At 43.7% G+C, this 60241-nt stretch overlaps 2 protein-coding genes and 1 pseudogene across 9 annotated transcripts; 1 reads left to right on the top strand and 2 right to left on the bottom strand.

Annotated features, from left to right (window-relative positions):
- The first annotated feature begins 18334 nt into the window (after positions 1 to 18334).
- On the top strand, positions 18335 to 19093 carry LOC116590158 (annotated as a pseudogene).
- A 6956-nt stretch (positions 19094 to 26049) lies between these two features.
- C5H15orf48 (chromosome 5 C15orf48 homolog) lies at positions 26050 to 32108 on the bottom strand. Of its 2 annotated transcripts, none has more exons than XM_032343598.1 (5): positions 31564 to 32108; positions 29625 to 29686; positions 29376 to 29461; positions 28141 to 28201; positions 26050 to 26432 (listed from the first exon to the last, which is right to left on the bottom strand). In XM_032343598.1, the coding sequence occupies exons 1-5, from the start codon at positions 31631 to 31633 to the stop codon at positions 26364 to 26366; spliced, it is 348 nt and encodes a 115-aa protein (XP_032199489.1). In that variant the 5' UTR covers positions 31634 to 32108; the 3' UTR covers positions 26050 to 26363. The 2 variants fall into 2 exon arrangements, with proteins under 2 accessions (XP_032199489.1, XP_032199490.1); XM_032343599.1 differs by lacking the exon at positions 31564 to 32108 and adding an exon at positions 29823 to 30234.
- Positions 32109 to 32240: 132 nt separating this feature from the next.
- Positions 32241 to 57640, bottom strand: SPATA5L1 (spermatogenesis associated 5 like 1). Of its 7 annotated transcripts, XM_032343596.1 has the most exons (9): positions 56459 to 57636; positions 54549 to 54734; positions 45945 to 46103; positions 42744 to 42953; positions 41595 to 41819; positions 39153 to 39156; positions 36635 to 36765; positions 35439 to 35564; positions 32241 to 32545 (listed from the first exon to the last, which is right to left on the bottom strand). In XM_032343596.1, the coding sequence occupies exons 1-9, from the start codon at positions 57551 to 57553 to the stop codon at positions 32378 to 32380; spliced, it is 2304 nt and encodes a 767-aa protein (XP_032199487.1). In that variant the 5' UTR covers positions 57554 to 57636; the 3' UTR covers positions 32241 to 32377. The 7 variants fall into 7 exon arrangements, 6 of the variants coding, with proteins under 6 accessions (XP_032199487.1, XP_032199485.1, XP_032199482.1 ...); XM_032343594.1 differs by lacking the exon at positions 39153 to 39156 and having other exon boundaries at positions 41627 to 41819; positions 56459 to 57640; XM_032343591.1 differs by lacking the exons at positions 35439 to 35564; positions 39153 to 39156 and having other exon boundaries at positions 41627 to 41819.
- Between the last annotated feature and the right edge of the window lie 2601 nt (positions 57641 to 60241).

Here is a 60241-nt window from a genome sequence, read left to right as displayed (position 1 = left end):
TCTCTCTCTGACAAATAAATAAAATTTAAAAAAAAAAAAAAAAAAAGAGGGACGCCTGGGTGGCTCAGTTGGTTAAGCAGCTGCCTTTGGCTCAGGTCATGATCCCAGCGTCCTGGGATCGAGTCCCACATCGGGCTCCTTGCTCTGCAGGGAGCCTGCTTCTCCCTCTGACTCTGCCTGCCACTCTGCCTGTGCTCGCTCTTGCTCTCTCTCTCTCTCTCTCTGACAAATAAATAAATAAAATCTTTAAAAAAAAAAAAAGAATTGTGCAACTGGATGGACAGGTTACCTTAACTCTGACCCCATCTCTTCCGGAACTGCCTGAAGCTTACTAGCATTTTTGACAAATAGAGACCCCAAGGGGGCTATGCTCTGCCTCTTCTCTGCTGTGCTTTGTTGGTGAGAAGTTGAGAGGTGGCATAGCGTGATGGCAAGGAGAAGGTTTGGATCCAGCCTGTGGGGATTCAAATTCAGCCCTGTGAACTTAATCACTGTGAACGGTTATGCTGTCCATAAAATGTCTAGCACTGTGCTTGCTGGTCAATAAATTGTCATCTCCTTCCTTGGCTCCCTGCTCCGGGAGAAATCACAAATGTTCCTACTGGACATATCTACTTAGTATAACTCAGGTAGACTCTCACACCAGGGATTCATTGAAGGATGGAAAGCAACTAAATATTATCTGAGATTTTATGTCAGGTCATTTCATACCCATCTGCCTTTTCTCAATGGGGCAGAAGTGACCCCAAGTTTATATTCAGGTTCCATCAGTATGAACTGAGGTTGATTACTTGACCTCTTTGGGATCTGGTTTTTTTTTTTGTTGTTTTAATTAAAGGGAGGTCTTAATGCTAGCTGGTCTCAGGCACATGCTGGGGGCGCACTGAATGGTGGCTGCAGCTGCCGTTATTCCTACATTGGTGTCCTGAGCTTCTCTGGCCTCACTAGTAGCTTTCCTGTCATCCTAAAAACAACTTCAAAGTCATAACTTCATCACACAGTGGAGATGCAGGATCTCCTCCCCAAGTGAGTCAGTCACAACCACCCCAGCACAGATCATGCTGTCAGTTCAAGGAGGACATCTTACTGCGCCCCACTGCCTTCCACCGAAATCCTGGGCTCACGGCTGCTTCTGGGCAAAGCCTCCACAGGCAGAAACTGTGAGTCATGAGCAGAATGACCTAAAAATTCTTAGGAAGATTCTTGGTGCAATACACCCACACCCACTAACTCAGGACCTAAAAATAGTTTTCCTCTAGTGGGAAACATCAGTAGAGATGTGTCTATATCGCGTCAAAGTGACAGTGAAGGCTCAGATTCTAGGGAGTTCCCATGAGCTGATCACTCCCTGTAGGGCCCCCACCCTGTCCCTAGGACAGGCACAATTAGTCCTAGCATAGCGTGTGTCTCCCTCTCCCTCCCCTAAGCAGCGAATGCCCCCCACTACCCAAAACACCAAATTCACCAACTACCTCCGTATTATCCAAAAACATGATGATCCCTGTACTTGCTTCTGATTTTCACAGGCTCCATCCATAGGAGAGGAGAGGCTTCATCCTTCACCTTAATCCCACACCCCTCCTGGGATCATCCCAACAGCCTAAACAGACTTGAACAGCTCTACTTTACAATCACACTGGATTCTTCCTCTTCCTCCTCAGTGGACTTCACACACCCAGAACCCAACGAAACAGAATCCACTAGACTGTAAGCACCTCAATGACAGGGTCCACATCCACCTTGCCACAGCGCATCCTTAGTGTCTACCACAATGAGAGGCACAAAGTGGGTCTCAGTAGATCTTCACTGAGTGAAAGGTGAATGAATAAATTCTGATACTAGAGAAAGAGTGAAAGTCTCTCCCTGGTAAACACCAGAGTAATAAATACTTTCTAGAACTGTGCTGCCGAATGTGGGAGCTACTAGCTACCTTTGGTCATTTAAATTTTAATTATTCTTAATTAAATAACATAGTTAAGTTATACCTACCATATGCTCTAGCCATTCCACTCCTAGATATGGATGTAAGAAAAATGAAAGCATAAGTCCACACACAGACTTGTATAATGATGTACATAGTAAATTGATTTGCATTGCCTCAAAACTGGAGAAAAGAAGCAAATGTTCATCTACAGATGAATGGATGAAAAAAATTGTAGTGTATCCATACAACAGAATACTACTGAGTGACAAAAAGGAATGAACTATTGATATAACACGGATGAATTGCTGAATAATTATGCTGAGCAAGTAGACAAAAAATAAATATTGTATAATTCCACTTATATAAAGTTCAAACTAATCTCTACTGACTGAAAGCAGGTCAGCAGTTGCCTGGGGATGGATAGAACAGCACGGGGGTGCGGTGGGGGGGCAGGGGGTGGTTGAGGGGGCTGGCATGCCTGGGTGGCTCAGTGGGTTAAGTGTCTGCCTTCCGCCCAGGTCATGATCCCAGGGTCCTGGGGTCAAATCCCACATTGGGTTCCCTGCTCAGTGAGGAGCCTGCTTCTCCCTCTCCCTCTGCCACTCCACCTCCTTATGCTCTCTCTCTCTCTGGCAAATAAATAAATGAAATCTTTTCTTAAAAAAGAACTGCAAAGGGCGAGAGGAGAAGATTACAAAGGCACATAAGGAGACCCTAAGCTGAGAGAGATGTTCACTATCCCGACTGTGGTGACTGACTCACAGGTATGGGTGTCATACACATACCAAATATTATTAAACTGTACTTTTTAAATATGTGCAGGATATTGTCAACTATAGCTCAATTAAAATTGGATGTTAAAAAAATTCAATGAGGGATGCCTGGGTGGCTCAGTTGGTTAAGCAGCTGCCTTCCCAGTGTCCTGGGATCGAGTCCCACATCGGGCTCCTTGCTCTGCAGGGAGCCTGCTTCTCCCTCTGACTCTGCCTGCCACTCTGTCTGCCTGTGCTCAATCTCACTCTGACAAATAAATAAATAAAATCTTAAAAAAAAAAATTCAATGAAACTAAAAATTCATTTCCTAAGTCCCTTTAGCCACATTTCGAGCACTCACTAGCTTATTATGTGGCTTGCGCCTACCACACCAAACAGCAAAGATATAGAACATTTCCATCATTGCATAAAGTAGCAGATTCACAATGGCTTCGGAAGCCATCAGCACAACCCGTGACCAGAGCATAAATCTGCTGTAAAATTCCTGGGCAGCCCCTGTGGCCTCCCCTGTCCCCAGGGCTCACCACACCCCAGCGAGATTTAGCCCCTGGGCAGAGCTCCCCAGCTCTGGGTTCCTAGCCTCCTGGCCTTTCACCCTCCCTCCCCTGCGATTCCTTCCCTTTCACCCCTTCACCCTCAGGAGATCTCTCAAATCTCTCACCAGAGTAAACCTCCCTGGATCCTGGCCCTCTAGCTACTGCCTATTTCCCTCCCTCCATCACAAGCAAAGTCAGACCAACAAGCCTGCAGTCTGTCTCTGCTTCTCCTCCTTCTCACCCGACTTTATTGGACTGGGTTTCGCCGCCTCCTCTTGACCAAATATCTCCCCCGAGGTCACCAGTGCTCTTTCAAGTGACACCATCGGAAGTATTTCAGCCTTTGAAGTTACTAGGTTTCAAACTTTCTCTGATTTCAATACATAAACCATCATAAGGTTCCAAAATGAAAGCCATACAGAAGCGACATGGCAAACTTCTCACTCTTCTGGCTCTCACTGTTCTCACTGTCCATCCCCCACTAAGTAACCACCTATCTTAGCTGCTTAGGTGTCTTCTTCCAGAACTTACCCCCCACCTACCTCCACAAACGCCCCATCATCCCTCCTCTCCCCATCCCTCCACACTCAGTGCTCTGTTCAACCAGGAACTGCTCTCTCTTGAGTTTTCCCGCCCATGAGAGTGCTTCCTTAGGCTTTTGTTTAGGTGACTTATCCCTGGATCTGCAACTATTTTTCTCAAGGCTTTATTCCACACCCCCCAGCAGTTTTAGGTTCACAGCAAAACCTAGTGGAAGGTACAGATTTCCCATGGACACCGCCCCCCCAACACACACAACCAGTATTAATATCTCTAGTCACAGTGGTTATAATTTGTTGCAACTGATGAGCCCACATGGACAGACCATCATCATCCGAAGTCCACAGTTTACATGGGGCTTCACTCTTGGTGTTGTATCTTCTGTGCATTTGGACTAATTAATACTGACATGTATCATAGAGAGAGGTGTCATCCCCACAAAAATCCTCCGTGCTCCACCTCTTCTTCCAGCCCTCCTCCCTCATCCTCCTCCAACACGGATCCTTTTACTGTCCCCCTAGTTTAGCCTTTTCCAGAATGTCACACAATTGGAGTCATATAGTATGCAGACTTTTCAGACCAGCATCTTTCATTGAGTAGCATGTACTTAAGGTTCCTCTGTGTCTTTTCATGGCTTAAGACCTCATTCCTTGGGGCGCCTGGGTGGCTCAGTGGGTTAAGCCGCTGCCTTCGGCTCAGGTCATGATCTCGGGGTCCTGGGATCGAGTCCCGCATCGGGCTCTCTGCTCAGCAGGGAGCCTGCTTCCCTCTCTCTCTCTGCCTGCCTCTCTATCTACCTGTGATCTCTCTCTGTCAAATAAATAAATAAAATCTTAAAAAAAAAAAAAAAAAAAAGACCTCATTTCTTTTGGGCACCAAAGACTTTCCATTGCCTTGTGGTACCATTGGTTCTTTATCCATTCACCTACTGAAGGACCCTGTTTTAAAAATCTACTGTTGGAAGGCCTGAGGAAATATGTTCTTAGGGGTCATGCTGAGTTGCTCTAAGTTGTTTTGGAGGACAGTCTGGCAAAGTTCATGAAACAATACATTAAAATAAAATAAAATAAAATAAAATAAAATAAAATAAAAATGTACCCTTTGACCAAATAATTCCACTTGTGGACATTCTTCCTACAGAAAGAATTCAAAAGAAAAAAAAAGGTCAAAACCGAATCTTTGCCTACAGCCAGAATTCTCAGGGAGAAAGGACTGGAAGAGGGAGCAGACATCCCCCAACAGAGGGTAGAACCCGAATTACCTGGGGATTGTTTATCTGCCCTGTGCTGAGTTTTTTCTGGTGTCTCCTTTCTACACTCTTGCCTCCACCGACAACTACTGGTTAAGCAAAACCCCTATACTTCCATTTTAAAATTTTTACTTTCTAACTTTGTGACTGAAGTGTTAAATATATTTTTAAGTGCTCAAATCAAAGATACATTATCATAAAGTCAATACACTCCTATAAGCATGCAGGTAAAGAAACCTAACATTACCAACCCCAGAAGGCCTTCTCAAGCTGGGTTCCAATCCTGGCTTCCAACCTCCACGCCAGAGGTCACCATTATCCTGACATCTACACTATATGCTGTTTCGTGCCTTTATACACTTATTATCATATAGTAAGCATTATTTTATGCCTCACTTCCTTTGAAGCCCAGTTTTTTGTTTTTGTTGTTTTTCTGTTAATTTTTTTTTGATAATGTGGAACAATTTTTCAAAATTGTGTCAATTTGCATTTCCTCCAGCAGTAAGAGTACCTGTTGCCCCACATTTTTTGCCAATTTGGCATTGTAGGCCTTTCAGTTTTAACCATTCTGAAGGTTATACGGTGATAGTTCATTGTGGTTTTAATTTGCAGCTCCCTGACACAAAGTGAGGTAAAAATCCCCCCCGCCCCCCAGGTACAATCTGAATTACTTGGGAGGTGTTTTTTTGTTTGTTTGTTTGTTTTTTTGTTTTTAGTATTCAGTCTTTCACTGTACCTTTCTTCTTCCCCCAAGAGTCTAAGAATAAGAAGCTGACCATCTTTCATAAATTCATTGTCCATTGCATATCTTCTTTCATGAAACATCCCCTTAAAAGTCTCTAGCTCAATTTTCTTTTTAAAATTTATTTATTTACTTGAGAGACAGAGTGAGATGGTGGGGGAGGAGCAGAGGGAGAGGAACAAGCAGACTCCGCGCTGAACACAGAACCCGATGACGCTGATCCCTGGACCCCGGGATCACTATCCAAGACAAACCAAGAGTTGCTTAAACAACTGAGCCACCCAGGTGCCCCTTTTGCTCATTTTTCTACTGTATTCTTTATATTAATTTCTAAGAGTTCTTCATGGAATCTGACACAAATCCTTTGTTAGTTACACCTGTTGTCGCACACAGCTTTTCCGCCTTTTAACTTTCACATCGACTCAAAATTTTCAAATGTATCAACAGGAGGCTCAATGCAAGCTCAATTTGTCATACTCAGAAGTGACCAGTAGATGGCAACATAGTCCCACATCTGAGCCTTCTGATGGCTATGCCTGAACTTCGCCTAAATCTCCCAAGATATTTTATAAGTAAGCAGCATTAAAGGGTGAGAAATTAAACTTTAAACCATTATGCAGCCACACAGAATATAGAAAGGACTGGGTTTCTTAAAGGGAACAACACATTAATCTTTTTTCTCAGAATAAAGGAATAAAACGTTCTTTACCAGAAGGCAGAAAAGCAGGGCTGAGGCTGTCCTCAGGCAGGGCTACACCGAGCAGAATCCATGGAAATACCCTCTGAGAGTAACCTGTAGGCAGATTGAAAAAAAGAGAATAAGTACCATGCATGGCATTGGGATACTGTTTCACTCTTTACAGAAGTCAGGTACCCTACTAGTGCAGGGTCTGAGAGGACAGCAGAACTAGGATTGTTGAAAAAGTAGAGAGAGTTTCCCACCTCCTCTCCCTTATTACTTTTTTCATTAGATGTATCTTAATGCTGCAGAAAACTGCTGTGGTGGGTCTCAGAAATTTAGTGGGAAACCAGCCCACTCACTGTGATGGTAATGGCGTTTGTAGAGTGAACATGTTTGAACTGGGAGGCCTTCAAAGTGATGGGTGGTCTGCCCGCTCTGCCTCCACTCAGAGTGGATGCTTCCCTCTAGCTGCCTCATGCTCGGTCTTCGAGAAAACTTCCATCTTCCTTCTCCTCCAACCCCCTCCCCTCTGAATAAGGAAATGAATGAATGAATGAATGAATGAATGACAAGGTCCTAGTCTTCCAGAGCTTAGAAAGCAGAGCATATAAACCCCACAGTCAAAGGAAGACCCCAGGGACAATGCAGAAGCCCTATAAGTAAGAAAGGCAGCTCCTCTGAGAAGGAGCTAGGAGGGAACCTGGTGTGATAGTTTGCCTTGTGATGGGCTGTGATTAGGGACAAGGGGAAGGCACATTTAGCTGAGTGAAAGACATCAACCAGGGACTGAGACATATTTGGGATGTGGTAAAAGGTGACCTCTTTCTTTCAGTTTCCACAATGGACAGGGACAGAAACAAGGAGCATCAAACCAGAGATCCAACTCATTTCCTGGGGTAGCCAAGACAAAGTTTTCATTGCTGTGTGTCATCACCTCTGACATCACCAAAGACCTAGTGCAAAGAGTGACACATTTAGAATGTGTCCACTGAATTCCTCGGTGCTTTCCATTCTCCCTGTTGCAAAGTGAGCCCAGGTTGAGTTAGCAGCCCTGAAGTTCTCTTGGGTCCCACATCCAGTCAGACCTAGCAAGGACATGCCTCACCCTGCAGCTCTTAATAAACAAACAAAAGGAAGCTCTATTCTCTTTTGTTTTCTTCATTGCCCAGAAAGCAGGCTTGCACCATCATCTCCAATGTGGAAGTTCCAACCCTCACCTTCAAAGACAAAGGGCACTGCGTCTCTCAAGCTTCCTGGCTCTGGGCTGCCAGGGTAGGGGTCCAGAGACTGGGGTCTGGGTAAGCACAGGGCTCAGAGGTCCAGTATCAGGAAAGCCCACGTCTGCAGGAGGGAGGGGTGCCCAGGCTCTGCTCCCCCTGGGTCTAACTATAAACAGGGATGCTGAGGCCTGCTGCCCATCACCTGCCGCCCAGATTGACGGGTCCCACAGACAGATAGGGAGAGGATGCCAGCAGAGATCCACACCGGTGGAAATGTTACCCCTTAAAATTTGGGGTTTGGAGAGTCCCCCTTTTCTCCTGGCCCAGGGACCACTCACTGGTTTCTTGGGGGCCATTCTGTGCTGCTTGCAAGACCTGTTAAATTTACAGGAATTTGGTAAACCAGTTGTTAAACAGCCATTATTTTAAAAAATTAGATTATAAAAACTTCTGAGAAAATAAGTTATGCTTTTAAAAAGCAATAAATAGGGGCGCCTGGGTGGCTCAGTGGGTTAAGCCGCTGCCTTTGGCTCAGGTCGTGATCCCAGGGTCCTGGGACTGAGCCCCGCATCGGGCTCTCTGCTCAGCAGGGAGCCTGCTTCCTCCTCTCTCTCTGTCCGCCTCTCAGCCTACTTGTGATCTCTGTCAAATAAATAAATAAAATCTTTTTTAAAAAATAAAAATAATAAAAGCAATAAATACTCAAAACTCATTTCCTGCTTAATTACAGGTCATAATTACACACGTTCTCGAGGCTGTCTCCACCTCTCGGGTCTGCACGGCGGGGCTATGACAGGAAAGCGTACTACTACAGACTGTACGCTGCCCGCCTCCTCCCGGTTCCGCGTTCAGCGGCATCACGCTGGTAGCCGATTGGTCACGGCAGGAAGTTACCCACAGAAATCGATAAATGGCATCCATCGGGGCTTTTTGCCCCCAGTGCCCGTTAGACGCTTGCTGGCGCCCCGCCGCTCCCCACCTGCAGCTTGTGGAAGCCGGGTGTGTCATGGCGGGCAGCCGGGCCGGGGCACTGCCCCCCTGCTGCCAGCCTGGGATGTCCTCCCAGCCGGACCAGAGCGGGCAGAGGAAAGGGGCAGAAGTGGAAGGGACCCCCGCAAACATCCTTGACTCTCCCCAGGGCACCGCTCCCTGGGGGACGGCCAGGACTACCTCAGGAACTCAGGAGTGTGAAGACCGTCGGGAGGGTGTGCAGCAGAAATGATACGTGACTGAGCTGAGGAGCAAGAGTCGGGCATGCCGGGGTGAATCCTGGGGAGCTGGGGTTTCAGTGAAGGCCCTACAGAGCTGGTGGCTCTCCCTGCAGTAATGGTGGGGTGATAATAATGAGGAGGGTGGGGGAGGAAGTCACAAGACAACCCCCCACCCCAACCCCAGTGCAGAGGTAGGAGCTGCTGGTGCCCTTCCAGCTCCCACTCATCCCTCAGCACCCTCCTCTGGAGTTGTTTTAATTTGACAGAGAGAGAGAGGAAGAAAGCACAAGCAGGGGGAGCAGGAGGCAGAGGGAGAGAGAGAAGCAAGCTCCCGGCTGAGCAGAGAGCCAGATGACCCTGGGATCATGACCTGAGCTGAAGGCAAATGCTCAACCCACTGAGCCACCCAGGTGCTCCCAGCCTCTTCTTTAAAAGTCCTTTTCTCTGGGGCATCTCAGCCCTCCTCTCTACATCTGGTCACACTTTTTCTTTCCAGAACCTGCAGTTGTTGGAGACACCCTAATTTCTATCCTTTTTTTTTTTTTTTTAAGTAGGCTCCACACCCAGCTTGGAGCTCAATGTGGGCTTTGAGGACCCTGAGATCAAGACCTGAGCTGAGATCAAGAGGCGGATGCTTAACTGACTGAGCCACCCAGCACCCTACCCCACCTCCCTGCCAGCCTGCACCAATTTCTGTCACAAACAGAAGTCCCACAGACACCAACCTCATCATCTAGTCTTCCAAACCTGCTCTAGTCTTTCAAACCAAACTGAGTGCCAGCTGCCAAACCTAAAAGGCCTCCTTTGCTCAGCACTTCTCACTGACCAGGGAAGCCCCACTCCATTCTGCTCCCCCAAGTCTCTCTTCCTTCCCCAGTGTGCTCCCAGGCCTCTGACCACTGCTCCCCAAACTTAAATGTCTTTTTCTTGCATGTGCCCCATGTTTTAAAAGATGCCTATCACGTATTTGTTAAATAGTAATACCACCACCCTTAAAGTTGTACATACAATTTTCAATCAGAATTTCATCCATTAAACGCCCACTGAGGAGGACCACATGCTGGGGGCACCGTGCCAAGCATGTGGGATGTGACGGTGAAGACAGCCTGGCCCCCCAGGACTCATGGCCTACTTAGGGGAGGGTCACATAAAGAGATCATAAATCGTAGCAATGCCTCAAGGTAAGGACAGTGATGGTATGGGCACACAGTCCTATGGGATGTTAGTGGTAAACCTGTCTAAACTGGCAACCTGGGCACCCCCTGCTGGCCACCCCCCCCCAATGTCCAGGTGCTCCTGGCCCCCAGAGCACATCTCCCTGAACTCTCAAGTCTGTACAGTCCCCTACCTCCACAGCCATGGCTGGATTTAGGTCACCAGCCTCTGCCGCTTGGGCTCTGTCTCCAGCCCTTCTTCAGGCAAAGCCAGAATGGGATTCCTAGAACACAAAGCTGACAGAGTTGTTCCCCTATTTAAAACCTTCAGTGGCTCCCTATTGCCTCTAAGATAACATCCCAACTCATTGGCACAGCTTCAAAGCCCTTTCTGACTTGATCTCACATTAACACGAGAATTATTTCCCATTTACTTGTTCACTCAATACCAGCTTCGGTGAACACTTGTTCTATATGCTAGGCATTGTGCGGGGTGCAGAAATTCTGCAGAGAATATAACGTACACCATCCCCTCTCCTGGAGCTTATAGTCTAGAGGGGTGGGGGTGGGGGAGAGATGGTAAACAGAGGCAAATATGGATAATTGAATGCAGGAGTTGTGAGGGCAGGAAAAGGAACATCTCTGTGTCAGCTGTCTGCTCCCACCACCATCAGCGTCTCTGGTGCCTGCCTTCTGCCTAGGCTGTTCCTTTTCCTGAACTGCCGCTCTCCCTCCGTTGGCCAAATCTCTAGCTGTCCAGGTCTCAGCTCAGGGTCCTCCCCTCATGAGTCTTTCCTGCACCTTCCAGGTGGTTCCATGGAATCCCGCTCTCACTCCTGTGAGAAGGCAGAGCCCAGAGTGAGCACGGGACCCAGCCCTGTCAACTCTCAGGCAGTGTTTGCTGTGTGAACGCCTGCCAGGTCTTTTCATCCACTCACATCTAAAAAGGTGTTTTGCATTTTAAAAAAGTAATTATAAAATTTATCTTAGTATCTATCATATATTCAGAAAAATGGTAGCATTTTGTGCCAATAAAGGTATAAGGAAATATTTCTCAAAACAAGGATAGGTGAGAACCTAAGGACTCCACAATGACTATGACTAAGCAGGAGGCAGAGCTGGTCCCGGAGAGGCCCAGTGAGGTGTCCCGCAGCCCAGCCTTGCTTTCCTCAGGCTCTCTGGCCCACCGGCCCTGGCTGACATTCCACCTCTTTGCCCCCTTGGAGCCTGGTATCTGCCCTTGGGCTTAACACCCTGAGCTACACTTTGCTGGGGGACCAAGGGACAGCTGGGAAAGGAGGGGAACCCCCCCATGGGGGCTGGAACAGCTGGACCCCAGCTGCATTTTTGAAGTTTACCCTGGGCAGTCTCACCAAGGCGTCTGGACTTCTGTTTGCTGGGCCTGGCCGTGAACTCCACTCCCTCACGTCCAGTCCAGGCCTTGGGGTTGAGCCCAGGCCTTGGGGTTGAGCCCAGGTCTCCCAGCCACTCTCAAAAGCCTCCCGCCCTTCCAGGAGGCCTCGTTCTGTCTGAAAGCCCCCACCTGCAGCTGCTTATCCTTCCAATCCCAAGCAGCTCTCCTGTGCTTCCTCTTTCCCTGGAATCAGAGTTGGGAGATCAATTGGTCCATGGCCTGTGTTTTACAGCTGATGAAACTGAAGGGCATCGAGGGTTCAAGGTCCCACAGCCAGCAAGGGCAGAGTCATGCTTTAAAACAGACGGTAAGGGCAGCGTCCTGACTCCCCAGCCACCCCAGGGCCCCTTCCACAGGGCCGCCCTAGCTTTTTCAGCAGGTCTGAACTCAAAAGTTTGCCTCCCCCAAATAGAAACTCTCAGGAATCATCACTGCCCCCACCCTACACTGTCTTGCACACCCACTCTCCTTCATCTGACCTTCCGACCCAGAAGTCAGGGGAAGCTTGCCTCCACCTGGCAGGCCTCTCCCAGGCTGGGACCAGGAGGAGGGGTAGCAGAGACACCCAGCTTCGGGACTCACCGGAGGAAGGAGTGGCTGCTGAACGGGTTTATGGAAGGAAACAAGCACAGGTGTGCTCTGTTTACCTCCCTGGCTCACAAACATGACTGGGTCCTCTCTTCCTGATGGGGTAAAGCTCCGTGTCCTCTGAGCCCTGCCCTCAAGCCCTTGCCCTTCGGGACACAACCTGCTTGTCCAGCCTCATCTCCCACCACTCCCAACCCCAAGCTCTCTCCTCTCATAGCAAATCATCCTCAGACTGCACTACACCTCTGGGCCTCTGGCTTTGTTGATGCTGTTCCCTCTGTAATGCCCTTCCCTGCATCTCCATGGAGCAAGCTCCTCCTTAGACCCAGCTCAAAGGTCCCCTTCCTCTCCTCTGTGTGCTGGGAGTGCTTCTGTGTCACCTTCATAGCATAATAAAGAAAATACAAGGTCATGAATCTGTGTCCTCACTAGACTTTCAACTGCTCAGTGACAGCACTTGTGTCTTTATCTTCAAATTCTTAGAGGCTGGCACATGGTACACATGCAAAAAAAGGTGGAATAAGTGGCTAAACAAAATCTGTGTATGGACCCTGGATTTATTCCAGAGCTCTATGAGGAAGCAAGTCTCAATACAAAACAAGAATCCCCTTCCAGCTCACTGATTCATATTTCTTGAGGACCATTATGTGAAAAGCACTGAACAAAGTACTAGAAACTCAAAAGCTGGAGTAGACTCAGGAATTTACAGTTTGGGGCTACAGAAAGGCAGAGCAGAGGACTAGTTGGAAGGAAATGACTGACCTGCTGGTGTAAGCTGGTGCGTGCATTTATTCCTATGCCAGCCAACGACGTAGGCACTTTTATTATTATACCCACTTTACAGATGAGGAGATTGAGGCTTTCATGAGCAGGGAGACTTGCAACGGCATAACTGATAAGCCATGAGGGAAGGATCTGAACCCAAACACCACAAGCCAGAAAGGATCTGAACCCAAACACCACAAGCCCAGAAAGCAGAAAGCTCTGGTAGAAGTGTTTTATTTCCTTAATTCATGACCCTCAACACCGTCTGCATCCCACAAGCACCTGGAGAGCTTTAAAGAGCACAGGTGCCCACCCTGGCTCCACCCAGAGATTTCAATGTAATTGCTGTGGGGTGCAACCTGGGCACCGGGGGTTCTGGTATGCAGCCAGGGCTGGGAATCCCTGCTGAGATGAGGGAGTGCAGTGTCCAACGGGTAAGGGAGACCCACCTGCAGCGGAGATGCTCCCGGTCAGGGTCAGGGTCCCGTGCGTCCAGACACGGAGCTTTCTTGTCCCCTTGGGAGGGGCCCCAGACGGTGCAGGCAGAGCTAGCACTTCCTCCCTGGCATTCTCTGACCTTCTTGTAGCATCGGAGTTGCCAAAGACAATTTGCTGGGGAAATTCCATGGTTTCCATGCAAAGGCGGGGGTGGGGGGGTGGCGTGTGGGTTCTCCAGGCCACCGGTCACCTGGCTTTCAGTATGGAGGAGCCAAGATCTGGCTCAAAGCCAGCAAAGACAGCTGATGGAAGCACGCTGGATGAATGGTGTGTGGGCTGCAGGCCAGAGGGATGGAAACACACCCCAACATGTCCCAGGAGAGTGGAGAGAGGGCTCCTGGGCCCACTGTCTAACGACTGTCAGACTCAGCAGCCGCTGGATGCCCTGCATGAGTAGGCTCTGAGGGGCTGTGAGGATCCCAGCGCCAGTGTTGCCAGGCCATGTGGCTGCAAGCAGCAAGCCTGGGTTTTCCCTTCTCAAGCCCAGGCAGTGACTCAGGGAATAAATACAAAAAGCAGACAATGACCTCGGCATCCTTGCCCAATGGGAGCGTGACCTTGCCCCAGAACCCTCTTAGGATCCCAGGGCCCAGTGGGATGGAAATTGGCAGCATGGTGTAGGCATATGGAGTCCACAGGACACTGTCCACATTTTTTGGGTGCCCTGAGTCCCTTGTTCATCACACAGGTGCTGGGAGCACAATTTCATCGATCTGCCCCATAGCAATTGGGGTGCAGCTTTCAATGCAATGAGCTTGGGGCTTCCTGGAACCACACAGTGCCTTGGGCATCAGTGCTGGGCTCCTACCTGGAGGGTCCTGGGAGAATGGACTTAGACCATCTCTCCCCGATGCCGAACTTTCGGCCTCTCTGGTTCTAAGTCATGATTCACGACGGCCTGACCAGGAAAAGCCATCTCTTAGTGTCTGTTCTTCCAATCTTGGGGGCTGGAATGCGCCTCGTGGCTTCACCCCACTGTGATCACATGGGAAATGGCTTTCTGGACAGGAGAACAACAGAGGGAAGGCCAAGAGCCGCCACAGGATTAGGTAGGTCTCCCCACCCAGGCTGCAATTATTCTTAAGGATAGAGATCCTGTTTTCTTCACCCTGTGTAAGCGCCCTCCTCCTATTACCTAGCACAGGACACGGCACGTGGCAGGTACTCCTCAAAGGTTTTCCGAATGACGAAACCCAGTGATGAATCTTTTTGCAAAGACTCATGCCACAGTTGACCTCTGGCATACTTAACCTCAGGCATTTTAAAGTATTCATTTATTCAACAAATGTATTCAATGAGTTGCCTGCTGTGAGCCAGGCACACACCAGCTGCTAGCAAGCTCCTCATGGAGCTTTGTGTTTGTTGGGGAGGAAATTCGTTTCCCAAATCCACAAAAATGACACTGTGATAGTGTCATTTTAAATGACACTATTTAAAGGAAAGTGTCACAGGACTGTGGAAGTACGGGGAAGAGAGCCTGCAGAGGACTCAGAGAAGGTCTGAGGAAGAGGTCTGCACAATGATCCACCAAACATGATGGACCACGTTCCTGAGTTTGCTTAGCGAGATGCCAGGCGTCTGGGGCTACTTGAGTGATTTCCCAGCCACGGTCCTGAAGAACAAGAGGAGAACCTGAGTCTTCTGACCACCTTGTCCTTACTCAACGCCACCTCAAGGTTTGCCGTTTTCTGGTCAAGAGGAAAGAGGATTTTTTGTTTTTTTATGCAAAGCAGCTTAAACTGAAACTGACCTCACCACGGGCGTCTGAGGTAGTTTTCGGTGACCGAGGAGGAAATGAGCCAACTTTCCAGGAACCTCAGGGCACACCCCGATTGCCCAATAGTGCAGGGCCGTGCAGCCCAGACACCTCCCAGGCCTCTTCTCCAGCCACAGGGCCCTAAGGGGACCCCTGCCTCAGTGCCAGCTCCTCTAGAGCCAAAACTTCCCCAGGGGCAGCGCAGGGTGAGGGCAAGGGCATGTCTGGAGAAGTGACCCCTTGGACCAGCTAGCGGAAGCTCAGAGGCCAGACTGTCAATGATCAGGAGATGGCTGATAACTCTATTCCCTCCGATGCTTTGCCTCTGGGGTACTCTCATGCCTATTCAGGGCTCTTACTTAGCTCATGCTTCTGATCCTACTGGCCCTGAAGGTGCTGTCCCGTCAGCAGAGCTTCTTTCTGGCTTTTTGCTCAGCTCGCTTTCTCTCTCCTGACTGGCTTCTCTCCATGTCTACTCCCTCAGTAATGTGGGGTGCCAGTGGCCCTACAATGGCTTCTCAGTCTCGACTTTTCTCCTCAGATGTATGCCTCCTGTCTGTCTCTTCCTTTTAACCTCTGGAGAGGGTCTGACTGACCTCGAAAGCCTTTGCAATTCAGGCCCCCTGGGGTCTTTGAGAAGGGGGCTGGGAATACTTTGAGAACTGGACCCTCGAAGATCTAATCTCACCCCTTCTCATGCTCTCTCCTTTCCACTGACTGAATTGGTTTTCCTTTTGGATGTATAGATAGCTATTACATCTTCACAAATTCTTCCTGACTCCATGGCTTAGAGCACAAGCTCCAGGCTGTTTCTCAAGCTTTGTCCCTCCACAGAAATGCCCTTTTGTCTCCCAGCATGCTGCGTACATTCGCACCCTGGCTTTCAGGCTGCCATATGAGCTATGGATTTTTTAAAAAAATTTTCATCAATTCATTCGTTTATTTATGAAGGGAGAAGGGGCAGAGAGAGAAGAAGAGAGAATCTCAAGCAGACTCCTCACTGAGCACAGATCCCAACACAGGGCTCGATCTATGCCGCAGAGATCACGACCTGAACCAAAACCAAGAGATGGAGGCTTAGTCAGCCTCGCCATCCAGGCACCCCTCAGTTACGGATTTCAAAGCTTCTTCCTTGAAACTTCCTTCTTCTAGACCAGAACTTCTCTAGCTTTAGCCATGTATACTAACCTGAAGAGGTTATGTGTTAAAACACAGAATCATGGGCCTCCCTGACCCCAGAGATTCAGAATGACTAGGCTTGGGGCATGGTCCCAGATGATGCCGTTCCTACCAGTGGAACCAACTGCCTGGGCAGTGAGAGGGGGGTTCGCACCTGCAGCCCCCACCCCCAGGTGAGGAATGCTCCCTACTTACTACTGGAGGAAAGTAGGGCAATTGAGAAAATAATGCAGTCATGTAATATCAAAGCAAATACATTTCTAAATATTAACCCACCCCACAGGCTGCCTCCTGAGATGACTCCCCCTTTGCAAGACAAGGTTCTGAGAAGTTAGGAAACTTGCCCCAGTCACGCAGCTCTTGGCTGGCAGAGCCCGGAATCAGATGCTGACCAGTCTTCTTGCTCCCGGCCCACTGTGTCCGCTGGGAAGCTGCGTTAATGTGTGGCCCGATGGTCCCTCACAGAACCGCTATCATCTGTCCTGATAAGGGTGGTCAGTTGTGTCACCTCTGCAGAGAGAGGAAGACGTTCTCAAGCGCAGGAGCATCTACCCACATGCCTGATAATCCACTACTTCCAGGTTAAGGGGCCCTACCAGGGTGACGGAGCAGGTAGGTGGCCCGACTGGGAGAGGCGTTCCTACCCAGGTCCTCAAGGCCTCGCCCTACCTGCTCTCCTGAGAGCAAGCGTTCCACGGATGGCTTAGCACTGGGTGGAATTCCCCTATAGTTACCGAATGTCACAAGGAGCAAAGAGCTTCAACCCTAGGCTCAGAGTGTGGCGCCCAGACCAGCATCATCAGCCTTGCCTGGGAACAGGTTAGACGCCCAGATACTTGGGTCCCACCCCAGATATACCAAAGCAGAAATGTTGGGTTTGGGGCCCGGCAATCCACATTTTAACATGCTTTCCAGAAGGTTCTGAGGTATAGCTGAGAACTACTGTTCTACTGAATTAAGCAGACTGCTAGTGGAGGACTTGACCTGGTGATATGGCGGGTTCTGGGCTCCCTGGGTGAGTTCTCCCATACACCAGTGGCAGAGCAGCTGGTAAAGCACATGTTAACCCAGCTGTGAAGTCAACTGTAACTTCTCCAGTTTCACTTGGTGACAGCCTTGCCCTGGAGAGGATTTACTGCTGGCAGAGCCTCATTGCTATGGTAACTCTTGAACCCGGCCTGAGCCCTTCCTCTGTGGGGGGTAATATTTGTGTCGATTAGACACTAGGTAAACCCAGTATCCAGACTCTGCTTCCAGGTCTCTGCACACAGGGAAGCCTCTTTGTTGTCCCTGCAGCGACAGACTGAACTAGAAGCCCTGGTCCAAGGGATCTCGTTAGCGGGTTTCTTACAATCTTCAGCAACTTCCAATTTCCCGTTTCCAGAAAAAAAGCAGATCAAGTGTAATATATAAGGTAGGGGATTACTTCATAGGGTAGTTAAAAAAAAAAAGTCAACCTGTCTTATTTCTTGAGGAAAGATCACAGGTAAATGTGGAGCAGATTTTTTTTTTTTTTGAAGGGGGCAATAATTCACACGTCAAATTCACCCCTTTTAAGTGTACAGTTTGGCGGAGGGTTTTAAAATATTTATATTATATATATATAGAGAGAGAGAGAGAGCACGCACGCAAGTGAGTGGAGGGGCAGAGGGAGAGGGAGAGAGAGAATCTCAAGCGAACTCCCTGCTGAACACGGAGTCTGCCCATAACCTTGAGATCATGACCTAAGCCAAAATCAAGAGTCAGATGCCTTACCGACTGAGCCACCCAGATGCCTCAGTTAGGTGGTTTTTAATTTAAAAAGTGCCACAAGGGCTCCTGGGTGGCTCAGTTGTTAAGCATCTGCCTTCGTCTCAGATCATGATCCCAGGGTCCCGGGACCGAGCTCCACATTGGGCTCCCTGCTCGGCTGAGTGCCTGCTTCTCCCTTTCCCCCAGCTTGTGTTCCTTCTCTCAGTGTATCTCTCTCTGTCAAATAAATAAATAAAATCTTTTAAAAAATAAAAATAAAAAAATAAAAAGTGCCACAAAAAAATAAAAATAAAAAAAAAATAGAAGTGCCACAAGAGAGTGGACTGGAAGGGTAAGAAGATGGTGTGGAGATGGTGGAGCTCTGTCAGCTGAAGCTTGTTGAACTAAAGCAGGTATGTCGTGCTCATGGTTTGGAGACCAAGGGGATAAAACAAGATCTCATCAACAGGCTCCAGGCATATCTCGAAGAGGAGGCAAATGAAGATGTACTGGAGAGGAAAACAGAGGAAGAAGAACCTATCAAGGAGGGAGAACCCCTCCGAGGAAACTGAGGATGAGGCAGCAGAGAGGAAAGTGGTAAAAATTACTTCTGAGATACCACAGGCGGAGAGAAGGTAGAAGAGAGCTGAATGAGTCCATGCATCTATGAGTTTGGAGAGTAAGAAAGTTGCTCAGGCAGCGAGATTTGGCGTTTCTTCAGTTCTATCCAAAGGCCTGTCATCTGACACCAAGACTATGGTTAACCTGGATAAACTAAAGAAAAGAGCTCAAAGATTTCGTTTGAATAATCTCCAGAAAGTCTTGAAGATGATGAGAAGCTGATAGAGAGGAAGGAGTGATTTGGGATTGTCACAAGCTCAGCTGCAACGGGAGCCAGAGAGGATACAAGGGCCAAGGGCAGAGCGCTTTGCGATTTCCTGATGAGAAAAAAACTCTTCCTGCTTTCTGATCTCCAGTGGTTTCCATCTCTCAGACTTGTCTTGGTGATACATACACCTAAATGTACAGTCACATGCCTGGGTCCTTGCCTTGCAATGAGAGAGCATGGACCCTGGTACATCCAGAAACTTCAGCATCAATTTGACTCATTGCTGTTCCAACAACTTTAAGGTGGTTCTTGCGTTGTTGTTTTTTTTTTTTTAAAGATTTTATTTATTTATTTGACAAAGAGAGATCACAAGTAGGCAGAGAGGCAGGCAGAGAGAGAGAGAGAGAGGAGGAAGCAGGCTCCCCGCCGAGCAGAGAGCCCGATGCGGGACTCGATCCCAGGACCCTGAGATCATGACCTGAGCCGAAGGCAGCGGCTTAACCCACTGAGCCACCCAGGCGCCCCTTGTGTTCTTTTTTGATTATTATTTTGCTTGTTAATAAAAAACAAATAGAAAAGAAAATAATAAATAATACATACATGCATATATACACACAAATAAACAAATAAAAAGTGCCACAAGAGAACTTTCTGGGGTGATAGAAATGTTCAATAGCTTGTTTTGCATGATGACTTCATGGATATATATATACTTAACAAAACTCTTCTAACCGAACCATTAAGACCTATTCATTTTATTATATCTAAATTATACCTTAGTTTAAAAAATAATTCTAAAAGTATATGGCGCCAGGACACCTAGGTGGCTCAGTGGTTAAGCCTCTGCCATTAGCTCAGGTCCTGATCCCGGGGTCCTAGGATCCAGCCCTGCATTGGGTTCCCTGCTCAGCAGGGAGCCTGCTTCTCCCTCTGCCTGGCGCTCCCCTCTGGCTTGTGCTCTCTGACAAATAAAATCTTAAAAAAAAAAAGTAAATGGTGCCTCTTCCAAAAAAATCTGAAACACTTAAAATCTGAGAAATGTTCAGTGGTTGACTCAATGAACTTGTCTCCAAACAAGAGGCAAACAACAGGTCACATTTGCCTTGTGGTACAGATCCATTTCTCATTTGTTTGTAAGGAAAATTCAGATAAGCTAAGGTATTATAAAATAAGGCTAACTTGCCGGAGGCAATATAGCCTTAACAGACACCAAGGACTAGTATCAACCTCACAATTACAAGCAACTATGTAAAGGAAAAATCACATACATTTACTTAATGTAAATACAAAAAAAATCAAAGTTTAATTTTTTTTTAAAGATTTTATTTATTTATTCGACAGAAATCACAAGTAGACAGAGGCAGGCAGAGAGAGACAGGGAAGCAGGCTCCCCGCTGAGCAGAGAGCCCGATATGGGACTTGATCCCAGGACCCTGAGATCATGACCTGAGCCGAAGGCAGCGGCTTAACCCACTGAGCCACCCAGGCACCCCCAAGTTTAATTTTTTAAACAGCATGCCCACTCCCCAAATAAGCAGCACTTCATTATATATGTATTATAAGTCATGCCAAGGGAATGAGAAAGTAGGTTTTAGCATGTCTGCAAGAGTTTTAAAATCCAGAGTTTTCCTTAATTTTAATCTAATTTTTACTTTAAAGTGTAGTAGTATGCACATGGGCAAATGATGGAATAAAACAAAATGAAACACAAAAGCTTTAGTTTCTAGAGAAAAATGGCATAATCACCTGAGGCAACTTTCTAAGCATGGGGAAAAGACAATACAAGGGCCGATGACCAGAAAATCGAATTTGATTTTCATAGCTCTCCTGGGTACATGCACTCAGCTTCACCTGCCTTGTTATTCAAACCACATATCGTCACTTCTGAGTGGGAAAATATATGTAATGTACTTGTGTGAATATAGTGATTACTAAAATACACACATTTGTCTCTAAGGATGTGTCTTTATATAAATATTTTTGCTCTTATGTGTTTTCTGGATGTGAGGTCATCTATGTGGGCATATATGGGGTTTTTATCTCTAGCTAGGTATTTGTGTAGGAGAGAGCTGGGGTGAGATGTATTTATCTATGGGTGTGTTTGTGCTCTCACAAAGGTTTAGAATTGGGGCGTTGTACACTCAAAATGGACCAGTAACTAGAGGTAGGGATGTGTGAATTTCAAACAGGCAACGTTCCCACTAATGGAAGAATATAATTTTATTACTTATTTTTTTAAAAGATTTTTATTTATCTGACAGAGAGAGAGCACAAGCAGGGGGAGTGACAGAGGGAAAAGCAGGCTCCCTGCTCAGCAGGGACTCAATGTGGGGCTCCACCCTAGGACCCTGGGATCATGACCTGAGCTAAAGGCAGACGCTTAACCAACTGAGCCACCCAGGTGCCCCAAGGATATAATTTTAAATACATTAAGACCCTTCTACTTTACAGAGAAAATAATTTAAAAAAAGGGGGGGGGGGACACTTTTTGAACAACTAGTGCTGTCCACACCCAGCTGGGTACCTTACTGTTTCTTGTGATTTTCACAATCAACCTAAGCAGGTACAAATTGACCCAGCTTTATAGTTGAGGAATCTGAGGCTTGTCCAAAGCAACAATAAGTGGCCAAGCAGTCTGATCTCAGAGCCTGTAATTTCTCTTTCTGCCAGAAAGTCTCAGCTAAACTACGAGACAATCTTCTCAAGGAGGAGAAAATGATGAATGAGTATTTCATTAGACCTCGCACCGGTTTTTAGTGTATGGAATATGATTTCAACTTTATTCAGAAAAATTTCTTCACTTCTTATTTTCACATGAGAGAGAATTACAGATGTTTGCTTAAGTCTGAAGGTCATAAAGCTGAAAGGACTCTGGGCCTTAGTTTAATTGCAAACTATAAAGATCTGACCCAGAAGAGCACTCCTACCTCTCTGGACTCCAGGATGCATCTCCCGGGTCTCCTCCCCTAACCGTTTCTCTCAGTCCCCATCAGGGACCAGATCCTCCCCTTCTGCAGCCCCCAGCCCCCGCTTCCTGAGGATGTTCCTTTCTGCACGGTCTTCTCTCACCTCAATGCCCTCTGCCCTCTGTAGGCTGCCTCATCCACGCCCTTGGTCTCACCCGCCCCTGGGCTCACTCCAGCTCACACCCCCTTGCAGTTCTGCAGAAGTAATCTACCTAGATAGCTCACAGGACTTTCAAACCCAACAATTCCAAAGTCTATCTCATTTTCTTCCTTATCTACCCCTCCCTGGAACATTCCACTTTTTTCTCCTATATTCACCGTGGCACCACCACCCACCCACCTACCCAGGTGAGAAACCGGAGAGTCATTTTGGACATCCCCCATCTATACATTCAATAATCCTTGAGGTCTTCCCATCGATGGCTCTCAAATACCTCCTCCTTTTCTCTATTCCCTCTGCCGTTGCTTTGGTTAGTTATGACCCTCACTACCTGTTCCCTGGACCACCCCCACAGCAGCTGGGCTCTGGCCTCCAAACAAAAAGTCCCTGCCAGTGTCCATGTCCTACCCTATTTCCTGTAGCCAACAGAAACCAGATTCCCTTCTGCCATAACTTAAACCCTTTTCTGGTTCCTTTGTACCTGCAAGCTAACAGCGTAAGAGGCCCTACTGAGTACTTGACAAATACGTGGTCAGATCTACATTTCAATATTCCAATCTACACTCCAACATTAAATTTCATTTTTTTTTAAAGATTTTATTTGAAAGATGGAGATCACAAAGAGGCAAAGAGGCAGGCAGAGAGAGATGGGGAAGCAGGCTCCCTGCTAAGCAGGGAGCCCGATGCGTGGCTCAATCCCAGGACCCTGGGATCATAACCTGAGCTGAAGGCAGAGACTTTAACCCACTGAGCCACCCAGGCGCCCCCATGGTTTTTTTTTTTAAAGATTTTGAGAGAGGGAGGGAGGGAGCACACGCAGGGGGAGAGGGAGTAGTAGGCTCCCTGTTGAGCAGGGAGCCTGATGCAGACTCCATCCCAGGACGCTGGGATCATGACCTGAGTCAAAGGCAGGCGCCCAACTGAGCCACCCAGGTTCCCCTAAATTCCATGTATTAAACAAAAAGTTTCCAGAAGATAAGCTATTTTAGCCCTCTATGCCCTGGCAAGTATGTACTTCTACCTCATCTGAACCGATTTCCAATTATTGGTTTTTCAAGAATCCACCTTCTTTGTTTTTATACCTTGTGCTTATCTCTCTTCTAGCTTTATCATCCCTGTATTGATCTGAGATGTTCATCTGTGCGTTCTGCCTTTCCTACGTCAGATTCTTGAACCCAGCACAATGCCTACTACACGGTAAGTGCTCTGTAATGGTACAAATTTCTTAAATATTAATTTATGAGATCTCAGATTTTAAAAATTCAAAGGCCACACCCAAGACACTCTTATCCAGCTCGAACTCCATTGGGATAGCAGTTCTAGACAAGCTCCTTCCGAGTCATGTTGATGACCACTTATTTGTCAAGTATTCAGTACAGCAACCTAACAACCAAATACAAGGGAATCTTGGATTGGATTCTGGACATAGAAATACAGCTATAAAGGACATTAATATTAGAGAGAATGGAAATGGGTTGTATGGCAGGTGATATTATTGAATTAATGTAAATCTTTTTAGGAATAATATTACAATTGGCTACCATGTCCTTTCCCTAGGCATAAAAAACTTTATGAGGTCTGTACGTATTTTTAAGGAGCTCATTTATTTGTATTTATTTTTGAGAGAGAACAAGCAAGCAAGCGAGCATGTGCACATGAGGGCTGATATAGGGGGCAGAGAAGGAGAGGGAGCAAGAGAATCTCAAGCAAGCTCCATGCCCAGCATGGAGACTGACACAGGGCTCGATCTCATGATCCGAGCCAGAGTGGGACACTTGAACCAACTTGAGTCACCCAGGTGCCCCTCAAAGAGTTCATTTTATTTATTTTTATTTTTATTTTTAAAAGATTTTATTTATTTATTTGACAGAGAGAGATCACGAGTAGGCAGAGAGGCAGGCAGAGAGAGAGAAGAGGAGGAAGCAGGCTCCTGCTGAGCAGAGAGCCTGATGCGGGACTCGATCCCAGGACCCTGAGATCATGACCTGAGCCAAAGGCAGCGGCTTAACCCACTGAGCCACCCAGGCGCCCAAAGAGTTCATTTTAAAAGGAGCAAAATAATATATAGAGCAAATGCAGTAAAATTTTCAATAAAAAGTAGGAGTATTCTTTGTACTAATTTGCCAACTTCTCTGCATATCTGCAAGTTCTCAAAACACATTTGGGGCAAATGCTAAGAACATAACCAAAAATAAAATCTGTAAGTCTTTTGAAATTTAAGTATTAATACTGCTCTTGGGTTTTCTCCTGCCCAAACCCACTGCCTGGTACCTTCCATTGTCATGTTCACCCCTTAAAACCACTGCATTTCCATAATTAAGTTTTGTGTTTTTAAGGTTGCAAGGTACAGCTACCCCTCACAAAACACTCGAGTTCACTCTCCTAGTTGGCCAAACTTCGCAAGACTATTTATTTCCCTAAATGGCAGCATACTGCACTTTATAAACCTGAGCAAATGAAAACTGTGCTTTCTCACTGGTCCATGTACTATCTTGACATCAACTACTGGAGCTTTTCATATGGGAAGACTTGAGGTGATTAAGGAATCACTAAGGTTGGAGTAGTCTGAGGGATTCAAGTCTGGCAAGAGCTAGTTATTTCCAGGAGGGAAGAGGATAGCCCTTCTCTTAAATTTCCACTACATTCAGACCAGTTTTTAAAAGGCATTTGGCATTTAACACCTTTCTCTAAGAGTTGAATTTAGATATATGCCCCAAAGAAATGAAAATGTGTGGTTCCACAAAAACTTGGGACATGGCGGTCACAGTGCTATTATTCATGTAACAGCCGAAGTGGAAACAATCCAAATGTCCATCAAATGATGGGTAAGCAAAATTTGGTGTATCCATACAGTGGAAAACTATGTAAAATATGCTTATGTGGCACATGGATGAATCTTGAAAGCATCAAAGGAGCTCACACAAAGGTTATATAACATATTTATATGGAATGTCCAGAATGGAAAATTCATTAAGACTAAGTTTATTAGTGTCTGACTGGGGCTGAGAGCAGAGGGGTCAGGATGGGAGAATGACTGCCAATGGGTACATGGGGGGATGGAAATATTCTGGAGTCAGATGGAGATGGTTGTAAACCTGTTGTGTGAATATACTAAAAACCAATGAAATGTGCACTGTACATCAATGAATACTCTAGTATGTAAGTTATATTTCGATTTCTTTTAAAAGGTAATGGAGGAGCACCTTGGGTGGCTCAGTGGGTTGAGCCGTTGCTTTTGGCTCAGGTCATGATCTCAGGGTCGTGGGATCGAGTCCCACATCGGGCTCTCTGCCTGCCTGCCTACTTGTGATCTTTGTCAAATAAAAAAAATCTTAAAAAAAAAAAAACTGTAATGGAAAGTAATACCTACTCAGTCCCATTTTTAAGAACAGTCAAGGGGGAAGCCCAAGGGCATGCTGGGTTTGGTTGCCCTTTCAGTCTTCAGGTCACCATTGGCCAGAGTGAAGTGTCCCCATCCTGCAAAGTATGGCCAAAGCTCCCCATTACGCACCCTTCCAACACTTGCAGGGTACCTGTGTTAGCTTTGGTACCTGCAGGGCCCATCTGGGCATGCCCCACATTCCTACTCACCATTGTAATCCCAGCGCTTCCTTCCAAGACCAATAGTCATGGCGGCCTCATTCCCATATCTTCATTTTCCTCATTGTGCTCACCATTTTTTATTCATCTTCCTAAATTTGGTTTTGTTCATTGCTTTATCTCACCTGCACAAGAATGGTATACAGCTAACAGCAGTGGCTCAATAATGTAATTTCTGGTGAATGAGTACACTTGTCAAAACCATTTACACAAAATTTGCACTGTGTATTTTTTTTAAAAGATTTTATTTATTTGACAGAGAGAGAAATCACAAGTAGGCAGAGAGGCAGGCAAAGAGAGAGGGGGAAGCAGGCTCCCTGCTGAGCAGAGCACCCAATGCGGGCCTTGATCCCAAGATCTTTCGATCATGACCTGAGCCATGGCAGAGCCAAGGCAGAGGCTTAACCCACTAAGCTACCCAGGTGCCCTGCACTATGTATTAATTTAAAAATGAAGCTCTATGCTGCTAAATGTGTTTTTCTCCCATAAAAGGACATTCTCCGTCATTTAAACATGTATCTTTAAAAAATCTCACACAAGTAGTATTTTATTATAGACAATTTAGGTTATAAATCTTTACACACTTTTAACATTCAGGCATCATAAACAAAATTCTCAATATGCAAATTAAATTTACAACGAGAAAATAAACACAAACTTATTTTTGAACTATGTGGCTATTGCTACACTACTTTTATAAATCCCATCCAGAGTCCAAAAATGTAGTCAAGCCCTAAAAATGTAGCAGAAGCATTTCCGCACACTGGTATCCATAATCTAGTTTGTGCAGCAATGTTTCCACTAGATTCATAGAGTATTTTTTGGAAGAAAGAAGCAAAAGCTGGTCATTTGGTGGCTTTTCTGACTTTCTGCAGTTCTTCAATGGGTTTCCACTCCTGGTTGATGGTTAGAAGCTTGAAGGAAAAAAAAAAAAAGGCAATTTTTTTTTTTTTTTTTAGGATCTGTCCTTCATCCTCATGTCCCTTTTTTGGGGTTCTCCACAATCCCTTTGGAAAAATCATCACCGTAATAGGTATAAAAAAAGAACCATCTCTAAAGACAAGCACAAAACAGTAATGTGGGCCCTAAAGAACTTGTGGGTTCCCAAGTATCATGGACAAGAAAGAAACGTCATATGTATTTTCCCACTTTCATGTAACAGGTTCTAGGTTTTTAAGTTCCCCATGGCTTTATGTGAACTCTTTTAAGTTCAAAAAGTTTGTCTACCCCCGGTGAGCGGCTGCAGAATGCTCCAGCACAGGGGCGTGGCACATAGCAGGCTCTTAACCAAACTTCCTCACTGTACGCAACAGAGGTACAAATGATCTAAGTTAAGCAATAAGGGAAAAGGGGCAGAGCTGTGGACAGTCCTTGACTTCCAAAAAGCTCGAATTCAGAGGTTCTCATTTACCCTTACGTGTTTTCTAATGCTGCAGGATCCAGGAGATATAGGTAGGTTTGTTGTTTTGCCTTTTTTTTTTTTAAATTTTAAATTGAATTCCAGTATCATTTACATACAATGTTATCTTAGTTTCAGGCATACAACAATTCTCTACATTACTAGAAGCTCATGATTCAACAACTCTATGCATTACTCAGCACTCATGGCAAGTTCACTCCTTAATCCCCATCACCTACTTCCCCCAGCTCCCTCTGGTAACCCCTAGTTTGTTCTCTACAGTTAAGAGTTCGTTTCTTGGTTTGCCTTTTTCCCCCTTTGCTCATTTGTTTCTTCAATTCCACATATGAGTGAAATCATACGGTATTTGTCTTGCTCTGACTTATTTTGCTTAGAGATGCAGGTAGTTTTGAAGATTCTAAATGTCTTTCATTAGGTCAAACTCTGCTATTTCAGAGTTTTGTTTAAAAAAAAAATTAATTTCCTGACTGACATTAAGTAGTGTTAGATCCAACAGACTCAGTCTTTACTTCCGAAATATTTTAAATGTTACAAAATTTTTGCTAGTCTTCAAAGAATCAGTGCCTATTAGTTGATTTTGCTTGAAGAAAAGGCCACTCCTGTTTCCCAGAGCTCCTGTTATTTTTCCCAACAGACCTTACACTAACTTTAGGTAAATGATACCATGAGATAAAAATACAATGATGATTAAAGTTAACATTTGAGTAGGTACTCCGGCCAGCCACTGTGCTAAAGGTTTTTATGTATTTTACATTCTTTAATCCTCTTAACTCTGAGGTATAGCTCTATTATTGAGCCCACTTTAGAGATTCTGAGAGCCTCAGAAAGGCCAGGTTGTCCAAAATCACCTGTGAATAATGAACAAGAGCTTGAACTAGATCTCTACAACTCCACAGCACTCCCCTTACCACTACACTAAACGGCACTATAAATGTGAAAAGGTATTAAATTCATTTTGCTGACAAGGGTGTTAAAGCTCAGGCTAAATGTAAATCACCTTAAAAAAAAATTTATCTCACAGCACAAGCTGGAGGAGGGGCAAGGGGCAGAACCTCAAGCGGACTCCGTTTTGAGTGCAGAGCCCAACATGGGGGCTTAATCCCATGACCCTGAGATCATGACTTGAGTGAAATCAAAAGTTAGACAGTTAACCAACTGAGCCACCCAGGCATCCCGTAAACCACTTTATAATACAGCAATACCTTTCTAGGTACAGTAGGGTCCACAGTTTCCCAAGGTTCTGGATTTCTTTTCCGATCAATGCTAAAAATAAAAGGAAGCTGATTAAACACTAAAGTAAGTGAATTTATAAATTTTTATTTATTTTTTGTTTTTTAAAAGATTTTATTTGGCAGAGAGGAGAGGAGAGGAGAGGGAGAGCGAGCGAGCACACAAGCAGGGGCAGCAGGAGGCTGAGCAGGCAGAGCGAGAAGCAGGCTCCCTGCTGAGCAAGGAGCCAGACGCCCTACTCAATCCCATGACCTAAGCTGTAGGAGGGCCCTTAACCAGCTGAGCCACCCAGGCATCCCTAAATTTAAGTGAATTTAAACCAACTCTGACACTGGGTCTGTAAACATGCTGGGACATCATAGAACAGATCCAGACTGATAAACAGGCATTAATCAGTTAGTTCGCTTAAACTGATGGAAGGTTGAGTAAGCGAGCCTCAGGATTTGGCTCAAATGTTGAGGACTAGTTCCTCTGAGGGTTGAAACTCTGTGTTCCCTTTGTTGGGCGGGATGGGAGGATGTTCCTTCCCATAAGCTGAAGAGCAGCAGTCAGGGTTTGAAATGTCAGGCTAAGAGCAATTAAAAAAAAAACAAAAAACCCACAGTATTCGTGCTCTGGTTTCTGAGACAGGCAGAAGGGCTGGGGTTGAACTCTAAGTGGTGAACTAACTGCACGGTCCAAGTCCCCTCTGCCAGGACCTGGCTTTATTTATCCCCTTTTCAGTCCTGCTCTGGGTCAAGGTCAGTTTCAAATTTTTCTCTTCCTCGTATTCCAGGTCCCGTGGTATCTGTTCTTCTTACACAGAGCTGAGATTGGGTTCACTGTAGACAACTCCATCTATATGCGCTACCACATTAGGATACTCTACCACATTAGGAAAGATCTAATAAACTGTGATTTTAAAATTTCATTAAAATAATGATTTAAGTTTGATGATAAATAACCCAAAAGACCATTTAGTAACTTTACATTTCGCCACTTAAAAAAATCCAACTTTACTTCACTGCCCAAGTGGAAGAGGGCCAATGGATGAAAGGAACAAACTAATTTTATCCACATCGTAATTTAACAGTCTCCTGGTTATCAGAAAGCTTTCTAGTCCCAAGTTTGACATTCTTATCCTAGAGGTAAAGCTAGAAAACTGAAACCATGCATTACTAAGGTCAACCTAACAGTGCTACAAAGGTTTTTATAAATGCCTACTTACATCACATCAGGTTTTAGAAGGGAATATACAGCAAAAGACGAAGCTCCACCCGCTGCTGTGGTCATGATCAGCATCAAAGGAATAAGCTAACAGAGAACAGGTGGAGGATAAATATTCCGATGTTTCAGTGTGAAACACGTGAAATTTAACACAAATAGCTAAATATCATTTAATACTTTTCTTCAAAATCTGCACCTTATCTTTAAAAAGTATTTAAGTCAAGAATTTTCAATGGTCTTAAAAACTTACTTCCTTCTTTTTCCTCAGGATTTGGAAAAAGTTCATGATGACTTCAGTGTACAACGCCAAATCTAGAGTTTAAAAAAAATAAGAAAAAATTCAAGATACTGATCCAAACTTCAGCCACTCCGACTCAACCTGGGGAAAGCCGACTGGCCCAACGTCCTCCCCACAACGTCCTCCAGAAGTCAGCCTCCCGCGGCTCACCTGGGAGGCGGGGCCACTACACTCGCGCGGACGATGCAACCGCCCCAAACAGAATTGGGTTCCAGCGTCCGCACTTATATACTGATCACAAAGGATGGGCCGGGCCAAGGCACTCTAATCACGCGGACCGGGCTGGGAGTGTGCGGGGCTGATTCTTTCCCCGCCGTGCGTCCGACTGTCGGGCGCCCCCTGTAGGACATCCTCCCCGCGGACGCGACGCAGCCGAAAGCGGGCACTGGCGCCCTCTACGGCCAGGCGTGGTCCTTCCCCGTCGCCCCGCGAGCGCAGAGGCTCCGCGTTTTCGGCGCTTGGGACCCGGCCGAGCGCCTGAGAACAAGCGGAGCTCCGATGGCCAAGGCCAGGGTTTTGGCCAGGGTGAAAACCGAGACCTCTAAAAGGCAACCCGGAAGCTGCAGGCAGGGGAAGCTGCAGGCAGAGGAGCCTCCCCACTGAGCAAGGGGCTGATGGAGGACTTGATCACAACCTGAGCCACATTAACCCATAGCTTGAACCTCAAAGAGCTTTAAAATAATTGTTTTAAAATTAACTATTTTAAAATAACCGAGCTAGTGCTCTTGGCATAATTGCAAGGAGCCGCAGAGCGGGTGGCAGGGGGGTACGGTGGGGCTCCCAGGTGCAGGCAGGTAAATTAAAATCAATCCAATCACATCAAAAGCTCCAGCGTGTGATGCAGCACACATATGGAGATGATTAAATTGTAATATCCATTTCAGAAGAACTCCCATGGTGTTGATTTGTTCCATCACAATTTTTAAATTTCCACTCCCCTCCTTCCCCGTTTCTTTAAATGGAGAAAATCAGGAGGTAAGGGAGAAGAAACAGAACCAGCTTTGGAAACATTTCCGTCTCGGAAACGACAGTCTTTGCTTTCGTCTTGAGGTCTCCTTTTAACTCGCCCCTAAATTACCAGCCTTGCCTTGCACAGAGCATGCAGGAGGTTGCAAAAGCACGGAAATGCTAACCCTTCCGTTAAACCAAGGCCTGGTGCCAGATTCTGAGTCTGAATCTTTCTGGCGTTTTTGCAAGGCGATTATGTTATTTAGACTCAGAGAGGCTCGAGTCACGTAGCCAGTTAGTGGCGGGCATGTAATCAGAACCCAGGTGAGTCTGGCACCCAACACCGGCTGTTCTTTCAGCACCACGTTCTTAGCTCCTGCAATTAAGCCAAAAGCACTAGCTCGGTTATTTTAAGTTATTTTAAAACAATTATTTTGAAGCTCTTTGAGGTTCAAGCTATGGGTTAATGTGGCTCAGGTTGTGATCAAGTCCTCCATCAGCCCCTTGCTCAGTGGGGAGGCTGCTTCTCTGCCTGCAGCTTCCCCTGCCTTGTGCTGTTTCTCTGACAAATACATAGATTAAAAAATCTTAATAAAGAACAAACCTCTCTATGTCCTCTGGAAAGGGCCAGGGCCAGATCTGTTTCAGCCCATTTTAGTTCTAGGCATGGGTTTTGCAGTGAAATAGACATGAGCTTGGAACCCACCCTGCCACACTTTATTAGCTGAACGACTTCAAGAAACTACTTAACCTTATGAGTCTCGATTTATAAATGTGTAAAATGGGGACAAACCTAGCATAAGAAAAGGTTGGAAAAAATGTTAGAATGTATGTTAAGTGCATGGCATTCTGCCTTGCTTGTAGTAGGCATTTAATAACTAGAAATTATTATTTGCAAGGATTATACAGGGCTGGTGATAAACATAGCTTCACACCCACTTACTCTGATAAGGGTTTTTACTGTGTGACCTCAGCGCTGTAACTGGAGACATTTTCTGGTCGGTTAGGTTCATTATTCAGTTCAAAGAACACTCAACACTGATTCTCTGTGGTTTGTATTATATATAATCAAAGGAGCCTTTTAATACTCCTTCTGCAGGATTTCTAAAATTACTTTTGTCAGAAGTTTCTTAAAAAGCCCCATTTTTTTTTTAACAAGTAAAGATAACTGCTTGCAGGAAGGAAAGGAAGAAAAAAAGGGGAGAGATGGGGAAGGAGGAAGGGAGAAAGAAATTTTACAGGAAATCTATCATGTCCCCAAATTAAAATTATAGTGTGTAGCCCTTGACCACTGATGACTTTAAACTCAGAGCCCTGTTTTGCCAATGTCCTTTCTTTTAAAAATGCAGTATAGTTTTGTGGCAGTCTAGGCATTAACCTGGAGACAAGAGAACAGTAAACTTAGAAGATTAATAAGATATGAGGGGTGCCTGGGTGACTCAGTCCTTATGTCTGTCTTTGGCTCAGGTTGTGATCCCAGTGTCCCGGGATCGAGCCCCACATGGGGCTCCCTGCTCAGTGGAGAGAGCCTATTTCTCTCTCTGCCTGTCACTCCCCATGGTTGTGCTCTCTCTGACAAGTAAAATCTTTTCTAAAAAAAGTCAACATACATATACTTTCTTCCCAAGTTATGATATTTTAATATGCTTTTTAGCTTATTAGGTATAAAGTCTCTTATTTACAGGAAACTACACAAACTCTAAAAGTGCGAAGTTGCAAACCACAGGGCAGTTAATCCTTGGTCAGGGATATAATGGTTATACACCCTCTAAGTTAGAAAATCCTGGTTTCTGAAATAAGTTTTCATATGAAGTCAAATCCTCATGACTTAAGGATGGCTTTATAGTCCTCAGTGATTTTATAAAGTGCTCTTGCTTCACTGTGGTTGCTTCTAATCCATTTTCTTGCAGAGCCAGCAAGGCAGCCTATAAGAGACAAACAACAGGAAATAATTAATGTGCTTCTTTAAAAAAATTTTTTTTTAAAGATTTTTAAAAATTTATTTTAGAGAGAGAACACAAAGGACGGGCAGAGGGAGAGGGAAAAGCAGACCACCCCCCACAACCTGCTGAGCAGGGAGCCCGATGTGGGGCTCGATCCAGAACCCTGGGATCATGATCTGAGCCAAAGGCAGCTGCTTAACTGATGGAGCCACCCAGGTGCCCCACCATTTATGGTAATACTTCAAAATCTGAGGGTAAAAAGGTCAATCCCACTTCTTAGAATTCCCATATTCATGACACTATAAAATTAAAAAGTTAAGTAAGGTAATTTTAATAAAATTAAGTTTTATTAAAAAAATGAAAAGTTGTCTTAACAAACCACTTCTTCTACATTAAATTCTACCCTTAAATGGGAAAAAAGAAATAGCAAGTTGCAGCAAAATATACACAGTATGAGCCCATTTATATATTTAAGGATGAGAGACTATTCTCCTGGCCTTACAGTAGGTGTGTTTGAACAGGACACAGCACTGATCACAAAGCATAAGACCAAACACATTCTCTGTAACTCTGCATATATATGCAGATATATATATATATCAGAGGTAAGTACACATATGTACTAACAGACATGTACAAGACTATTCATAGCTGAATTTGTAACAAAAAAAGTAGTTTGGGTTACTTTTTTGCTATAAATTCTGTTATGAATAATGTTCAAAAAAGATGGATGAATGCTGCAGTATATTCCTAAACTAGAATATTACAAAGTGATGGAAATGCGCGAACTACCCCTATATGCAAAACCACAGATGAGTTTCACAAACTTTTTTTTTTTTTTTTTTTTTAAGATTTTATGTATTTGACACACAGAGATAGACAGTGAAGGAATACAAGCAGGGGGAGTGGGAGAGAAGAAGCAGGCTTCCTGCTGATTAGGAAGGCTAATCAGCAGGCCCCTGGGTGGCTCAGTGGGTTAAGCCACTGCCTTCGGCTCAGGTCATGATCTCAGAGTCCTGGGATCGAGTCCCGCATCGGGCTCCTGCTCAGCAGGAGCCTGCTTCCTCCTCTCTCTCTCTCTGCCTGCCTCTCTGCCTACTCATGATCTCTCTCTGTCAAATAAATAAATAAAATCTTTGAAAAAATAAAATATCCTTGGGGCGCCTGGGTGGCTCAGTTGGTTAAGCAGCTGCCTTCGGCTCAGGTCACGGTCCCGGAGTCCCCGGATCGAGTCCCGCATCACTCCATGGGGAGTCTGTTTCTCTCTCTGACGTTCTCGCCTCTCATGCTCTTTCTCACTGTCTCTCTCTCAAATAAATAAATAAATTCTTAAAATAAATAAATAAATAAATAAAAAATAAAAGAATAAAATATCCTTTAAAAAAAAAAAAAAAAAAAAAGGAAGGCTAATCAGGATGGGAGGCTCCATCCCAGGATCCCAGGATCATGACCTAAAGCGGAAGGCGACACTTAACTGAGTTACCTAGGCGCTCCCTTCACAAACATAATCTTGAGTTAAAAAAGCAAATATAGAAGTATATATAGTCCTATTTATATAAAGTTCAAAAGCAGACAAAACTAATCTCCAGTGCTCTAAGTCAGGAGTGTGGTTCCCCTTTGGAAGGAAGATTGGGAAAGCCCCAAGAGGAGCCTCCAGGGCACTGATAACGTTCTCTAATTAAACAAGTGTGTTCATTTTATGTTAATTAACTATGCCCTGATGATCCGTGCATTTTTCTGAACAGCACATTTAATAAAAGTTTATGGAAAGGGAAACACCTATGATGGCTTCTTTTGGTTTCAAAACAAAGTCTAAATCTCTTAAAATGGCTTACAAGGACCTGTGTGATCTGGCCACTGTCCAGCTCCGTAGTGTCATGTTATCTCTCACTCGAGTCACCTGCACATTTTGTTCCCTTGCCTCAATGCCACCCCCAGTTCCCTCCCTTAGCCTACCTCTCTCATCATCCTTCCAATTTCCCCTTACACATGCCTTCTCTCAGAAAGCTTTCTCTGATGCCCCCAAGCTGGGTCCATGTCCTTCCCAGGTGCTCCCACAACACCCTAAACTTCCTGATTCACTACATATTTTCAACTGCTAATGCAGTATGACAATTTGCCTCTCTGCAACCTGCCATAAACCTGTAAGCTTGGGAAGGGAAAGAAAAGGTCCCTATCTGTTTCACCTTATACAGTGTTTGCCACACAGGATGTCTTTCAGTAAATGTTGCCAAGTGAATGAATGCAATCGTCCCTCAGAATAATATACTGCTCAAAATATAACTTTAATAACTAATGATGAATTGTACTGGTCATGCAAGCATGCTTAAGGATGACCTTGAGAAAAACATGTACTAGCAGCAGGCCTCTGGTGGAGGGGATGATACACGCCCTTGAAGCCAAGCAGCTGGGGATGCCCGCCAGCTCAGGGCGGGACACCATCTGCTTCCCTTTTTCCCTGTCTCCTGTACCTCAGAGAAAGCCTGCCATTAAGGTAATCCCTTTAAGTGTGCTAGCACAACTACAAATCCAAGCTGTGGACCAGACACACCTTACTTTTCTTCTTATTTACCTAGTTTACCTCTAAAACTTGTGACCAACATCTGACTCACGTTCCTTCTTGTTTACGTACTAGACCTATGGCTATTGTACAACCTTCTTTCTTCTCCTTTGTTGCTACCTTGTATCTAATAAATACTGGACTGAGGAGGTGTTTGGGTGACAGTCCTTCCAGCTGTTGTCCCCTGCTCCCTCTCTCTTACAGCTGACTAGTTTGTGCCTCATTCTCCCGTGTGCCGTTAGGAAAGTGGCAAATGAAGAACTGAATAATTGAAGAAATACTGTCAACCATACATTCCCTCACTAATTAACTTACTTCTTTGCAAAGATTTCCAAGATCAGCACCAGAGAAAAAACAGGTTTCTGCTGCTAGGTTTTCTAAGGAAACATCAGGCCCCACTGGCATGTTTTTTGTATAGACTTTCAAAATAGAAAGCCTACCCTGGAAAAAAAAATTAAGAACAATATGTTTATAATCTTACAACATTTATGTTAGACACAAATCTATACTAAAACATTTTAAGTTAGTGTTTCCTGTCATACTGCACCGGAAGTGTATATATTTAATAAACAGAATCATTTCTGAAGAGGTAAGAAAGAGGAACTCAGTGGCTCATATGATAATGGCAAAAATTACGTGATTAATTTTAATATTTTTAAAATTTTTAGCGGTGCCTGGGTGGCTCAGTGGGTTAAAGCTTCTGCCTTCGGTTCAGCTCATGATCCCAGGGTCTTGGGATCAAGCCCCTGTTGGGCTCTCTGCTCAGCAGGGATCCTGCTTCCTCCTCTCTCTCTCTGCCTGCCCCTCTGCTACTTGTGATCTCTGTCAAATAAATAAATAAAATCTTTAAAAAATTTTTTCTTTTAAATAGACAATTGTAGATAAATTTCTTTTAGAAACAGGAGTCCCTATTTTGGGTACAAATAGTGTTATCAGACATGGCTTAATAAGCAAAAACATGAATTATCTAGACACGATTTAAAAATAAATAGTATTTAATTTTTAAATTTTATTTATTTATTTATTTTTTTTAGGAAGGAAGGAAAAAGTTCATCTTTGTTTTTAACCATTCCCTGCCAGTGGCTGTGGATGTTAAGGGCAAAGATTTACTGATTCTTAGACTATGGATACATTGTATAATCTCTCTAATCTCAGACCTTCCCACTGTAAAATAAGGATACTGATGCAAATCATCTCCAAAATGCTTTTAACACTTTGGGATTCCTCCATTCTAGTTGTAACAAGCTTGGTATTTTGAGTCTGCCACACAGTGAAATAAGGTAATACTTTACTTATAGGCATATGTTTCTCTGAAGATACGCCTCGAGGATCTGGCAAAAGCAGATCAAAATTATGATTTTATGAAGGACATCAAGCAAGGGAAGACTGCAGAATCCAGTTTAAGACACATACATATATATTTATCTTGGAATTCAATTCTGTTAGGCTCCTTAAAGCTCAGATATTGATCTGTTCAGAATCCACAAAGATTAAACATATACAGTGATTACCTTTTCATCTGGAGGTGGAATATAAATAATCTTATCTAATCTTCCAGGTCTTAACAAGGCATCATCTAACATATCAGGTCTATTTGTTGCAGCAACAATCATGACACTTCTGTTAAAAACTTCTTGAAACTCTGAGGAAAAACACCAACCCAAAGTAATGTCAGTAAGCTGGCCAAATTATAAATCAAATGGTCCATTTATTTTTAAATAAGCATATTCTTTTCTTGGGACTGAAGTGCTTATACCTCCTATCCAGACCACCTTCTTGATATCAATATATGCTAAAACAAATTATTAATCAAAGAACTACATTGTGTGTGGTGAAGGGAGTGGCCGTCCTTTAGGGACATCTGTCCACATGAGAACCAATGGAAAATCTTATACCACCACAGCAGAGAACACCTACTGAATGCACCTGAGCCCCAAAGAATGATTATAACCTAAGTGGATGATTTGAAAAGACAAAGCATATGACTAACAGGTGGAGATGTATGGTTATGAATCACTCTGGCTCTCATGTCCTGCGAGAGAGAATTACTTTGCTTTTTATTTATTTTTCTCTTGAAAGGCAGATATATGACAACATAAGCTGCAGATGTATAAATCCTAGATAAAGGTAAGAAATATAGAAAAGCAGCCAGAGCAAAGCCATACACACATTGAGCATTCAAAATTATTGAACTCCCAGCAAATAAAAGTTCAGAACCAGATGGCGTCTAAGTGAATTCTATCAAACATTTAGAGAAGAGTTAAAACCTATTCTCAAACTATTCCAAAAAACAGAAGAGGACGGAAAACTTCCAAAATCATTCTACGAGGCCAGCATTACCCTGATACCAAAAACAGATAAAGATAGCACAAGAAAAGAGAATTAAAGGCCAGTATCTCTAATGAACATTAGATGCAAATATCCTCAACAAAATACTAGCAAACCAAATTCAACAATACATTAAAAAAAATGACTCATCATGATCAAATGGATTTATTCCCAGAATAAAAGGGTGGTTCAATATTTACAGATCAATCAACATGATACATCAATAAGAAAAAGTTTGATAACCATATGATCACTTCAAAAGATGCAGGGAAAAGCACTTGACAAAGCACAACATCCATTCATGATAAAAACCCTTAACAACGTGTAGGTTACAAAGGGTAGGTTTAGAGGGAACAGACCTCAACATAATAGAGGCCATATAAAAAAACCCCACAGCTAACATCATAGTCAATAGTTAAAAGACTGAGAGCTTTTTCCCTAAGGTCAAGAGTAAGACAAGGATGTCCACTCCACCACTTGAATTCGACAGTGCTGGAAGTCCTAGCCACAGCACTCAGACAACAAAAAGAGGGGCGCCTGGGTGGCTCAGTTGGTTAAAGCCTCTGCCTTCGGCTCAGGTCATGATCCCAGTGTCCTGGGATCGAGCCCCGCATCGGCCTCTCTGCTCAGCAGGGAGCCTGTTTTCCCCTCTCTCTCTGCCTGCCTCTCTGCCTGCTTGTGATCTCTCTGTCAAATAAATAACTAAAATCTAAAAAAAAAAAAAAAAGAAAGACATCCAGAATGGCAAGAAGAAATCAAACTTCCACTATTTGCAGATGAGATGATACTATATACAGAAAACCCTAAAGACTCCACCAAAAAACCACCAGAACTAACAAATGAATTCTGTAAGGTCACAGGATACAAAATCAAGGTACAGAAATCTGTTGCATTTCTACACATTAGTAATGAGGCAGCAGAAAAGAGAAATTAAGGAAAGAATCCCATTTACAATTATATCAAAAATAATAAAATACCTAGGACTAAACTCAACCAAAGAGGTGAAAGATCTGTATTGTGAAAAGTATAAAACAGCAATGAGAGAAATCAAAGATGACATAAACAAATGGAAAGACCGTCCATGCTCATGGATTTGAGGAACTACTCAAAGCAATCTACAGATTTAACGCAATCCATATAAAAATACCAAACAGCCTTTTTCACAGAACTAGAAAAAACAATCCTAAAATTTATATGGAACCATAAAAGACCCTGAATAGCCAAAGCATCTTGAAAAAGAAAAAAAAAGTTGGAGGCATTACAATTCCAGATTTCAAATTGTATTACAAAGCTGTCGTCATCAAAACAGTGCGGTACTAGCACAAAAACAGACACACAGATCTATAGAACAGAACAGAAAGACCAAAAATCAGCTCAGAAATGAGCCCACAATTATACCGCAACAGATCTTTGACAAAGGAGTTAGGAATATGCAATGAGAAAAAGACAGGCACTTTCAACAAATGGTGTTGGGTAAACTAGACAACAAAAACACAAAAGAATGAACTTTCTTGCCTTAAAAAAAAAAAAAAAGATTAATGTATTTATTTGAGACAGAGAGCATGTGAATGGGTAGAGAGGCAGAGGCAAAGGAAGGAGGAAAGAATCTTTTCAGATTCCCCACAGAGCTCAGACCCCCACACAGGGCTCAATCTCATGACCTGAACATCATAACCTGAGCTAAAATCAAGAGCTGGATACCTAACTGACTGAGCCACCCAGGAACCCTGAACTGGACCACCTTCTTTCTTTTTTTAAATTTTTTTGTTTATTTATTTGCCAGAGAGAGAGAGAGAGAGAGAGCGAGCACGCACAAGCAGGCAGAGGCAGAGAGAGAGAAGCAGGCTCCTGTTGAGCAAGGAGCCTGATGTGGGACTTGATCCCAGGACTCTGGGAGCATGACCTGAGCCGAAGGCAGCGGCTTAACCCACTGAGCCACCCACGCATCCCCTGGATCACTTTCCTAAACCACACACACAAAAACCCAAAATGGATTAAGGATCTAAATGTGAGACCTGAAACCATAAAAATCCCTTAAGAGAGCACAGGTAGTAATTTCTCTGACATGAGCCATAGCAGCATCTTTCTTGTCTCCTGATGCAAGGGAAACAAAAGCAAAAATAAACTACTGGGAGACTACATTAAAATAAAAACCTTCTACACAGCAAAGAAAATAATCAACAAAACTAAAAGACAACCTACTAAATAGGCAAAGATATTTACAAATGACATATCCAATAAAGGATTAATACCCAAAATATATAAATAACTTATATAACTCCATACACAATAATCCAATTTAAGTATGAACATCTCTCCAAAGACATACAGATGGCTAACAGATACATGAAAAGAAGCTCAGTATCACTCATCATCAGGGAACTGCAAATCAAAACCGCAAGGACGTATCACCTCACACCTATCAGAATACCTAAAATAAAAAACACAAGGAACAACAGGTCTTGGTGAGGTTGTAGAGAAAAAGGAACCCTTTTGCACTGCTAGTGGAAATGCAAACTGGTACAGTCACTTTGGTAACAGTATGGAAGCTCCTAAAAAAATTAAAAACAGAAGTAACCTATGATCCAGTAATCGCACTACTGGGTATTTACCCAAAGACTATGAAAACACTAATTCGAAGGGATATATGCACCCCGATGTTTACTGCAGCATTATTCACAAGAGTCAAATTATGGATGCAGCCCAAGTGTCCATCAATAGATGAATGGATAAAGAAAATGTGGTGCGCGCGCGCGCACACACACACACACACACACACTCTGATATTACTCAGCCATAAAAAAGAATGAACTCCTGCCATTTGCATCATGGATGGCTCTAGAGTATAGTATAATGCTAAGTGAAATAAGCCATTCAGAGAAAGACAAATACTGTATGATCTCACTCATATGTGGAATTTAAGAAACAAAACAGACAAAGGGGAAAAAAGAGAGTGAGAGACAAACCAGAAAACACACTCTAAACTATAGAGGACAGAGAGGAGGGGAGGTGGTAGGGTGGGGGAAGAAGTAGGTGATGGGGATTAAAGCGTACCCTGATCTCGATGAGCACTCAATAATATATGAATTGTGGAATCACTATACCATACACCTGAAACTAATATAATACTGTATGTTAACTACACTGGAATTTTTAAAAAAATTCTTTTAAACTGAACTGAATAATCAGAGTGGTTCTCCAGTAATGTGATCTCTCAAAGTAGTGAATTCCCTGTATCTGCAAGTATTTTAGCAGAGGTTGACTAATCACAGTTCAGATACTGTAGAAGGAATTCCTGCATTATGACAAAATTTGATTAGAAAACCTTAGGGACTCTTCAAATTCTAGTGTTCTAGGTTTTTAAGAAGCTGTAAGATTCTCCTTCCACGGAATGATTTTTCAAATGGCAAACAAGATTAAAAAAACAAGCAAAGAATAAAAGAAAAATTAACCACTGGAAAACTTAAGGATATCAAATTCTACCTAGAAAGAGACTCAGAAGGGAGGAAGGGACTTCCAAAGGTCATTTTAATTTTATTGTAACTAAGGAAACCCATTCCTCAAGAAAATTATAAGTTTTAAATTACTAAGATCAGGGGCGCCTGGGTGGCTCAGTGGGTTAAAGCCTCGGGTCGTGATCCCAGGGTCCTGGGATAGAGCCCCGCATCGTGCTTTCTGCTCGGCAGGGAGCCTGCTTCCTCCTCTCTCTGACTGCCTCTCTGCCTACTTGTAATCTCTGTCTGTCAAATAAAAAAAAAATAAAAAAAAAAAATTACTAAGATCATTGGTAATAACAATGTTTTGTTTTGTTTCATATAAAAATTTTTAGAAAGGGATGAACACTGGTTCTACAGGAAATAAAATTAAGAATCAACTCCCTTTTCTATTAGCAGTATGTATAAAATTATTTTTCTAAATCTTAGGAAAAATGAAATTTATTCATATATATTTAAGATAACTTACTATAAAATTTACCTCCTTCCTAGCCAAATCACAGTTTTTAGGTCTATAGATATCCAAATACAGTCAAGCTGAAATTATGTAACTTATTCTATGAGATGAATCCAGCATAGGAAAAGCTAGGGTATATGCACTGTATTTAATGCTGGCCTGGGTTTTGGGCATTTTCTGGCTAATAAATACCTCTTCTTTTTTTTTCAGCTCCTTGTATTTACCCTGTTGATCTGATTTACTTCCTCTTCTCTCTGTAGTCTTTAGTCCCACACCATCTAATTCATTTAGAAGAACAGAAAGAACACGTTCTTGAACATTACATTCTGTTTTGCTGATGGATCGAGAGCCCAAGATTGAATCAATCTCATCCAAAAACACAACTGCTGGAGTATTTGCTCTTGCTTGTCGGAATACCTTTGGTCAGGAAAATAAAATTATTGAAAAGCCACACATTATTTAATATTCCAGTGAATATATGCTTTCTGCATTACTACTTATAATTTTTAAAATATAAAGAGAGAAAGTGCTAAATGTCCAAGAACTAGGGAATGAATAAATAGAACAAGAAACAATGCAGTATTACATACAGGTTAAAAATTGTATTTTCAAAAAATATTTAATACTATGGGGTTTTAATAGTGATAATGATTGGGGCGCCTAGGTGGCTCCGTGGGTTAAGCCTCTGCCTTCAGCTCAGGTCACGATCCCAGGATCCTGGGATGGAGCCCCACATCGAGCTCTCTGCTCAGCGAAGAGCCTGCTTCCTCCTCTCTCTCTGCCTGCTTGTGATCTCTGACAAATAAATAAATAAATAAAATCTTTAAAAAAAAAAAGTAAATGGAAGTGATGATTAAAAAACCATGATAAAGATATAATCTACCCTCAATTTTTATTTTATTTTTTAATAAAGATTTTATTTACTTATTTGACAGAGACAGACATAGCATGGGGAAATACAAGCAGGGGGAGTGGGAGAGAGAAGCAGGCTTCTCAATGAGCAGAGAGCCGGATGTGGGACTCGATCCCAGGACCCTGGGATCATGACCTGAGCTGAAGGCAGATGCTTAACTGACTGAGCCACCCAGGCACTCCATAATCTACCCTCAATTTTAAAAGAAAAACAAAAAAATGAAGCAAACTCACCAAAATGTTAACAGTAAGTAGAGAGATTACAAAGGATTTCTTATCTAACACTTTCCTATATTTTCTATAAAAATGTATGTAACTTTTCTAATTAATAAAAAGGCCAGTAATATTTTTAATAACTAAGGTTTATCCTTAAGGCATGCCAAGAAAATTCAAAAGGACACTTATTTACATGGAGGAAAATAAACAAACCTGAGACAAGACTTTTTCTGAGTCTCCAACGAAAGGAGAAAAGAGATCAGCACCGCTCACGGAAACAAAAGAGCAATGACAGCTTGTGGCCAGCGCCCTGACCAGGGTGGTTTTAGCACATCCAGGGGGACCGTACAGGAGAACTCCCTTTGGTTGTGTCAGGCCCATCCGGATAAATTCCCGAGGGAATTTTAGAGGCCACTCAATACTCTGCAGGTACACAAAAAGAGATGGTATACAAAAAGAGACAGTTATTTTAGAATAAAGATTAAACATCACAAATAATTCAGTCAATTCATTTGTTTACTCAACAATTCTTAGGTATCTGCTTTGAGCTGGAAATACAGTCCATTCTTCTTGCAGTACCAGTGCTCTTATAACCTAAGTCAGGTCATATCATATCCTACTTAAAATCCTTCAATGACTTCCCATCAGAATTAGAACAAAATCCAAATCCTTCCTACAGTGATTACAAGGCCTTACATAGCCTATTTCCCAAACACCTCAGTCTGTTCCTATCTCAGCACCTCTGCTATTCTGTCTGAACACTCCTTCAAGTTCTGTGTGGCCACTCCTCATCATTCAGTCTCAGCTCAAATGTCATTTCCTTGGAGAGGTCTTCACTAACCACTCTAAAGCAGAACACACTCTTCCTGCCCCCCACCCCACATTCTCCCAGCCACTCTACACTACTGCCCATCTTTTACTTTGGGAGCCCTTAATCATTCACTAACTGTATTTATTTTTCCATGCTGAGTTTGTCATTCTGCTTCTGGTAGAACATAAATAAAGTTCACTCTAAATAGCCACATAGGGGTGCCTGGGTGGCTCAGTGGGTTAAAGCCTCTGCCTTTGGCTCAGGTCATGATCCCAAGGGTCCTGGGATCTAGCCCCACATCGGGCTCTCTGCTCAACGGCGAGCCTGCTTCCTCCTCTCTCTGCCTGCCTCTCTGCCTGCTTGTGATCTCTGTCTAATAAATAAATATAATCTTTAAAAAAAAAAAAAAAGCCACATACAGAATGTCACCTTCACCAAGCTGGCGCTCCACAAATTTTAACTGAATAGTAAACAGGTCTCCTGTATCTCTGAGGTAGGTGATTTTATTATCATCATAATTTTACAGATGCAGACGCTCAGACTTACAAAAGTTAAGGAACTTGCCCAAGTCTTATTTCTAGTGAGGCAGAACTGAGAACCCCAGGCAGTGTAGATCAAGAAGTACAAACTCTTAACTACTGCCTATCTACAAAAAAGGCTAACATCCCTGGACCATGGGAATCCAGATTTTAGTTGGAGAGACAGAATTGTAAACTCACAATGAGACCAGCGAAAGGCATTCCACAGAGAAAGAACAGTATGCAGAGACACATGAAACTCTAATTCAGATCATCAGTAAGCAGGAACAGAGGGGAGAATAAGGGAAGCAAGGAACAAGAGAATTGAAGTAGAAGGAGTCAGACTGTGTTGCACCTTGAAAGTTTTAGTTAACACTGAGGAAGCAGTATGGAAAATGGACTGGAAAGAAAGAAAACCAGAGGAGAAAGACCAGTTAGGTCTCTTGCAATGACTCAGACTACAAAAATAATAAAGCCAGATGTGTCACAGGCAGTGGCAATGGTGTCAAAGGGATGGACTTGAAACATAAAATGTAACTCTTTTATGTAGGGACTATGCTCTAAATCCAGAGGGGAAGTTACACATACATAAGACATGACCCATGATTTAGAAGATAGGTTTCTTTTCTTTTCTTTTTTTAAGATTTTATTTATTTATTTATTTGAGAAAGAGAGCATGCATGGGGAGAGGAAGGAGCAGAGAAGGAGGGAAATGGGGAAAAAAATCTTAAGCAGACTCTGCACTGAGCACAGAGCCCAATATGGGGCTTGATCCCAGGAATGTGCTGAAAATAAGTCAGACACTCAACTAGCTGAGCCACCCAATTGCTTCTAGAAGACAGGTTTCTGACTTAGGACACAGGTGGCTGTCTGTATTCAGAGATAGGGAATCCAGATATGGAGGTGGGACTCATTAGGTGAGTTTTGGACATGCTGAGTTTGAGATCCCTGTAAGTTACCTGGTAGGCAAGCAGCTAAGCAATTCTGATGATCAAAAGAACTATCTGCACTGGATATGAAGATTTTCGAGTTAACAATTTTCAGGGGGCAGTCAAAGCCCTGGATATTAAGATCATGGGCTCACAGAACACAACAAGAGGCCTCCTGGGAACTTGGAGCACTAACATTTAAGGAATGGAAAAGAACGTTCAGAAAGGCAGAAAAGCTTAACATCTCAAAGTTGAAGAAAGAGCGTTTACAACAGAAAGGTGTGGCTAATCTCTCCTGTACTTCCTGAAGATTAAGTGAGACAATGTATGTAAAAAATTAGGGAATATCACAAATGCACTGATCCATGGACACAAGGATTCTATGATTCAGTGTAGAAACAGCTTCTAGTTAAGATGAATAAATTATAATGATACTTATAAATCAGTCTTTTATACATACAGTCAGAGAAACCTAATTCCTTTCGGCAGGATTACTTGAAGGTAAATTAACAAGATTAACTTCTGAAACTGAAATGCCAAGTGACAGCATCTGGAGAGTTGTGTCCTTAAGCATCCACAGTGAGAACAGTAGCCACCCAGGTCATACTGTGTATTGTAATTTTGTGCTTTTACCAGTCCCAGGGCAAACTCAGGCCTACAAACTAAAATTCTGTATTTTACTACACACAAACTAAGAACTATTTTTACATTTTTAAAGGCTCAAAAAAAATACTTTGTGACATGTGAAAATAATGTGATTTCAGTGTTCATACATAAAGTTCCACCAGAACACAAATACTGATTTTGCATTATCTATCACTGGTGCTGTGGCCTTAAGACAGAGCTGGTGGTTGCAATCGACACTGGATGGCCCACAAAGCCTAAAATATTTCCTCTCTAGCCCTCTACAGAGAAGTCTGCTGACCCCTTTCTACATGATAAAGCCTTTAAAGCAAAAACAAGCAAAACAAGTGTGAGGTAGGAAAGTATGCAAAATGGTATTTGATGCCTACTGAAAAGGGTTCCTTGGATTGTGATGATAGGATGTATGACCGATGGCAGCAAGATAGTCTCAGAAAGTATCATTTGTCTTCATCATAAAAGTGATACATTAAACCCAACCATTCTACTGGCATAAGGGAACGCTCTAGATCACCTGTTTTAACTTCAGTTTGACATCTTCAAGGCCACCAATCTGCTCCCAGCCAACAGGCTTGATGTCCATCAGTCCAATGATATTTCGAAATGATGAAGGTTGAATCTTTTTAAAAGCTTCAAGGAAGTCTGCTTCATCAACAGCTGGGCTGTCCTTGTTCTGAAGAAATATGCCCCAAAAGCAAAATTAGACCAAAAATTACTTGGGCCTTTTTTGTGCTACAGGAGCAAAATTATTTATTTTTATTATTATTATTGTTTAAAGATTTTGTTTATTGGGTGCCTGGGTGGCTCAGTTGGTTAAGCAACTGCCTTCAGGTCAGGTCATGATCCTGGAATTCCAGGATCAAGTCCCATGTCAAGCATCCTGTTCAGCAGGGAGTGTGCTCTCCCTCTGACCTCCCCTCTCATGTTCTCTTTCTCTCTCATTCTCTCTCACTCTCACATAAATCAAATCTTAAAAACAGACACAGTGACAGGGTAACACAAGCAGGGGTAGTAGGAGAAAAAGCAGGCTTCCCGCTAAGCAGGGAGCCTGATGTGGAGCTTGATCCCAGGACTCTGGGATCATAACCTGAGTTGAAGGTAGATGCTCAATGACTGAGCCACCAAGGTGCCCCCACTTATTTCTTAAAAAACAAACAAACAAAAAAACACCCCTTCTTTTGAATTTATAAATCTATAAAGATAAATCTTTATAAATATAAATGATATATATAAATAAATATATAAATGATCTTATAAAAGATTATCTTAAAAAAGATAAATCTTGGGGCGCCTGGGTGGCTCAGTGGGTTAAGTCTCTGCCTTCGGCTCAGGTCATGATCTCAGGGTCCTGGGATGGAGCCCCTTGTCAGGCTCTCTGCTCAGCGGGGAGCCTGCTTCCTCCCCTCTCTCTGCCTGCTTCTCTGCCTACTTGTGATCTCTGTCAACTAAATAAATAAAATCTTAAAAAAAAAAAAGATAAATCTTTTATCATTATAAAAAAATTTTACATATAGAAGACAAAAAAATTAAATGTCTCTTCCCCCAGCTCTCCCCACTATTCATCTCTAGAGGATGTCAACCGTTTCCTATGTACTCCAGCAGTACATAGAACATCCTTTCAAACAGATACATAAGCAGGACTCTACTATACAAATTAACCTGCACTCTTTTTCACTTATATTAGAAATCTTCTCCTATCAATTTAGTTCAACCTAACTTTTTTTGACAACTGCAAAAGACACTGTGTATGAATGTACCATAATTTAACTGCATCCTTCTGTTGAACACTGGATTGCTTCCAGTCTTTTGTTATTAAAAAAAAAGATACAGCTGAAAATGTTTGTGCACATATTCAAGTATTTTTATATTTCCTCCAAGTAGAATGCACATTGACGATTGTGACAGGTATTATCACACTGCCTTCAAAGCTGCACCGCTAATGTAAAGCTCTTCTTCCCATACCTCTCCAGCACGGGGCATTACCAAACTTTTAAATGTTTGCCAGTGTGACAGAGGAAATGGTACTATTATACTAATTTCTTTAATCAAGAGTGAGGTAGTGGCACCGGGTGTCTCAGTCGGTTAAGCATCTGCCTTTGGCTCGGGTCATGACCCCAGGGTTCTGAAATCGAGCCCCATGTCAGGCTCCCTGCTCTGTAGGAGGCCTGCTTCTCCCTCTCCCTCTGCCCCTGCTTGTGTTCCCTCTCTCGCTGTGTCTCTGTCAAATAAATAAATAAAATCCTTAATAAAAAAAAAAAAAAGAAGAGTGAGGTAGAGGGAATATGGAATCAGAAAATCATTTTTACAATCACATATAGTAAAAGCTGCTCAGGGCAAGAATCATCCACAGATGTAAGACAAGGGTAGGGGAAGTTTTACAAGAACCATGATCTCAAAGGGCCTCCTCATAATATTTCTTTTAGTTGCAAAGGGAAAAATAGCAGCTATACAGTGGAAAAATGGGACAAAACCCTGACTGGTTGATCGTATCAATCACCAATTATGGACAGCACCAAGGAGGGGCAGACAGACAGCTTGGGCCTTTACATGTGATACCTTAAGAAGGATACCAATATTTATGGAGTATCCCAAACCAGAATGTGTAACCTAAAAAAAAAAAACCTAAATAAACCTATGAAAAAATATTAGACAAACCCGTATTTAGAGACATTTTATAAAATCATGGACCTACATCCTTAAAAACTGTCAATGTAAAATATCTCTTAAAAAAAAAAAAAAAGGGGGGGTGGGGGCAGGGGCACCTGGGTGGCTCAGTGGGTTAAAGCCTCTGCCTTTGGCTCAGGTCATGATTCCAGAGTTCTGGGACTGAGCCCCACATCAGGCTCTTTGCTTGGCAGGGAGCCTGCTTCCCTCTCTCTCTCTGCCTCTCTGCCTACTTGTGATCTCTGTCTGTTAAATAAATTTTTTTTTTTTTAAGATTTTATTTATCCATTTGACAGAGAGAGAGCACAAGCAGACAGAGAGGGAGATAGAAGGAAGCAGGCTCCCTGCTGAGCAGAGAGCCTAATGCGGGACTCGATCCCAGGACCCTGAGATCATGACCTGAGCCGAAGGCAGCGGCTTAACCCACTGAGCCACCCAGGCACCCTTTTTAAAAAAAAAAAGGGGGGGGGGTTGCCTGGGTTGCTCAGTCGTTAGGCGTCTGCCTTCGGCTTAGGTCATGGTCGCGGGGTCCTGGGATTGAGCCCCATAATAAGGCTCTCTTCTCGCGGGGAGCCTGCTTCCTCCTCTCTCTCTGCCTGCTGCTCTGCCTACTTATGATCTCTGTCAAATAAAATCTTAAAAAAAAAAAAATGGGGACACCTGGGTGGCTCAGTTGGTTAAGCATCTGCCTTTGGCTCAGGTCATGATCCCAGGGTCCTGGGATCGAGCCCCACATCAGGAGCCTGTTCATCCCTCTGCCTGTGTCTCTCTCCCCCTCTCTGATGAATAAATAAAATCTTAAAAAAAAAGAAAAGCTGGGGCAACTGGGTGGCACAGTCAGTTAAGCTTCCAACTCTTGGTTTCGGCTCAGGTCATCATCTCCACTGTGAGATCAAGCCCTGTGTCAGGTTCTGGGCATGGAGCTTGCTTAAGATGATCTCTCTCGGGCGCCTGGGTGGCTCAGTGGGTTAAGCCGCTGCCTTCGGCTCAGGTCATGATCTCAGGATCCTGGGATCGAGTCCCACATCGGGCTCTCTGCTCAGCAGGAAGCCTGCTTCCTCCTCTCTCTCTGCCTGCCTCTCTGCCTACTTGTGATCTCTCTCTGTCAAATAAATAAATAAAATCTTTAAAACAAAAACAAAAAAAAAAAGATGATCTCTCTCCTGCTCTGCACCTGGCCCCGCATACTTGCTCTCCTTCTTTTAAAAAAAAAAAAAAAAAAAAAAAAAAAAAGCTAAGGGAGAACTATAGATTAAAAGAAACTAAAAACTAAACATGATGTTATCCTGAACTAGATCTTCTACTAGAGGGAAAAAAAAAACCCAAAAAGATAGAGACAACTACCAAAATCAGAGTATGGGCAGTAGAGCTGATGTTTTCTATCTGTGCTAAATTTCCTGAATATAATGATGATACATAGCCATACTGTGGTCTCGTATGGGGACATACTTTTTCTTAGGAAATGGATAATGGGTTATGATGTATGCAACCCATCCTCAACTGATTCAGAAAAAGTAATGTGTGTATACACATACATTTAGAGAAGAGAGAGAGAAAGAGTGAGTGATAAAACTGATTTGGCAAAACGTTAAAAACTGATGAATTTGAATGGAGTATTTAGCAGGATTTCTCTATTTTGCAACTTTCCCTAAACTTTTTAATTATTTCAAAATAAAGAGTTAAAACTGAAAGAGATTAATTTTTTTAAGATTTATTCATTTATTGTTCACTTTTGCAGCACATATTTCGAAGATTGATTTATTTATTTTAGAGAGAGCGAGCGAGCATGTGGGAGAGGGAAGGAGAGAGAATCTCCGGCAGATTCTGCACTGAGCACACACGAGGAGGGGCTCGATCTTATATCCCAAGATTAGAACCTGAGCCAATACCAAGAGTCGGACAGTCAGGGTAGCCCCTGAAAGAGACTAATTTTTTTTTTTAAGATTTTATTTATTTATTTGAGAGAAAGAGCACAAGCAGGGGGAGGGGCAGAGAAAGGAGGAGATGCAGGTTCCCTACCGAGCAGGGAGCCCCATGCAGGACTTGATCCCAGGACCCTAGGATCATGACCTGAGCTGAAGGCAGCTGCTTAACCGACTGAGCCACCCAGGCACCCCAAGACCAACTTTTAAAGTAAAGTTGAGAATTTTTCATGTTTACTAGCTATTTGTAATGCTTCTACTGTCTACTACCTATTCTTATTTTATTACCCATTTTCTCTTGGATTGTTGGTCTTTTCTTACTGATTTGTGAGAATTCTTTATCATCAAGGTTACTGGTCCTTTTGTCATGGGCCAAAAGTATTTTTTCTAGTCTCTCTTTTATCCTGTCTTTATTATTTGGCCATCCCCAAATAACCAAATTAAATCATTTCCTTTTTGACCATTAGGTTTTATGTTATGTTTAGAAAGGCCGGGGACACCTGGGTGGCTCAGGTGTTTAAGTGGCTGCCTTCAGCTCAGGTCATGATCCCAGAGTCCTGGGACTGAGTCCCACATTGGGCTCCTTGCTCACTGGAGAGCCTGCCTCTCCCCATGCTTGTTCTGCTCTCTGACAATAAATAATCTTAAAAACAAAACAAAACAAAACAGAAAGGCCATGTTTAGGGTGCCCGGATGTTGCAGCTGGTTAAGCATAGGGCTCCTGGTTTTGGCTCAGGTATTGAAATCAGGTTTGTAAGATTCAGCCCTGCCTTGAGCTTCAAGATCAGCATGGAATCTGCTTAAGACTCCTTCCCTCTGAACCCCGCACCTCGCACATTCTCTCTCTCTCTAAAATAAATGTTGAAAAAGTCATCTTCACTTTAAGATTATATTTTGGAGGATCTTTCTTGTAATTTCTTTGATCATTCTAGTGAAGCAGATTTTTTGTTAAAAACTGCTTATATTTAAAATATTTTTATTATATTTAAGATTTACCCTCATATCAAATTCTAACCATTTAATTGTCAAAAAATTCCCACTTTTTTTTTTTTTTTTTTAAGATTTCTCTTATTTATTTGAGAGAGAGGAAGAGAGAACATGGTGAAAGGCTGAGGAAGAAGCAGACTCCCCACCGAGCAGGGAGCCCAGTGTGGGACTCAATCCCATGACGTGAGCTGAAAGCAGATGCTTAACTGAATGAGCCACCCAGGCGCCCTCCAAAATTCCCATTTTCAACAACAAACTATATTATCCCATTTACCTAAGATTATGTAAGTGCATATATACGTATAGAGCTATTGTGAACAACGTTCCTAAAAACTGTAATCTCTGAGAGGTACATTTCAGGCAATTTTTATTTTATTTTTTTTTTCTAGTTTAACTTCTCATAAAGAGCACTATTAAATAATTTTTTAAAATAGTGCTCCCCCCCCCCAACTACTAGCAGTATTAGATGTCGGGTACCTAGACACTAAGTAACACTAAGATCACTTACATGTACATTAATTCACTTGACTGTCATAACCCTTCCAAGCAGATAAAATTCCTTCCCCTCTGTGTGTATATGTATATATACTAAACAATAATTCTAATCCTTTAATGGGAATTCACAAAAAGCTGAACAAACTTTAACATACCCCTTGTCTGCCCTGGTAGCAGCAACAGCCCCTCAGGTATCTGAGGGAAAAAGAAGAAAAAGATGAAGCCAGTACCTTCCCAGGTGCCTGTCCCTTCTTCCTTTTGGCCTTTATTCCTTCCACTTCCCTTGGTTGTTTATGAACTCAGTCATCACTTGTGGTAACTATGCCTGGGCAGGCCCCTCCTTAAGTAGCAGCTGGCTGGTCCACCTAAGCCAGAGTGCTTAAGGTTAACCCTGGAACCTCAAAGCACAGGGAATCCTAAATGTAATCTTCCTTCCCAGCCCCTGGTATTCTCCTCCTCCCTTCATAAAGCACAGAGTCTCACACCTCTACACATGAGAAGTACCATTCAGTGTTCAAGCAGCTTAGGTTCTACACCCACAAGAGAACGTACAAGTTCATGTAACTTCTTCTCCACCTTCTATATAGGTGTAAAAATAAATGGAAGTGAGAAAGGATGTCAATTATGTAGGTAAAAAAGTTTCAAAACTTTGGATGATAAATCATCCTTTTATAATTTAAATAAACTCAAATTGGTTTTTAAAAATTCTAAGATCAAAGGACAAATTTAATGTTGTAATAGTTACAAAAGAGATTGAAAACTTCATCTCAAAATCCTCAAGGTACTAAAATTTTTTTTTTTTAAAAAGATTTATTTATTTATTTATTTGACAGAGAGAGAGAGAGAGAGAGAGATCACAAGTAGGCAGAGAGGCAGGCAGAGAGAGAGGAAGGGAAGCAGGCTCCCCTTGAGCAGAGAGCCCGATGCGGGACTCGATTCCAGGACCCTGAGATCATGACCTGAGCCGAAGGCAGCGGCTTAACCCACTGAGCCACCCAGGCGCCCCTAAAATTATTTTTTTCTAAAGGGATTTAGGGATTAAGGATTACTCATTACATATAAGGTGAAGAGATTTTCCAATGCACAGTGTTGAAAATTATTATATTTAAGCTAATATTCTAAATATTTTTTTAAAGAGGTAGTCATGAATTAAAGATTTCAGTGTCAAAGACAAATTTAAAGATTCCATTTATTTATTTGAGAGAGAGATAGCAACAGAGATAGCAAGAGCACGAGCAAGGAGGAAAGGGAGAAGCATGGGGAGCCCAACACGGGTCTTGATTCCAGGACCCGGAAATCATGACTTGAGCTGAAGGCTGACACTTAACTGACTGAGCCACCCAGGTGCCTCTTAAAGACAAATTTAAATAAAAATTCCAGGTGCCCAATCTTCTTCTGGTTAGAAAAGGTTATCTTCCCCACAAAATATTTAGTTTTTAACAAGAAAGGAAAAACAGATGCAATTAGAACACAGTATTTCTGTGATCCTCTCGCCCAAAATGCAAAAGCCTAATCAAACTATGAGGAAGTAACAGTCAAACCCACACTAAGGAGGAGTCTACAGAATAAATGACCTGTAGTCTTTAAGTTAGCCATACACCTGGGTGGCTCAGACAGTTAAGCAACCAACTCTTGGTTTCAGCTCCGGTCATGAGCTCAGGGCTGTGGGATCCAGCCCCACATAGGGCTCTGCACTTAGCACAGAGTCTGTTCTGTGCTCATCCCTCTCCTTCTGTTCTTCTCCCAGCTCCCACGTGCTCTCTCTCTCTCAAATAAATAATAATACATAAAATCCTTAAAAAAATTAAAAATTACAATTAAAATGTAGCGATAAAAGAAAGATTAAAGAATGGTTCTAGATTAAAGAATACGGGGCAGACTGGGTGGTGCAGCTGGCTAAGCATCTGACTCTTTGTTTCAGCTCGGGTCATGATTTTAGAGTCCTGGAGTTGAGCTCCATGTCGGACTCAGGGATCTGCTTGAGATTCTCTCTCCTCCTTCTCTCTCTGCCCCTCCTGCTCATGCTGTCTCTCTCTCTAAAATAAATAAAATCTTAAAAAGAACAATAAGAAATCATGGTAATTAAAGGCAATGTGTAATCTTGGGTTACTATTTTCTTTTTTCCTTTTAAAATTTCTGCTATAAAGAAATTAATGGGGGACGCCTGGGTGGCTCAGTTGGTTAAGCGACTGCCTTCGGCTCAGGTCATGATCCCGGAGTCCTGGGATCGAGTCCCACATCGGGCTCCCAGCTCCATGGGGAGTCTGCTTCTCCCTCTGACCTTCTCCCCTCTCATGCTCTCTCTCTCTCTCTCAAATAAATTAAAAAAAAAAAAAAAGAAATTAATGGGACACAGTGAAACTTGGATAAGGTCTATAGATATTAGGTAAAAGTACTGTGTTAGTGTTAATTTCCTCATCTTGATAATTGTACTGCGGGTAAAGTCTTTGTTTTTAGAAGATATACACATTAAGATTTTAAGGCTAAAGGGCCATCATGGTCGCAGTGTATTCTGAAATGTTTCACACAAAAAAATATACATACATAAAAGAGATTTATCTATATGTAAAGTTATATAAAAACACAGATAAAGAGAAAAAGATAAAGTAAAACTGGTCAAGTGCTACATTTGTGGAATCTGGGTAAAGTATATACAGAAATTCTTTGTACTATTTTTGCAACTTTCTCTTGGTCTGAAATTGCTTCAAAATAAAGAAAAATTAAAAAGAAAAATGTTTGACTGTTCTCGGGCCACAATGTCTTTTTCCTGGCTGCTCTAGGCTTTGGCACTAGGGAGTTACTGTGGAAATGAGGGAGCATGCCCTGACAGACCTGGGAGACTCAGTCCTCTATCCCCACCTTCAGTCAAATGCTAGTCCCAGGAAGGTGAGATATAAAAATATATGTAAGAAAAAAAAAAAAAAAGGAAAAAACAGCTGTGGAAGTTATCACAAGTTGCAAGAAAATGTACTTACTACTTGTTTTAATCCCCAAATTCGTTATAGTAATGAAAAGATCAACATACAGGCTCATACATCATTTCTTCCTACCTTCTCACCATGAAGGAGAGCATGCAGGGCAGCCTCCCTACAGAGTGCAGTCAGGTCTGCACCAACATAGCCAACTGTCATTTCCGCAAGGAGGCTCAAATCGACATGACTGGAGATGGGCATCTTTGAGGTAATCACTTGGAGTATTGCCTTTCTTTGTTTAAGTGTGGGAGTCCCAATGACAACCTGTATGTAAAGGAAAAAAAGAAAAATTAAAGTTTCCACAGTTTAGAATATTATGTAGTATTTTTATCCCCTCAAATGTGTTTAACTGGGTAAACAAATTTGGAAGCATAACTATGTACTCTTAAGAATACCACACTCTCAATATATTAAAATCCTAATTTTCCAGAGTAGTAACCATGGCTAGGTAGTTGCATAATGAAAACTACATACAGATCTTCCTGAGTTTAAGATGGGGTTGCATCCCAATAAATCCATTGTTTGTTTGTTTGGTTGTTGTTTTTTTTAAGATTTTTTTTTTTTTAATTTGACAGAGACCACAAGCAGGCAGAGAGGCAGGCAGAGAGAGAGGAGGAAGCAGGCTCCCCATTGAGCAGAGAGCCCGATGCGGGGCTCAATCCCCGGACCCTGAGATCATGACCTGAGCCAAAGGCAGAGGCTTTAACCCACTGAGCCACCCAGGCGCCCCCCAATAAATCCACTGTAAGTTGGAATTACAGTAAGTGGATAATGCATTTAATATACCTACCCTACTAAATATCACAACTGAGCCTAGGCATCTTAGATGTGCTCAGAGCATTTACATTAGCATATGGTTGCGCAAAACCATCTAACACAAGGTCCATTTCATAAAAAAAAGTTTTGACTATTCATAGAATTTACTGAATACTGTACTGAAAGTGAAAAACAGAATGTTTGCATGGGTATAAAATGGTGGTCAATATGTTCAATGTTTACCCTCCTGACCTCGTGGCTATCCAGCACCATGAGAGCATTTACTGCATATTGCTAGCCTGGCAAAAGATCAAACTCAAAATTCAAAATATGTTTTCTACTGAACGCATATGACTTTCAGACCATCGTAAAGCTGAAAAACCACCAAGCTGAACCACTGTAAATTGGGGGCCCTCTGTAATTCATTTAACAACATTTTGTTATTTTTATAAAAACTTGCCAAGTTCTGTGAGCCAGGGATGCAATAGTATAGCAGATAGTCTAGGTCCCTGCCCTTAAGGATTTTATTCAGGAGACAAGTACTAGATAGTACAAAAAAGAAATGTGATCAAGTTCTGCACAGATTAAGCTGAAAGTGTGCAATTCTCATCTCCTCAGAATCTTAACACAAAGTTTAAACATCACTTAATCACTATTCAACCTATTTAATAAAGGATCAATTTGGGACTAAAGCTTATAAAATAAAGGACACCTTTGAATACTCAATCCTCCTGGCAACTCAGGGAGCACTTGTGGGTAACTTCTCACCTGTGGGAGAGGATGCTAGCGTCCTGACAAGGAATGAATAAATCCGGAAGAGTTATTGCCTGCTTTGTTTTAGTTCTTTCGTGCCTTCTCCCTTTTTATTTCGAAAACTTATTTCTTGAGGCTATCCTACTTTAAATAAATTCTTACTCCAAATCCACAGGAGTTCAGTATGCTTACAGCTGACCTAGTTGCCTTAAAAACTAACATTACTGATTATACTCAACTTCGGGTCCTGCACAAAATTAATCTCTAAAGGCTACCTTGCTTCTCCCAACAATCTGACTCTGGGGTAAAACAGGTGCTGGATCACAGATCGCACAAGGACAGAGAACGTGTTCTCTGCATTACAAAAAAACCCCACTCCAGTCTGACCGCCAAACCTACGTGGCCCTCGGGGCAGGCAACCCGAGCCGGAAGAGGCCTTGGTTGCAGGGACAAGGGGCTGACAGCCCGGGCCTATTTACCTCTCGGTCAAACCTCCCCGGTCGGCGCAGCGCTGGGTCTAGAGCGTCCGGCCGGTTGGTGGACGCCACCACCACCACCTCGCGGTCCCCACTGATGCCGTCCAGCAGCGTCAACACCTGGGCCACCACGCGGCTCTCGGGCGCTCGGTGTGGGCCGCCCCGCCGGGGACACAGGGCGTCCACCTCGTCCAGAAAGAGGAGGGTGGGTCTGCGGCTGGCCAGCTCCCGCGCGCGCTGGAAGACCTGCCTCACGTTCTCCTCGGTCTCCCCCGGCCGCGCGCCCTGGAGCGCGGGGGCGCTCACTGCCAGCAGCTCCGCGCCCGCTTCCCGGACCACGGCCCGCACTAGCTGAGTCTTGCCCACTCCGGGGGGACCCGCCAGGAGCACCCCGCGAGGCACTGCTAGCCCCAAGGCCGCCAAGGTGCGGGGGTAGCGGAGCGGGAGGAGGAGGAGCTCCCGCAGCGAGTCGGCAGCCTCCGAAAGACCCCCGAGGGGCACCTCGGGCTGCCGTTCCGCTTCCGACGGAGGCACCGAGCTGAGACTGATGCGGGTGCGAGGGGTGACTCGCCCGGCCGGATCCGGGCTGGGCGTCCCCCCGACGATGTGAAGCGCGGCCACGGGGCCGGGGGCCCCCGGTGGAGCGGCCACCACGTGGCCCCGGGAGACCGGTCGGTTCCGCAGAAGCTCGTGCGCCGCCTCCAGCACCGCGGCTGGGTTCAAGGCACCGGGTGCGCCCGCCCGCTCCCGCAACACCGGCCACACGGTGAGAAGCCGCAGGGACGGGCAGGTCACTAGGCGGAGGCTGCTTAAGCGGAGACTCCCCCTGAACCTCGAAGCCCCCAGAGCCGTCCCGGGGCTCGCACACTGCGGATCCAGTTGCACAAAGCCGTCTGCTCCGTCCCGCCGCAGCCAGGCGGTACAGAGACAGGAGCCGCCGTCAAGCAGAGAGATGTTCACCGCCGAGCCCAAGTGTGCGCCCAAGGCGCGGAAGGCAGCCGGGCCCAGGCGGCAGCGCTGGGTGCCCCGGTCCCTAGCGTCTACGGGTAGCACCTTTAAGAGCGGCTCTTCGGGAAAGGAACCGGAGTCCGGAGCCATTGCACACACGAAAAGCCAGGCCGAGGAAAGTGGGGCAAGAATTCCATCCGGTCGGGAAAGGCGGGTACACCGCTCTCCGCGGCCGGAAGCTGGTGACGCGCATGCGCCAGGCATGACTCTCCGCAGATAGCCCAGAAGTGGAGGCTGAAAGGGCCAATCGGAAAGTTAAATGATGTTCTGGCAGCGGGCGTTGTGGTGTCGGATTTGATGAGAGCTAGCGGCCCATTCCAGGGCTGTATGGTAAAGGCCTTAGGTACAGGTGTGTCTGGGAGGCCTCATAAATTAGCTTCAGGAGGTCATTAAGCATACACGTAGGTGACTTAGAGAGTGCCCGCATAGCATACTCTCCCTGGCTGGCAAACTCGAGCATCACCACCAGCGCTTTGTGAACGAACCTCAGCTGTCTGTGGGCACACTTTTTTGGAGTGCTGTGGTGCTAATACCTAAGGTGACCTGGAGTAGCTGACAAAATACAGCATTAGCGCCCTCGATGGATCTGGGTTCTAACGTCTTCAGAAGGTCCAGGCATGCCCTTCCTATAGCAAAGCGCCATCGCCAAGAGAAAAGCACAGGGTGGCATTTCCAATCCCTGGGAGAGAGAGAAGGAAAACCAGGCCGTCTGACATTTGGTGGCACGCCAATATATTCTGCTCAGAGTCTTTACTCCTGCAGGGGCCAAGGGCAGGTGGGCCAAACTGTACCAGAATGGCATACTGATGACTTTGAATCGAAGCTACCTGGAGAACAGCTAGTTCAAGGGCACTCGGGCTCTACGCTGTCCCCCAAAAGCAAGCAAGAAACCTCCCGTGTGAAAAGTACCCCCTCTGTACTAAGAAGTAAGAAGACATCCTTCTCACCAGAGATAGGAACGTTAGAGCTGAGAGTTGTAGAAACCAACCTTGTAACTTTACTAATCTACCACCTCAGCCCAGATTCCACTTTGAATTTCTAATTAAACCTCCCAAACATTTAATTATCCAGTCAGTTCCTCACAGATTTATTGTCTTTTTGTCTAAAAAGCATAAGAACTGCCTGCCTCGGTCATTTCTTTAGTCTCAATTTCATTATCGGGCCTCTGAGCGCATAATAATAAAATTCTGGGGTTTTCCCCCTATTAATCTGTCTTGGGTAAATTTAATTCTACTCCAGTTGACAGAGATGGACTTTTTCCTTCCCTACATTTTTCTGAATGTTCTATGACAAAACTTAATCATAATCTCTTCTAGTCATTTGATAAGTGCCTATTGCCTATTTGGTGCACAGCAGTGCTAAGACCTGTATTAGAGGTGATGCCTGTCTACATTATTAAGACTATTGCCCGCTATTCTCTTTCCTCCTTTCTTCTCCCTTCCCCACAGGGGATTACTCTTTTTGACTTAATTTTTTTTTGTAAATTAATTTTAATTCCAATATAGTTAACATACAGTGTTATATTAGTTTCAGGTGTACAATACAGTGATTCAACAATTCTGTATATTACTCAGTGCTCATCAACATAAATGTACTCTTAATCCCCCTCACCTATTTCACCCATCCCCCACCCAACCCGCTCTGGTAACCATCTATTCTCTAGGTTAAGAGTTTATATTTTAGGCTTGCCTCTTTTTTCCCCCTTTCTTCATTTGTTTCTTAAATCCCACATATGAATGAAACCATACGGTATCTTTCTTTCTCTGACTGGCTTATGTTGGTTAGCATTATACTCTCTAGCTCCATCCATGTTGTTGCAAATGGCAGGATTTTATTCTCTTTTATGGCTGAATAATATTCCATTGTATATACGCCATATCTTCTTTATCCATCTATCGATAAACACTTGGACACTTGGGTTGGATCTATAATTTGACTATTGAAAATAATGCTGCATAATTTATAATAATGCATATATCCTTTCAAATTAGTGTTTTCATACTCTTTGGGTAAATACCCAGTAGTGTGGTTACTGGATCATAGGGTAGTTTTATTTTAATTTTTTGAGGAACCTCCATGCTGCTTCCCAATAGTTGCTGCACCAGTTTGCATTCCCACCAGGAGAGAATGAGGGTTCCTTTTTCTTCACATCCTTGCTAACACTTGTTTTTTCCTGTGTTTTTTATTTTAGCCATTCTGACAGGTGTGAGGTGATATCCCACTGTGGTTTTGATTTGCATTTTCCTGATGATGAGTGATATTGAACATCTCTTCATGTGTCCATCTGTATGTCTTCTTTGGAGAAATGTCTGTTCTTGTCTTCTGCCCATTTTTAAATTGGATTATTTGGGTTTTCTGCTGTTCAGTTGTGTAAGTTCTTTATATATTTTCAATACTAACCTTTTAATGGATATATTACTTGCAAATATTTTCTCCCATTCAGCAGGCTATCTTTTAGGTTTTTGTTTGTTTGTTTTTTTGTTGTTGTTGTTCTGGTTTTTTAAATTTTTTTTTAGGAGCCTGAGATCATGACCTGAGCCGAAGGCAGAGGCTTTAACCCACTGAGCCACCCAGGTGCCCCTTTTAGTTTTGTTAACTGTTTCCTTTGCTGTGCAGAAGCCTTTTTTTTTTTTTAGATTTTATTTGACAGAGAGAGACACATTGAGAGAGGAAACACAAACAGGGGGGTGGAAGAGGGAGAAGCAGGCCTCCTGCTGAGCAGGGAGCCTGATGCAGGGCTTAGGCTCCATCCTAGGACCTGGGATCATGACCTGAGCC

Source organism: Mustela erminea, chromosome 5 (assembly GCF_009829155.1).
Source record: "Mustela erminea isolate mMusErm1 chromosome 5, mMusErm1.Pri, whole genome shotgun sequence".
Classification (NCBI taxonomy): Eukaryota; Metazoa; Chordata; class Mammalia; order Carnivora; family Mustelidae; genus Mustela; species Mustela erminea.
This window is presented reverse-complemented; position numbering and strand designations above follow the sequence as displayed.

What these genes read in the sequence shown, in the direction of transcription:
- C5H15orf48 (XM_032343598.1), bottom strand. Translation starts at nt 31,633, where the DNA reads ATGAACCTAACCGACCAGAAAATGTCTCCAGTTACAGCGCTGAGGTCA. An exon ending in CAGTAAAAACCCTTATCAGA is followed by an intron (nt 29,687 to 31,563) that starts GTAAGTGGGTGT and finishes TTTAAACTCTAG; the next exon opens with ATTTGGCGTTGTACACTGAA. An exon ending in CTTCTAAAACCTGATGTGAT is followed by an intron (nt 28,202 to 29,375) that starts GTAAGTAGGCAT and finishes TTTTATTTTTAG; the next exon opens with CATTGATCGGAAAAGAAATC.
- SPATA5L1 (XM_032343596.1), bottom strand. Translation starts at nt 57,553, where the DNA reads ATGGCTCCGGACTCCGGTTCCTTTCCCGAAGAGCCGCTCTTAAAGGTG. An exon ending in CAGAAAAAGTCTTGTCTCAG is followed by an intron (nt 41,820 to 42,743) that starts GTTTGTTTATTT and finishes TCCTGACCAAAG; the next exon opens with GTATTCCGACAAGCAAGAGC. An exon ending in TTGGAAATCTTTGCAAAGAA is followed by an intron (nt 32,546 to 35,438) that starts GTAAGTTAATTA and finishes TGTCTCTTATAG; the next exon opens with GCTGCCTTGCTGGCTCTGCA.